The sequence below is a fragment of the Theropithecus gelada genome, chromosome 20 (assembly GCF_003255815.1).
Source record: "Theropithecus gelada isolate Dixy chromosome 20, Tgel_1.0, whole genome shotgun sequence".
Classification (NCBI taxonomy): Eukaryota; Metazoa; Chordata; class Mammalia; order Primates; family Cercopithecidae; genus Theropithecus; species Theropithecus gelada.
In genome coordinates this window covers 13,381,994-13,453,743 of record NC_037688.1, presented here as the reverse complement: position 1 = coordinate 13,453,743, position 71,750 = coordinate 13,381,994, and the positions used below count along the sequence as shown (strand labels likewise).

The 71,750-nt window shown below is 47.1% G+C and overlaps 1 protein-coding gene across 3 annotated transcripts; it reads right to left on the bottom strand.

The window, feature by feature from the left end:
* Positions 1-14,047: 14,047 nt before the first annotated feature.
* Positions 14,048-64,179, bottom strand: SLC6A2 (solute carrier family 6 member 2). Of its 3 annotated transcripts, XM_025370526.1 has the most exons (15): positions 63,605-64,179; positions 62,824-63,148; positions 49,981-50,112; positions 47,488-47,725; positions 34,642-34,780; positions 27,711-27,845; positions 25,591-25,694; positions 24,298-24,422; positions 23,486-23,598; positions 22,200-22,328; positions 21,658-21,757; positions 20,586-20,686; positions 19,912-20,079; positions 18,267-18,338; positions 16,424-17,878 (listed from the first exon to the last, which is right to left on the bottom strand). In XM_025370526.1, exons 2-15 carry the CDS (start codon positions 63,095-63,097, stop codon positions 17,855-17,857), a joined length of 1,854 nt encoding a protein of 617 aa, XP_025226311.1. In that variant the 5' UTR covers positions 63,098-63,148; positions 63,605-64,179; the 3' UTR covers positions 16,424-17,854. The 3 variants fall into 3 exon arrangements, with proteins under 3 accessions (XP_025226310.1, XP_025226311.1, XP_025226312.1); XM_025370525.1 differs by lacking the exons at positions 16,424-17,878; positions 63,605-64,179 and adding an exon at positions 14,048-15,027 and having other exon boundaries at positions 62,824-63,555; XM_025370527.1 differs by lacking the exon at positions 63,605-64,179 and having other exon boundaries at positions 62,824-63,555.
* Positions 64,180-71,750: the final 7,571 nt, after the last annotated feature.

Here is a 71,750-nt window from a genome sequence, read left to right as displayed (position 1 = left end):
CAAGATCCTTGAAGAAATGGTAGTCAGTTGGCTAGAGGTCAGGTAAATTTGGCGGATGAGGCAAAACTTCATAGCCCAATTAGTTCAACCTTTGAAGTGTTGGTTGTGCGACGTGCAGTTTGTTGTTGTCGTGGAGAATTGGGCCCTTTCTGTTGACCAAGACTGGTTGCAGGAGTTGCAGTTTTCAGTGCATCTCATCAATTTGCTGAGCATACTTCTCAGATGTAATGGTTTCACCAGGATTCAGAAAACTGTAGTGGATCAGACTGACAGCAGACCACCAAATAGTGACATGACCTTTTTTTTTTCTTTTTTGGTGCAAGTTTCCTAGCCAAGGAAAGCTGTGACAGATGGCACCTGGAAAATCGGATCACTACCACCCTAATACTGTGCTTTTCCAATGGTCTTAGCAAATGGCACACCAGGAGATTATATCCTGCGCATGGCTTAGAGGGTCCCAAGTCCATGGAACCTTGCTCATTGCTAGCACGGCAGCCTGAAATCAAACTGCAAGATGGCAGCGAGGTTGGGGGAGGGGCGCCCACCATTGTTGAGGACTGAGTAGGTAAACAAAGCAGCAGGGAAGCTGGAACAGGGTGGAGCCCACGACAGCTGAAGGAAGCCTGCCTGCCTGCCTCTGTAGACTCCACATCTAGGGGCAAGGCATAGCTGAACAAAAGGCAGCAGAAACCTCTGCAGAGTTAAATGTCCCTGTCTGACAGCTTTGAAGAGAGTAGTGGTTCTCCCAGCGTGGAGTGTGAGATCTGAGAATGGGCAGACTGCTTCCTCAAGTGGGTCCCTGACCCCTGAGTAGCCTAACTGGGAGGCACCCCCCAGTAGGGGCAGACTGACACCTCACACAGCCGGGTACCCCTCTGAGATGAAGCTTTCAGAGGAATGATCAGGCAAGAACTTTTGCTGTTCAGCAATATTTGCTGTTCAGCAATATTTGCTGTTCTGCAGCCTCCACTGCTGATACCCAGGCAAACAGGGTCTGGAGTGGACTTCCAGCAAACTCCAACAGACCTGCAGCTGAGGGTCCTGATTGTTAGAAGGGAAACTAACAAACAGAAAGGACATCCACACAAAAACCCCTTGTGTACGTCACCATCATCAAAAACCAAAGGTAGATAAAACCACAAAGACGGGGAAAAAAACAGAGCAGAAAAGCTGAAAATTCTAAAAATCAGAGCACCTCTCCCCCTCCAAAGAAATGCAGGTCCTCACCAGCAACAGAACAAAGCTGGTCGGAGAATGACTTTCATGAGCTGAGAGAAGAAGGCTTCAGACGATCAAACTTCTCTGAGCTAAAGGAGGAAGTTCAAACCCATTGCAAAGAAGCTAAAAACCTTGAAAAAAGATTAGACAAATGTTTAACTACAATAACTAGTGTACAGAAGCCCTTAAATGACCTGATGGAACTGAAAACCATGGCATGAGAACTATGTGACAAATGCAGAAGCTTCAGTTGCCGATTCAATCACCTGGGAGAAAGGGTGTCAGTGATTGAAGATCAAATGAATGAAATGAAGTGAGAAGAGAAGTTTAGAGAAAAAAGAGTAAAAAGAAATGAACAAAGCCTCCAAGAAGTACGGGACTCTGTGAAAAAACCAAATCCATGTCTGATTGTTATACCTAAAAGTGACAGGGAGAATGGAACTAAGATGGAAAACACTCTTCAGGATAATATACAAGAGAACTTCCCCAACCTAGCAAGGCAGGACAACATTCAAATTCAGGAAATACAGAGAATGCCAGAAAGATACTCCTCAAGAAGAGCAACTCCAAGACACATAGTTGTTAGATTCACCAAAGTTGAAATGAAAGAAAAAAATGTTAAGGGCAGTCGGAGAGAAAGGTCGGGTTACCCACAAAGGGAAGCCCATCAGAATAACAGTGGATCTCTTGGCAGAAACTCTACAAGCCAGAAAAGAGTGGGGGCCAATATTTAACATTCTTAAAGAAAAGAATTTTCAACCCAGAATTTCATATCCAGCCAAACTAAACTTAACAAATGAAGAAGAAATAAAATCCTTTACAGACAAGCAAATGCTGAGAGATTTTGTCACCACCAGGCCTGCCTTACAAGAGCTCCTGAAGGAAGCAGTAAACATGGAAAGGAACAACTGGTACCAGCCACTGCAAAAATATGCCAAATTGTAAAGACCATCGATGCTAGGAAGAAACTGCATCAACTAATGAGCAAAATAACCAGCTAATATCATAATGACAGGATCTAGTTCACACATAACAATATCAACCTTAAATGTAAATGGGTTAACTGCACCAATTAAAAGACACAGACTTGCAAATTGGATAAAGAGTCAAGACCCATCAGTGTGCTGTATTCAGGAGACCCTTCTCACGTGCAGAGACACATATAGGCTCCAAATAAAGGGATGGAGGAAGATCTACCAAGCAAATGGAAAACAAAAAAAGTCAGGGATTGCAATCCTAGTCTGTGATAAAACAGACTTCAAACCAACAAAGATCAAAAGAGACAAAGAAGGCCACTACATAATGGTAAAGGGATCAATTCAACAAGAAGAGCTAACTATCCTAAATATATATGCACCCAATACAGGAACACCCAGATTCATAAAGCAAGTCCTTAGAAACCTACAAAGAGACTTAGACTCCCACACAATAATAATGAGAGACTTTAACACCCCACTGTCAACATTAGACAGATCAAGACAGAGAGCGAAAAAGGATATCCAGGAATTGAACTAAGTTCTGCATCAAGTAGACCTAACAGACATCCCCAGAACTCTCCACCCCAAGTCAACAGAATATACATTCTTCTCAGCACCACATAGCACTTATTCCAAAACTGACCACATAGTTGGAAGTAAAGCACTCCTCAGCAAATGTAAAAGAACAGAAATTATAACAAACTGTCTCTCAGACCACAGTGCAATCAAACTAGAACTCAGGATTAAGAAACTCACTCAAAACCACTCAACTACATGGAAACTGAACAACCTGCTCCTGAATGACTACTGGGTACATAACAAAATGAAGGCAGAAATAAAGATGTTCTTTGAAACCAATGAGAACAAAGACACAACATACAAGAATCTCTGGGACACATTTAAAGCAATGTGTAGAGGGAAATTTATAGCACTAAATGCCCACAAGAGAAAGCAGGAAAGATCTAAAATCAACACCCTAATATCACAATTAAAAGAACTGGAGAAGCAAGAGCAAACGAATTCAAAAGCTAGCAGAAGGCAAGAAATAACTGAGATCAGAGCAGAACTGAAGGAGTTAGAGACACAAAAGACCATCAAAACATCAGTGAATCCAGGAGCTGGTTTTTTGAAAAGATCAACAAAATTGATAGACCACTGGCAAGACTAATAAAGAAGAAAGGAGAGAAGAATCAAATAGATGCAATGAAAAATGATAAAAGGGATATCACAACCGATCCTACAGAAATACAAACTACCATCAGAGAATACTATAAACACCTCTACGCAAATATCCAGAAGAAATGGATACATTCCTGGACACATACACCCTCCCAAGACAAAACCAGGAAGAAGTTGAATCCCTGAATAGACCAATAACAGGCTCTGAAATTGAGGCAATAATTAATAATAGCCTATCAACCAAAAAAAGTCCAGTACCAGATGGATTCCCAGCTGAATTCTACCAGAGATACAAGGAGGAGCTGGTACCATTCCTTCTGAAACTATTCCAATCAATAGAAAAAGAGGGAATCCTCCCTAACTCATTTTATGAGGCCAGCATCATCCTGATACCAAAGCATGGCAGAGACACAACAAAAAAAGAGAATTTCAGACCAATATCCCTGATGAACATTGATGCGAAAATCCTCAATAAAATACTGGCAAACTGAATCCAGCAGCAGTCAAAAGCTTATCCATCATGATCAAGTTGGCTTCATCCCTGGAATGCAAGGCTGGTTTGACATATGCAAATCAATAAATGTAATCCATCACATAAACAGAACCAAAGACAAAAATCACATGATTATCTCAATAGATGCAGAAAAGGGCTTCGACAAAATTCAACAGCCCTTCATGCTAAAAACTCTCAATAAATTCGGTATTGATGGGACATATCTCAAAATAATAAGAGCTATTTATGACAAACCCACAGTCAATATCATACTGAATGGGCAAAAACTGGAAGCATTCCATTTGAAAACTGGCATAAGACAGGGATGCCCTTTCTCACCACTCCTATTCAACATAGTGTTGGAAGTTCTGGCCAGGGCAATCAGGCAGGAGAAAGAAATAAAGGGTATTCAATTAGGAAAAGAGGAAGTCAAATTGTCCCTGTTTGCAGATGACATGATTGTATATTTAGAAAAACCCCTGTCTTAGCCCAAAATATCCTTAAGCTGATAAGCAACTTCAGCAAAGTCTTAGGATACAAAATCAATGTGCAAAAATCACAAGCACTCCTATACACCAATAACAGACAAAGAGCCAAATCATGAGTGAACTCCCATTCACAATTGCTTCAAAGAGAATAAAATACCTAGGAATCCAACTTACAAGGGATGTGAAGGGCTTCTTCATTGAGAACTACAAACCACTGTTCAACGAAATAAAAGAGGACACAAACAAATGGAAAAACATTCCATGCTCAAGGATAGGAAGAATCAATATCGTGAAAATGGCCATACTGCCCAAGGTAATTTAGAGATTCAATGCCATCCCCATCAAGCTACCAATGACTTTCTTCACGGAATTGGAAAACTACTTTAAAGTTCATATGGAACCAAAAAAGAGTCTGCATTGCCAAGACAATCCTAAGCAAAAAGAACAAAGCTGGAGGCACCATGCTATCTGACTTCAATCTATACTACAAGGCTACAGTAACCAAAACAGCATGGTACTGGTACCGAAACAGAGATATAGACCAATGAAACAGAACAAAGACCTCAGAAATAATACCACACATCTACAAACATCTTATCTGTGACAAACCTGATGAAAACAAGAAATGGAGAAAGGATTCTCTATTTAATAAATGGTCCTGGAAAAACTGGCTAGCCATATGTAGAAAGCTGAAACTGGATCCTTTCCTTACGCCTTATACAAAAATTAATTCAAGATGAAATAAAGACTTAAATGTCAGACCTAAAACCATAAAAACCCTAGAAGAAAATCTAGGCAATACCATTCAGGACATAGGCATGGGCAAGGACTTCATGTCAAAAACGCCAAAAGCAATGGCAACAAAAGCCAAAATTGACAAATGGGATCTAATTAAACTAAAGAGCTTCTGCACAGCAGAAGAAACTACCACATAGTGAACAGGCAGCCTACAGAATGGGAGAAAATTTTTGCAATCTACCCATCTGACAAAAGGCTAATATCCAGAATCTACAAAGAACTTAAACAAGTTTACAAGAAAAAAACAAACAACCCCATCAAAAAGTAGGCAAAGGATATAAACAGACACTTCTCAAAAGAAGACATTTATGCAGTCAACAGACACATGAAAAGATGCTCATCATCACTGGCCGTCAGAGAAATGCAAATCAAAACCACAATGAGATACCATCTCACACCAGTTAGAATGGAGATCATTAAAACGTCAGGAAACAACAGGTGCTGGAGAGGATGTGGAGAAATAGGAACACTTTTATACTGTTGGTGGTACCGTAAACTAGTTAAACCATTGTGGAAGGCAGTGTGGAGATTCCCAAAGGATCTAGAAATACAAATACCATTTGACCCAGCCATCCCATTACTGGGTTTATACCCAAGGGATTATAAATCATTCTGCTATAAAGACACATGCACACGTATGTTTATTGCGGCACTATTCACAATAGCAAAGACTTGGAACCAACCCAGATGTCCATCAATGATAGACTAAATTAAGAAAATGTGGCACATATACACCACTGAATACTATGCAGCCATAAAAAGGGTGTGTTCATGTCCTTTGTAGGGACAGGGATGAAACTGGAAACCGTCATTCTGAGCACACTATCGCAAGAATTAAAAAAGCAAACACTGCATGTTCTCACTCATAGGTGGGAATTGAACAATAAGAACACTTGGACACAGGGTGGGGAACATCAGACACCGGAGACTGTGGTGGGGTCGGGGGAAGGGGGAAGTTTAGCATTGGGAGATATACCTAATGTAAATGATGAGTTAATGAGTGCAGCACACCAACGTGGCTCATGTATACATATGTAACAAACCTGCACACTGTGCACATATACCTTAGAAATTAAAGTATAATAAAAATACATAAGTAAATAAATAAATTGTTTTAAAAAGTTAAATTTGAACTTAAAATAATAAACTAAAATCTTTGTTTTAAACCCACCCTTTGCCTCCCACCTGGGCTGGTGTAAGACTCCTAATTGATCTCTCTATCACTACTCTCCCTGCTATAGAGGCAGAGTGAGCCCTCTGAATGGCCACATTTGTTTTTACCTCTCCATGTATCAGCTTTTGCATGTGGTTTTAAAATAATATATGGCAGACATGATGGTGTGCCAGTTCTCAGCCAAGGCCATAAAAGGCCTTACAGGTGTCCAATCACTCCCTTGAACCCACATGACTTCCCTGGGGAATGAGACACTGCATGGAAGGAAGACATCCCAGGGGAGGCAATATAAGACCAGCCAGTTTCCAACTGACACGCCAGCTACAGACACGTGAGGAAACCCAATCAACATGTGGAACTTGGTCCACATCTGCAGAACTTCCTAGATGGGCCGCAGATTTACAAATTAAATACATGGTTGTCTTTATAAGTTTGGGGGTACTTTGCTACACCACAATCTTTCACTAATGCACCATCCATACCCAATTATGATTGTATCATTCCACTCATCTAAAACCCTTGGCTCCTTTTTGCCTTCTGGAAAAAGTTCCAGTGCCTTATCTCAGCACAGGATGCCTCTCATATTCTGAATTTTATGCCCCTTTGCTTGGACCCTGCAAATTTCTGCAGATCTTGTACTCTCTGCTACTGATTCATGCCTCTGTGCTGTCACTTTTGCTATTCTTATGACCTGGAATTTCCCTAAGACACAACTCTAGCACCGCCTGCTATGGGGAGCCCTCTCTGATCTACGTACATGGGGCTCTGTGCGTGATTTATCTGCTAGGTTATGAGATGCCTTTGTCTCATTCATCTCTATAAACCCAACCATCCCCTTAAGGCCTACACGTGCCAGATCCTCATCTAAGCACCAGGCATACAAATATGAACATGCAGTTATTGCCTCCTGTCTCAAAAGTTACTCATCCTCTGAAAGATCATTTCAATAAACACGGCAAATGTGGTGATGGATAGGTTGGGAAAGGCAGTTTTTAGGGGTTGATATCTTGAGTGATAGACAGGAGTTAACCAGGTTCAGAAAGGTGAGAGAGGGGGAAAAGCCCAAGGCTGAGGCTCAGGGAGACAGAGTATGCTTGGGTTATGTGGAGCTAGTGTAGGGTGATGGTGGAGAGAGGTGGGGTGAGGTGAAGACAGGGAGGTAGAGGACTTGAATTTACCTAGAAGGAAATGAGGAGCCACTAAAGGGCTTTCCATGAGCATGCAGTAGGTGCTCAATAAATGTTTCCTTATCAACACATAATCCCTCTACCCGTTAGACTAAGAGCTCCTCCCGGGCAGGACTATTCCTTCTCTGTTTTCCATTGTCCTTTCCTGGAACATAGTAGGACCATGTATGATTCTGATCAATGAATAAGTGAATGAACAAAACAAAATGGATATTTTCATTCATACAAAACTGCTTTTCACTCCCCTGGTTCCAGAGTGTTGAGGATTCAGATGGGCTCTGAGTAAGGGTCCGGGTTCAGCCTCTGCTTAGTAGCAGAACTGTGTGTTGGTGCCACCTGGTGGCCATGGTGCTCATATTATCAGTTAGAAATCTCCCTCCGTTGTTGCTAAGGCACCTGTCAGGCCGGAGAAGGGGAGAGGGAACTTAGAATGGGCAGAAATACTCTGCTCAATGAACATATCTAACCACCAGCTCAGGGGTGCCTCTGCGAATGCCATCCCCAGGTCTGTCTGTCTTCCTCCTGCAAGACCTGAGTCCTGAGTCACCACAACTTGAGCCCAAGGGAGTAACTAATATCAGACCATAGAACATAGATACCCTTATCTGTGGCCTCTCTGTCCAGGGTGCTTTCCACAGGGATGCTCTTGTTCTCAGCAGATGAGGGAACCTGGGTCGAGGGAGCTGCAGAGAGGGAGGCAGTGATCAGTATCTCCTCCATGTCCTTCCCATCCTCTCCCTAAGAGAACCATGATTCTGTTCAGGGCAGCAACATACCCAGCAAAAGTTCTTACTTCTCCAGACTCTCTTATAGTCATGGGTTGCTGTGTTGCACAGATTTGGCCGATGGGGTGTGGGCAGACTGTGGAGGGGTTCCAGGGAAACCACTCTTCTCCAGTGTGACAAGAGATGACTCAACTGTCTTCTGCCTTTACCTTTTCTCTCCCTCCCGCTTCCTCCTACCTGAAACGTGGGCAAGGTGTCTGCAGGTGGCTTCACCATATTTTCTCCATGAGGATGAGCACCACACGCTATGGATAGTGGAACAAGAAGCTGGAAGGCATCTGATTTTTTAATTACTTTTTAAAGCAGCTCCAGAGCCATCGGAGGCTTCTGGACACATCCAGGCAGGGGCCCCTGTTGAAGTCCTTCTCTAGGACCAAAGTTACTTCTCCATCTTCTTCCTGCTCAACACCTTCTCCCTGACCCACTGCCTGTTTGTTACAAGAGGATAAGAAAACCCCATTTATGAAGAAACCATAGTTACATTTCTGTAAGATGCAGTCACTTGCATCCTAACATATATGTGCCTAATCTTTTTGCTTTTGGCTAGTGAGCCCAGACTAAACCTGTATCTGGCATAAAGAACCAGAGAGTACAGGATTGGGGTGTTTCTGGAGAAAGCCAGGATAGGTACTTTTCCTAGGAGACAGGGAGCCTGTGTCCAAACTGAACTCCCTCTTACTATGTGATCTAGAGCAAGTTATTTGCCTCCTAGCACATTGTAGGAACTTAAATGTGTGTGTGTGTGTGTGTATACGTATATATACGTGTGTATACACACACATATACATTTACATATTTTTGTTAAAAATAGGCATATATGTGTATAACACATATATGTGTGTTAAATTATATATATGTGTAAACTTACATATGTATACACGTAAGTAAAGATATTTATTTAGTATTATGCATTTGCAATTGAAGAAGGGATGGAAGTAGAGGAGGACTCACGTCCGTACCAGCCTGACCGTGTTATGCCATGTGGCCGGGAACCAGGGAAGGGGGCAGATCAATGAATGGTTAAAGACACAGACTGGAGCCAGACTTCCTGGGTTCAAATCCCAGTTCCAACAACTAGTAAGTTATTTCATCTTTTCGTGTCTTAGTTTCCCCCATTTATAAATGAGAATAATCATGCTATCTCATGGAGTCATTAGGAGGGTTCAGTGACTGATATTTGTAAAGCGCTCAGAACAGTAACTGACACAAGGTAAACCAACCTATTTGCTAACTAACGGCAGTGCAGCCAATTGGCCTTGTCCAAGGTGCTGGTGCTCCAAAGCCTTGGAGGGCATGTGTGGCCGGGATTTGGCCTCATCTTCTCAACTGTTTTAGTGAAGCCACATACTCTTTGTGCTGTGTTGTCCTTCCAATTCCAAAACTCAAGGACAAGGGCTCCACAAATGTAACTGTGGAGCCCCAGATTCCCTAATCTTGTCTCTGACACTCCCTGGTCTGGCTCTGCAGCTCATTTGACAGGCCAGAGCTGCAACGCTCTCCTTATGTGAGTGGACATGCCTCGAATGTCGGCCCTACCCTGTCCCTTCTCCCCTTGATAGGGGATTGTTACCACCAAGTGACTGCAGATATAGGTCAGGGGTCAAAGGCAACTACAAGGGGGCAGTTTGATTGCCGTGGTGCAAGAAAAGAGGTTTAGCAGGGTCCTGGGAATGGCTTGAGGTAGACGGCAGGCAGGTGCCCTGTTGCTGGGCTGACTGTGACCAGGTGCTACTGCTGTGTTAGGCCTGTCTTCTTCTGACTCCGTGTCTGTCCCTCCTGGGCTGGGGTCTGGACTGCAGCCTGGAGCTGCAGGGGTGTGAGGAGTACTCCCCACCTAACAACTATCCTTTGCTGCAGAGATGGTGGCTCTGTGACTCCTGGGAATTCCAGGCTGTGGCCCTTCCTGGGCCTTCTCTGGGGACAGGGTGGTCCTCTCTGATGTACTGCAGCCCAACCCTTACCCTCATGCCCTGCTAGTCTGACCCAACCCAGCCTTCCTCAGGCCTGAGGCTGGCACAGCTGGTAGCTAATAAGCAGGACACCAGGACCCAGACAGTTGCCAGCTCTTTGAGGAGTCTACCTCTGTCTCCTCCCTTTCCAGGTCATAGCCAAGACCAGGGCCAGCCCAGAGTAACATCTACCATGCCACTGGTCTAATGGGGGCTGACAGCCGAGGGCTTACAGGGGAGCTGGGTCCTGCAGGAGGAAAGGTCTGTGGAGCCCGGGATTTCCAGAAGCTTGAACTTCCTGCCCAGGTGGTTGTGTGCACTCAGGCCCAGGGAAAACTGGATTTGGCTACCCAGACCCAAATTCAAGGACATCATCCAAAGGAGGGCACCGTCCTAAGGAGGGGATCCAAGAGGACGAGGAAACAGACACTGATTTGGCTTTGTGAAAACACAGTGGTAGCTGGGTTGCCTTTGAAATGGGCAGAGGTGATGAGAGGAGGAAATAGACATTCATCCTGTAACAGACATGAACCAAATATACAATAAGATAAACAGTGTAACTGGTACTATTCTGAATACAATATTAACATTTAATTCTCCCCATGGTCTTATCAGGGGTCACTACTGTCTTTCCCATTTATCAAAGAAAAACGGAGGCAAAGGGAAGCTATGTAACTCGCCCAGGGATTCACGCTGTGGAATGCTGGAACCAGGGGTTGAATCCAGGTACTGCAGCCACAGAGAGTTGCTCTAAGTGTACATCACCTTGTTTCATCTTCCTGAAAACTCCCTTGTGGGAATCTTATTCTCACTCTTCAGAAACAAGAAGGCCTTTGGAAGTTTTACATAACTTGTCCAAGTTTTCACAGCAGTCAGTGGTAAAGCTGAGACTCAAAACCAGGTCTAGTCCAACTTCAGACCCTTCACTCTTTCCACCATACCAAAGGTCTGCAAACCACAGACCTCAGACCAAATCCAACCCACCACCTGATATTTATAAATAAGATTTATAAATAAATGTACTTTCATGCTACAACAGCAGTTGAGAAGTTGTGACAGAGACCTTTACAGAAATAGTTTGCCAAGCCCTGCACTAAACTTATAGGATGAACAAAAGGCAGCCACTCTCACCTTTATCTGTCACTGTCTGCCTGACAAAGTAGCCATTTATGTCTTCATATGAATTAGCCCATCAACTTCATGCAGGCTCCCTGAGTGTATCTCATAGAGTCAGAAACAGAAAGGACTTTAGAAAAATCACCCAATCCAACATTCTAATTTTACAGCTGGGAGAGTCAAGGCTTAGCAATGACTTTTCCAATATGACTCAATCATCACATCAGAGTAGTTGGTCTCAAGTGGGCACTGGGATACCAGAACATTTCCTGAGCATTGATCCCTAACAGCATTGATCCTTCCAGTCCTGTTTGAGACTGTGTGACAAAGCAATATTCCCAGTCCCCTGCAAGAAGCTCCCATTAGGTGACCAAATCCTTATAGCTCTGCAGTCTCTTCCTACAGTTCTGTGGTACCCATCAGGACTTGTGTGGTACCCATCAGGACTTGTCTGGTCCCCACTCTACCCTATTTCCATAGGGCAGCGAATATAATGTGAGGAACATTGACCCAGGCATGAAGGGGACCTGACTTTGTCCGTCGGTAGCTGCGTGACCTTAGGTGGGTCACTTCTCAACTCCAGCCTCAGTTGTCTCACTTGCCTAGTGTGCGCGGTGTTCCTGTTGCTGCCTATCTTGCAGGCTCATTGTCAGGGGAAAAAATGAGGTATTTGCTATGGGATGACTGATAAGAAAAGTCAAGCCAGGCCCAGTGACCTGCACCTGTGATCCCAGCTACTCAGGAAGCTGAGGCAGGAGGTTGGCTTGAGACCAGGAGTTTGTGACCAGCCTAGGCAACCTAGCGAGTCACTGTTTCTACCAAAAATAAAATTAGCCAACTGTGGTGGCATGCACTTGTAATCCCATCTACTCAGGAGGCTGAGGTGGGAGGATCACTTTGAGCCCAGGAGGTCAAGACTGCTGTACGCTGTCATCACACCACTGCACTCCAGCCTGGGTGATAGAGTGAGACGCTCCCTCAGAAACAAACAGACAAAAAAACAAAGTCAACATAATGCAGGGTGATTGAGATTCAGAAATAAGGTCTATTGTCATCCTCATTTAGTTTGGGGTGAAGGGCAGAGACCGATGCCATGTATCATCAGAAGAGAGAGGCCCCAAGGTAATATATACTTGTGGGTTTTAAATATTTGAAAACTTGATGAATGTATGCATCCTCTTTCCTCAAAATTGAGCACAAATTCATTCAAACAAAAGTTTGAATTTAATCTCAGAAGATTCTGAAAAATTTTGAAGCCCATTCGTGAACACTCAGTTCTGACCACTCCCAAGTAGCTGTAGAGAGGAACAAATGGAGCCCTAGAGAGAGACTACATGTATCAGTGCCTTTGGGGAGGAGATAAAAATGAAGCTATCCAATCTCCAGAAGTAGGATGGGGTGCAATTAAATTGGGGAAAATTCAGAAGCCCACCAAGTGCCTAAGGTGAGGCTTATCTGTGTTCCTCTGGCTTCTCCTGCTGTGTTGTCAGCCTAGGGCACAGGGTGGAAGCCTGGGCCACCAGATCCTCCATCACCCCCACAAAAGAGTTGCCTTTTCCCTCTCTGGACCAGCCGCCCTCCCCTCCTCCCACAGGACCACTGCTTACCAGATCTCATCAGGCACAAGGGAATGCCGGAAGTGCAGCTGTCTTCTGTTTGATTCACTATAATAAAGCCCAACTCCAATTTTGGGTTGAAACAAAATGATCAGAATGATAATAGCCTCTCTGGGATATCTGCCCAACTCTAATTTGTGAGGCCAAACCACTCCTACCCCAGGGTCCTTGGCATGAATATATTTGCATCTCCCAGTGCTGCTGTACAAGGCTGGCTTATGACTGTCAAAAAAAAAAAGCAAAAAACAAACAAACAAAAAAACCTAGGCGCTCCAAATGGAAGTGATCTTAGAGGTTGCACAACCTCCCTCCCCCCAATTCCACCTGACATTGCATCCCCAGGAGACATTGCCTGCTATCTGCTTGCATATCTCCAGAGCTGGGATTACCACTTCTAGCAACAGCCCATTCTCTGTTCTGGTCGAATGTTGCAAGTTATCTTCCTGGACTTCCTACCATTGGCACCATTTCAGCACTTGGACCCACCACACACTCTCTGAGAGGCTTTACATATTTGAAGACATTGACTGAACAATTATTTGACAACACCTATTTTATATTGGTATCACTATCTACTTGCTGGCTTGCATTAAAAATAATTACCTGTAAGTTCACATCTTCCCCAAACAATGACAATACTCAGTTTACATCTTCCCCAGACAAAGACTTAGATCTTCTAAGGGTCTAAATGTGAATGTATCCTTCTCCCCAGAAAAATTCACACATGCACCAAATTTTGTATTTAATTCAATCCAACAGGAGGTTCTGAGTCCCTCGAAACTCAGCCTTAGAAATAAAAACTAAACTGATCTAAACCTGGTATCACTTGGTGAGCTCTTTTTATTTAAAAATACATGTTAATCTCAAAGCTAAGATTACAGATTTAACCCCTTCCAATCTCCTTTTCCATAGGTTATAAAAAGAGTTATTTGATGAAAAGATGGGTCACTATGACCAGACGCTCTTCTTTACTAGTAGGAAGTTGATCATAGACTCACCCACCTCCCTTACACAATTTGTAGCATTCCACCTCCATAGAAGAAAGCATTCAGAACTCTACTACCAGATACACAGCCCAGGAAATATTCTTTATTATTCTGGACACTTATATTTCCATGAAGAGAACAACTTTTAAAATAAATCCAAATCAGACACAGAAATCTGCATGACATTGGAACAGTCCATGACACAGAGAGGACACAATTGAAACAGTCTTTATTTACACAGAAGCAGAGAGACAGAGGGATGAGGGCAGGCACCCCAAAGTGACTTCACATTCACCAATGTTTCAGTGGCTTCTGAGACCACAGCAGAGCTGTGGATCCTGGGACTCACAGGGTACGACAATGTGTTACCCTCCAATGCCTCAAAACAGAAGGGTTGGATTAAAAACAAATACCAAGTGTTTCTGGCATCAGCTGAAAAATATCTGAGAAAGAGAAACTATTGAATGTCCAGAAAAATCAAAGTTCTGGAGGCTAGAAATCTGACATTTCTCTGATAGAGAGATCATCGGTCACCGGTTCAGTTTGGAAAATTCTTACGGTTAAGTGATGTGCTTCCTTCATTGTAAATTTAACAGGAGAGCATCATTATGAGACATGCAGGGCTTTCTTTAATGGAATGGGAACTTTCATGATCTGATATAACCCCTGATTTTAAAGACAGAGAATCTTGAAGTCCCAAAAGATGAAGCCACTATCCCCAGGCCACTCAACTAGTCAGCTGCAGACCCAAGTCTGTAAAACTCTATGCTGTGCTTTTTCCACCGCACCACACACCTTCTCTGTTTTTCTCTCTTCTGTGGCTTTCGAAGGAAATAAACAAATGAAGTGAGTTCAATGGGCTTCTTTACTAAGAAACGATTTCTTTGGTAAGAATGCTTCAGTCTCACATTAGCAAGGCTGGAAAACAGATCATATAGCAGGAACTGGCTCCCATCTCAGTGGTAACTCCCTTTGAGAATTAAGGCAGCTTCAGGGATTTCTGTTCAGCAGGATATCTGGCAAGAGTTGGTAGCTCTCCTTCTCCCTTGTCTCGTTTTCATCTAGAATGAAGGCTAAAAGGTGGGTGCTAAATAACTAGACATTGAGTAGATGTAAATGTGATGTTCTCAAACTAATATTTTACATTTCATGAAAAACAATAATTCTTTAAAAACCTGACAAAATATCAAAAGTGTCAAGTGTCATATACAGTACACAGCACCCTTGTCCCGGGTGACCTCTGCTATTAAAAACAAGCTGCACAAAGGAAGTCAAAGATGACTTAACATAAAGCACATACTCTCTCTCCATTACATGTGGGTGCAAAGGTAAACCCAAATGGTCTCCGAGCACCTCCCCGAGAACTTCCAAGGGCTTTCTGGGTACTCCCACGCTCCCAGGGGACCCAGGCTTGGAGCCAAGTTCCCACCCCAGATTCAGGAGCCAACTTCCGCCACAAGGCAGAACCACTGCGCTGGTTTGGTGTTGGTTCCGCTAGCACCACATCCCCGATTTATGCCGGGACAAATGTCTGGAGGCAGAAGGGGCCACATGCAGATGGCAAAGAGGAAATGGCAGGCTGTCTCGGAAGCATGCCCCTGCTCTAATGCACAAGGCTTTTGCTCTCATTTCAGACAAGAAGACTCAGCTTTTCACATCCAACTGTTCCAAAGAGTGATTACTGTCATCAAAAGAGAGCAGCTAAATAATTTCCTCTCTGGAAACCAGCTAGAGGAAAATAAATGGCATTCTCTCCCTTCTTCCCAACCTCCAACACATTGTTCTTTTGCTAAGAAATTTTCCTTTGCCGTTTGAATGAGTTTTTACAAATGACAGCCCTGGGTTGGGTGAACCATATTGTGCAGGGAATTTCAAAATAATCTGGGCTGAGAGTCAGGGGATGTGAACTGAAGGTCCAACTGGATCTCTTAGTTGCTAAGAAACCTTGAGCAAGACTGACTAAAATTCTGGGTCTTGGTTTTTTCACCTGGGAAATGGGGAGACAGAAGCTATAGCCCTGCAGTCCTCACTGGGCAGATGGCAGGTAATGTGCATAAAAGTGCTTTAGTACAAAAAAAAAAAAAAAAGGAAAAGAAAAATGGTAACACCTAGGAAGAAGTTACCTTTTATGGGAGGATTCAAAGTCACTAATGGGACCCAGAACCCGACCTGATTGTTCTCCTCCATTCTTCAGCCTCACTGTTCACAGGGCTCCAAGACACCTGCCACCTGGGCTGTCTCAGGCATTCTGCTGACCTTTTTATATGGAAAGATTCAAAGTCTCCCCATTTTCCCTCTTTTCTCCAGAGAATGACCTGAGGACCCTGACCCAGCAAGGAAACCTCAGAACCCTGGGAGACAAAACCATCTTCCTGCCCCACCTTGGTCCCCTCATAACCCTCTTCATGCAGGATCCACCAGGCTCAATGACACCCCAGTTTGAGGCAAAGCACCTTCTTGACGTGTGAGTGCAGCGGCTTCTTTATTTTTTCCCAAGATCCTGCAACAGAAGCTCCCACAGTCAGAATAAGAATCCCTCCAACAAGGGCGTAAGAGACTCTAACGATAAACAGAAACCCCTCCCAAAGATGCCACCAATTTAGCAAACCAGGAATCATTTCTCTTACTGAACTAAAAGTAACCACCACCACCACCACCACCAGAGGGCACCAAGTGCAAGTTTGTATCAGAAGTAGATCCAAGTAGAAACTTAGAAATTCTCTGAAACCATCAACCTGTCCCATCCACTCTCAATATTCTCCCCTCCACTTGAGAGAGTATTTCTGGGCTGCTTGTCTCGCCCTACCCATCAAGGTGCCACATCTAGTGCATGAGAGTTTTTGCAGCCAACTCTCCATTTCTCAAGACCCCTGGTCCACTCCAGGTGGGATTCCCAGAGGGAGGCTGTGCAGGTGTCCACGAACAATAAATTAACACGACAGCCTGTCAGGCTCCCTTTGGGCACCCACCTGGCCTTGTGAGGAGAGCACGGTGAAGACACACATGTGGCCTCACTTGGTCCCTGTCCCCGTTTCCCCAGGCAGATCTCAGCAAGTGCAGATGGGTTTCTGGGCTCCATGTCTTACAGAGCAAGAGCAGCATGAGGCCTCAGTAGATGTGGCTTGCCACGTGGCCTCTACCAGCTTGTCTGATGTAGGTACCTCCTAGAACCTGCTCACTAAGGTTCATTTACCCTCTTCCTCCTGGCTCCCATAGCTCTGGGCCGTCTGACCATCAAAAGCTGGAAGAATGTTCCAGAACACACAAATCAAACTCAGATTGGCCAGAGTGAAAATTAACTATGAATGTTTCTACTCAAAATCCCTCAAAGCATCTATCCACTGACTTCATTTTAGGGACAAATAAATCTAACTCCCAGGCTGAGGCTCAGGCATGAGAGGGGAGTCTAGGGTGGGCAAGAGGAGGGTCTATGTACCTTCCCTAACCACCCCACTAAACTCAGCCGGATTTTGTTTGATTTTGGGGGGTTTTTGGGTGTCTGATCAAAAGCCCATCCTCTCTCTGATTTAGTGGACTAAGAACTTCTGTGCCCAAAGTCTAGGCAAATGTGGTGGAGGTTTCCGACCCCATGAACCTAGCTTCGGCAGGATCCCAAAGTGGGAAAGACTTCCCCCAAAACAACGGGGACAGAACAGAAGTCATTTTCCTGTTTGCTCCTCTCCTCTGAGCTAACAGCCCCCAGGCCAGATGCACAGAAGGTGAACAAAAACTACAGTCACGAAATCATTTGTAATTGCGAAAAGAAGAGAGGATAAGAAATGACAGCTTCCAGGGGAGGAATCCCAAGACGGTGTCCGGGGTAGGAGTGAAGCTGATGCCTGTGACCTGGACATTGGCATGGGGTTCCTCCTTCTCCTCCAGGCAGGCTCAGATGGCCAGCCAGTGTTGCAACTGCAGAGAAAGACGGCGAGGACTTGATGACATGGTGGGGACCGACAGGAGCAAGGGCCAGCTGGCGGGGGCAGCAGGAAGCAGAAAGGAGGCAGAAAAATACCCACTTCCTTCACGGACCTCAGGGAACATGTAGGTCGATTCCCTAATTGTCACAGAGGCCCAGAAAGGGCAGCAGAACCTCCCCAGAGTCACATGGCAAGCCTGAGGCCACGGGCTCGCAGGGAGCCTCCCTGTCCCCCATCCCAATGTTTCTAAGGGGAAAGGGCAGCTCACACTGGGTTTCTGGGTTTTCTGGCTGTGAGGTCCAGCCTTGGGCAGTGCACAGCAGGGAACAGTCAGGGCCCGCCTTTGTGATCTCCACCCCAGAGGTTTAGGCTGCACCCACCTGGAACTGTCTGACATCCCTCTGAGCCACCAGGTGGTGCTCATTCTCCGGCGTGATGCCATAGGCTAGTCTCTGAAAGGAAGAGAAGGGGAGGAGGCCTCAGCTTGGCCCAGGGACACCTTTCTGGCAGCCTGATTGCACCCCGAGATGAGGGTCACCTGCTATTTGACCCTGCAGCCCCACGTGGATAGCATTCGGGGTCTGTACAAGACACCTCCAGCCTTGTTTGTGGAGCTGGTCCATTGAGTCATTCATTCAGCCACTGTTTCTTGAGCTGCCTACTGTGGTCAGACATGGGGCTAGGCCCTGTGGATCCAGACTTGAAGGAGACCCATGCAGTCTCTACTTTGGGGGAGCTTACAGCCCATGTAAGGGACTGGCAATGAACAAATACACACATCGTCTTAGACCCAGAATGGAGAAAGTGCGGCAGGGAGAGTGTGGAAGGAAGCCTCTGGCCCTGCAGGGAATCAGGGAAGCCCTCCTGCAGTGGAGGCACGTGTGGGGTCTCAAGCCATGTGTTCTGAACCAACAATTGATCACTGATAGCGGGAAGCCTCTCCACTCCCAAAGTGTGGAGAATAGAAGACTCAGGTCCCAGTTCCCATGTCTAGAATGAGGTCACTGAACACCGATCCTCCCAATGACCAGGAACAGAGGTCCCCAGACTTAGGGATTTCACAGACAGGAAACATATCACCAAGAATGAGGGTGGGGACTCTCTGTCTGGTACTCCCTTCCTTGAGTTTCTGCACAGCTCCCAAAGATGCCTTCCATCCTCATTTTGTTTACCTGCCCTTCGTTAGAATGTGAACTCCATAAGGTCAGGAATTTTTGTCTAGCACCTCGTGTACTGCCCAGCATATATCTGCATAGCAATAAGTACCTTCCAAGTGAGTGGATAAAGGAATGAAGGAATGAAATCTTTGTTTTGTAAAGTAAGGATATGAGGAAAAGACTACCACTATTAGTTTACGAAAGAAAGGGTATTTTAATCAAACAGGAATGACATAATTTCAGAATAAAGGGCACTGTTTCCTAAATATTTATATAAATGTGTGTGTGTGTATATATGTATATATGTATGTATATATACACACATGTACATATATATGTACACATGTATAAATATTGACATATATGCAGAATGCATAGAAAGAAAATATAGTTCAGAAATCTCTGGTTTAGGCTGATCAGATTATTAGGTTCCAGAAAAAGGCAGGTGAAAACCAGAAGGAGCAGATCACAGTGTGCTTGGATGGGGAGAGCTGGGACATCTGGGGAAATGACAAAGCTTAGACGGAGACACAAGAGTGAGCTGGGTCCAGGCAGTCTGTCTAATCAATCCTTAGTGAACTCCAGGGCTGATCTCACCCCCAAGTAACATGTACTGAACACCTCCTGCGTGCCAGACACTGTGCCAAGTACTTCCTTTTTTCCGGGGTAGGTAATACTATCCTCAAGATACAGATGTGGAAACTGAGGCTCATGGTGGAAAATAACCTGGGCAATGAGGTGGGTCCATCTGACCCTAGTGTCTGTGTCCTTCTGTCTCCCTACCCCCACCCCAACAGGAATGAGAGTCCTCCCGTCGTCCCCCTCAGCCACCTCCCGCCCTATTCCCCTGGGGAGGCCCAGAGCTCACCTCCCAAAGAGAGCCCTGCGTGCTGAGGAACTTGTAGATGACGTAGATGGGCACCAGGACCATGGAGGACAGGGCAATGCCCCACCCCACCCAGTTGGCCCAGGGCGGGAAGATGTAGTCGTCGTAGGTGAGTGGCTTGAAGTTAATGATGCTGACCACAACCACGAACTAGAGATGGGCAGGGAAGGGAGAGAAAGGAGGGCAGGGAAGGGAGAGAAAGGAAGACAGGGCAGGAGAGAGACAAGAAAGGAAAGAAAGAAGGAAGTGGAAGAAAGGTGGGAGAGAAATGAAGAGCAGTGAGCATCACAGCAAAGGGAGGAAATAAGGAAGGAGAGAAAGAGAGAAAGATATGGAGAAATGAGAAAGAATCAAGAAGCAAGTGAGAATCAAAAGGAGGCAGATATGACAGGGAGCAAGAAAAGAGGAAGAACAGAAGGTGACTTTGGAGGAGGCATAACAGCCCCCAGGAACCTGGCCCCAGCTCAAGAACCCCCGAGTAAGGTGGATGTCTGCCACATTATCCACAGGGCCGAGCAGCCCAAGTGACCCCTCTGAATGACCAGGGCCTCTGGATCCCAGAGCCTCCTCCCCTAAGAAGCAAATATCCCCACCCAGCTCCATCCTGGACACAGCCCCCTCCCCACACACAGGGCTTCCCTGCAGACACTACACACCAGGAGGAAGGCAGGACTGACGAACTTCCAGCATAGTCTCCAGTATAGACCCGGCCTGAACCCCATCATCTGCTGGATGTCGTTGCTGAACCTGTCCACTCCTGTGCACACACAGAGAAGGGCTGTTACTATGGCCCCCGCGACAGCCAGGGCCAGGTCCTCCCGTGAGGTTCTGGCCCGAGCTGGAGAACAGGGCAGTGAGGCGAGATGCTGACATGCAGAACTCGGGAGACTTGAGGATAGGGACTTTGTAATGCAGAACAAGGGAGAAGACAAACTCTAGGACAGTATCCCCTTTCATGTGCCACCCCAATTAACCTGTCAGAGGGAAACCTGGGCTCAAAGAGGTGAGGGGATTTGCCCCAAGTTCCAGAGCTAGTTGGCCTGACTCCAAAGCCCAGCTCTTTCCTCTTGCTCTGAAAATAACAACAACTATGCGTACAGCACATTCCCTGACTTCAATCTGATAGGAGAGCCCAGACTCTTCCATTGAGTCTCTTTCTGAGCGGCAGCAGAGTGAGAACTAACATGTTGGTGTGACGCTTGTGGGGAAAAACAAACAATGAACACATTTAAGGGTTTGTAAAATATTCTCTCGGTTCATTCCAGAATAAGTTTGCCAGAAAAAACACAGGATACCCAGTTAAGTTTGAGTTTCACATAAATAATGAAAAAAAAAATAGTATAAGTATGTCTGATGCAATATTTGGGCTATACTTATACTAAATAATTGTTATTTATCTGAAATTCAAGTTTAAGTAGGCAACCTGTGTTGTGTTTGCTAAATCTGGCAACCCCCGGTAGAATGAATTCTATGACTCAGGGGTCAGCATTTTCCTAAGCGTTCCTCTTTCAGGAGCTGATGCTGGATACCTCAGGGGCCTTTGCAGCCTCCTGTTAAAAGCAGGTTCATCCAAAGGTGAGCCAAGGATTGAGATTTGTTCCCAAAAACTGACTTGCTGGACTCTGGAATTTTCGGTGGCTGCTCTGGAAATGGAAGGCCTCTCTGCACCTCCAGGTTAAAGGATTCTAGGAGGACTGGGAGCTGAGGCTTTTCCACACACTCACATACCATAAAACCAGGAAACTCCGATGGCTTCCATGAGGACAGCAAAAAGGATGGAGGTGCCCGCAGCAAAGGTGTCCAGGAGTGTCAGCACATAAATTCCACCCTGGCACAGGAAGAGAAGAAGCCAAGAGGCCCTCTTTGGTCAAATGTGGGAACTGATTGTTGTGTCTGTCAACTCTTACCTGCCCCCTGTCCCACTTGCTCGGAACCCTATTTGAGAACACAGGGCATAGGGTTGTGGTGCTGTTGTATTGACATCACAGTCACCTCAGTTTCAGCCAATAAAGAGTTAGATGGGTTCCAAAGGGACTTTTGCTGCCCCTCAAGTCAATAAGCAATTAACAGAGCTGCATGGAATCCTCAGCATCAGAGATGGAAGAAGACAACTGGGCCTAACCCTAGTGGGTCAGGCCGCTGAATCGAGGATGCTGGATCCCGCATTGTTCTCCCTGAGCTCAGCCCCAGTTCCAAGGCTAGGAATGCTTGACTTTATTGAAATGCAGCCTCAGAGGCCCCCAGGTGACCAGAGACCAGCCCTTACTCACCTTGGTTATGCAGAACAGGGCAAGAAGGAAGGTGCCGAAGGTGACGCCAAATGTGAAGAGTTTCCGGTGTCGCTTCAGGACCTGGAAGTCGTCTGCCAGGCCCGTGATGATAGCCTCCATGCCTCCCATCTGGAGGGAACCAGGCGGGGTGGGGTGCGGGAATGAGGGTCTCTCTGGACCTCAGTCTCAGGCCCCAGGGTTCCTAGTGCCTCCTGCAGCCCAGGACTCACGCAGGCTGCCTTGCCTCTCTTGAGAAATCAGCACGTCCTGCCTTCTTCCCCATCCTCTTGTCCCATTTCTGTCCTGTTCTGAGGCAAACTCAGAACTCAGAAACTATGCGGGAGAGGGTAAGGGTTAAGTTAACTCCTGTCTCCCCTTCTCAACAGCTACCTGTCTCCTGCCTACTCAGCCGGAGTGGGTACAGATAAGCTGATAGTGGAGTGAAAGCAGTAAAACACCAAAACCTGTGTCACACATTTACATGTCAATAAGGGTCTCTGGAAACAACTCCTGCAGAAGAGCTTCTAGTGATGGGAACTTCGGGCAGCAGTTTTTGATATGGATTTTTGGCTGCCTTTCTAATGATCAAGCACAGTGGTCACTTCAAACTCCAGACTCTTAGAGTCTGAAAGGGTCTCATATCCCACTGCTCTGGGCAGATTGCTTCCTTATAAGGACACTGTGAGGGCAGACAAGAAGCACGCAAGCTACCACTTTCCTCTCCTCTCCCCTCCTCTTGGCAGACACTGTTAATCAAAATCAGTATTCTTCATTATAAGCCCAGAAGCAGCCTCAAAATCCTTCTCAACACCCTGCTCCTGGCAGATCTGATGATTGAAAGCAAAAGGCAGTGGAGGGAAACCCAAGTGCCAGCTCTTCCATAAGATATTTTGCAAACTTCCAGGCATGATGTACTAAGTAAGGGTAGACATATCTGAATGTCAGCACAACAGCACCACAACCCTATGCCTTGTGTTCTCAAATAGGGTTCCAAACAAGTGGGACGGGGGCAGCTAAGCATAAGGCTGACTTGTCTGAAGTCTCTTCTTACTTGGATTTCCAAGATGTCAAAGGGATTCCTATGGCTCTTGGCTTTGGCCTAAGTCTTATCTTTTTGAGTGAGGACTCACTTTTTTTTTTTTTGTCTGCATTTAAATAGGGCCTTCTGGAAACAACTATTAACCTGGTGTTTGAATAGTGGGAACTTCAGGCCCAGCACTATGTGTTGGGGAAGGGAGTCAGGACCAGTGGGATGGGGGACAGGTATCCTAAGCAGGGTCACTCACTGAGCTGTCAAGGCCTAGCGCCAGGAGCATGATGAAAAACACGACAGCCCAGAATGTAGATCCAGACAGGGTAGAAATGGCCTCTGGATACAGGATGAACACTAGGCCAGCTCCTGTAAGAAACATCAAGGTCCTCGTCAATGGCTGAAACCATTGGTCTGAGCTGCACATAGCAGGGGAGCATCTGCGGGCCCAATTGTTCAGTCATGTGTGGGTGGACAGAACACAGGTCTACAGATAACAGATGAAGTCAGAATGAACTTACAGCTCACCTGTGCATCGGAGAGGTTGACCCCCAACAGCCAGGCTGGAGAGCAGTTCCCTGCCTGGACAGCTACAGGCTACATGCTGCAAACCCCACCTCCTATATTCTACAAGGGGTCTACTCTTACTCACAAAAGCTTGGGGTCCTCAGAGACCCCAATTCAATTGCTCACTAGCTGGGTGATGCCAGACAACGTATTTAGCTTGAGTCTCAGTCTTCCCATTTATAAAGTGAGTCTATTGACACTTGCCTGGCAGCCTTGTGAGAACTAAGTGGAGGTATTTCAAGTGCTTAGCCCAGGGCTGGTACAGAGAGGACATTCCAAAATCTGTTCCTTCCACCTTAACTCTCAGGGTGCATGGGGCTTGGGACTGCTTGGAATTCCCACTAATAACCTCAGGGGAAAGTCAATCACATTGGTGGTTTGGACACCTCCATGGACAGCCTAGCGGTCCTACAGCCATGTAAAAGCCATGCAGCCAAGAATAAGGTGGGCTTCTCAGCTCCCTCCTCAGTGGGCTGGGGCCCAGGAGGGCTGCCCACCCACCTTCTGTGGCCACATCCTCAATGTTGACCTTGTGTTCATGGGCCATGTAACCGAGGATGGAGAAGATGGCGAACCCAGAGACGAAGCTGGTGATGCAGTTGATGCTGCTGGTCAGCAGGGCATCCCTGGGGGAAGAAGCACAGTGAGGTCAAGTCCCTTGACACCCTCAACCCTATGCATTGACTGCTGGGCTGGCTATAGAACCTGCAGCCGGCCCCAGCATCAAAGGCCATCCCTCCTTCAGCAGCTCCTGCTGCCACATGGAACCAGGGCCCCACCATCACTGGTGCAGGAAGTAGGCTAACTGCTTATGGATGGAACAGCCTGATACCAGAGTCTACCGGCAAACTCCTGCCAGGGAATTGAGTCGCCAGTCTCCTTCAACAAACATTCCATGGTTGCTCCCCAGTGCCTCCAACTCCTCATCCTGTCATTCAAGAGCTTTGCGAAGAAGACCCAACCTTCCTTATACATTTATCTTCCAAGACTCCCAAGGTGAACTCTGAACAAACCATAAACTGGTCCATAAACAAACCACTTCCTTGCATTTGCCTGTGTTGTCCCCCTTCTCCCCCAGTGCCTGCTGTCCACTCCACATCTGCCTAGCACAATCCTAACTATCCTCCAAGGCTCATCTCAAATTCACCTCCATGCACTGGTTTTCTTCTGTCAGGGGGCTGATCACCCCATTTCCTTACCTCCCTATAGCCTGTCCCGCTGGTATGAACTCATCAGACTCTGTCATGTACCAAAGACACTGTGATTCTGCCTTAAGCCTTGGATAGAGTGTAATGGAAGTGGACCCAAATTTGTGCCTGTGCCTGAAGTCCCCACAGCACTGGGCCAGCAGGAGGTAGCACTGAGTGCTTCCTGAACTGAGCTAGATCATGGCCTTCTGAGTCTCAGTCCCCTATGGAGTCTCACCTCTGACCCAGCCAGGCCCTCAGCAGCTGGGATATTCCACCACTGCCTGCCAGGGCATCTGATGGACAGAATCCATACTGAAATCTTCACAGTTCTGCTCTGTCACAACTACCCATCTCCCAGTGCTGGTAACCTCAACTTTTCCCATTCCACACCCCACATTTGTTTAAGAGGCATCCTGAAATGAAATGTGGTCATCAGAACCCTTAGAGGACATGTTGCAGTTTATAGAATGCCCAGGATGGTTCACAAGAAGAAAATTTGGCTTGCGCAGGGAGAGTTGGCTTCCAGACCAGAGCCCTCTCTGCCATCCCCACAAAAGTCAATCCCCAGGATTTAGAGCTCTCGGAATTCTGAGAAGAATCTTACCTGTAACAGTTGTTGTCAAATTTGTTGTAACTGGCAAATGCAATCAACACTCCAAATCCAGCCCCCAAGGAAAAAAATATTTGAGTTGCGGCATCAATCCATACCTGAAACCAGCAGACAAAAGCCATCAGCCTCTGCTTCCGACACCACTGGAACACCTCACTGCTCTGGAAGGGCTGAGAAACCCTGGGGATGCTCTGAGACCAGAAGAAACATGGTCTGAACCAGAGATGGGCAGCCCTGGCAACTCCCTTCCCTGCATCCTGTACAAAACAACTGCAGAGAGAGGCTGGGCATCTCTCTAGCATCTCCCAGCCTTGGGTAGTCATGAGTGAGCTCACCCTGTAGGAACTCATTCACTCCATTTCATGCCCTGATTTTCAAAGAAAGTTAACAAAATGAAAAGTTCTAGGCTAGAGTGTGAATGGGGCAAGAACACAGGGTTATGGCCATCTTAGGAGTTACGGAGATGGCATTTTCAGAAAGTGAGGGCCATTCCTAGTAGGCTTCTACAAGCCATAGACAATGGTGACTCCTTGGGGGCCAATGGGGCTTACTTATTCCATCCGTTGGGTGATAAAAGCACATGGCCGGAGGCCTGAAGATCTGAATTCCTTTCCAACTTCTCTGCCTCATGTTCTAGCCCTAGTCAAGTTCATTTCTCTCTGTGTGTTTCTTCATCTGTATAATGGGGATAATTATACTTCACCCGCTCAGACTAAGAGCTGAAATTCAGATTTTTTTTTTTTTTTAAGCCAGGGTCTCACTCTGTCACCCAGGCCGGAGTGCAGTGGCGTAATCTTGGCTCACTGCATCCTCTGCCCCCTGGGTTCAAGCATCCTGAGTAGCTGGGATTTCAAGTGCACGCCACCATGCCCTGCTAATTTTTGTATTTTTAGTACAGACAGGGTTTCCCCATGTTGGCCAGGCTGGTCTTGAACTCCTGACCTCAAGTGATCCACCCGTTTCAGCCTCCCAAAGTGCTGGGATTACAGGCGTGAGCCACCACGCCCAGCCTTGCAATTCAGATTTAAGAGATGACTGTCATGCTCCCACTGGTATTAGTCCAGGCTTCCCCAGCTGTGCAAACAGAGGGCAGCATGATCTGATGGGGGAAGACAGATCTGCTCCTTGATACTGCACTGAGGGCTTAGCTTCTACACATCTGAAAGGCTTAGCATAAACAGTCACAGAACACATAAAAGTCTGACTTATTTTGCAATTTACAAGGCTGATTCATGTCTTATGCTCTGTTATCTTTCTGGCAGCTACTACGAAAATAGGTTTTCTCTTGGTTACTAGTCTATAACATTGCAGTATGTTGGAGCATTACAACTATGGAGGTGCATATTGGGATGCATCCCTCTTCATCCTGTGCTGCTTAGGCCTGCCAGGATTATTATGGGTTCAAATAAAGAAGCCCGGAGAATTGTAAGATAGCATGTTGAGGTGTTCTCACTGAGGGGCCCTGCAAGAGGAGGCTGGAAGTAATCTCAGCAGTTATCTTAAGATGCTCAAGGTACTGAGTACCTCTAATACCTCTATGATAGTCTCTGCTCCCACCCTCCCTGCTCTGCACTGGACTCCACTACCAAATTCACCCACTTTCACCATAATTTGGGCCTCTGGACAGGGGCAGTGGTTGGATGAAGGTGTTGGGGAAGAGAATTGGCAGGGCCTCCCTGGTGGCTAAGACTATCCTTGTGCTGACATCACAGGATGGTGGCAAAGACCAGGTTTGGGGATCTGAGAGTAGCAAGAGGGCAGGGGGTGACTGGGGTTGGCTAGGGAGCTGTGGGCACAGGACAGGAGCAAGGTCCCAGGACATCATGTCCTCTTCACAGGGAATTTCTCTCCTCAAAAAGAGTAGTCTGTGAAGACCACCAGATGGAACCGCAGAAACTCAGGCCTCCAGAGAGAGATGGGTGGGCTTATGGAGACTATCAGGTGCAAATCCACATTGATCAGATGGGGAAGCTGTAGCTCAGACAGGGAAGGATCCTGTCCAAGGCTACACTGCTCATTTGTGGCAGAGCTGGGACCAGATTTTCCATCATCACCTGCTCCTGAAAACCCTCCCACAAGCCTGGCCCAAGGCTTGGTGGTCACTGAGCACTGACCGTGGCCTCTTTCAAGCGGTAGAAGTCGATGTGCAGGTAGGCATTGATGCCGTTGGAGGCGCCGGGCAGCGTGACGCCGTGAACCAGGAGCACGAACAGCACGAAGTAAGGCAGCGTGGCTGTGATCCACACCACCTGGGCAATGGATAAGTTCAGGTGAGAGCCTTGCTCTGGCCCCAATCCCGTGGTGGGCTGGCGGGGCACAGAGTCCTTTCCCAGTCATGCTCTTTCCCACCTTCCTTTACCCAAGGCACATGCTACAAGTTCCAGTTCTAGGAAAGGCCCTGAGGCAGAATCCAGGGCTAGACCAGTAAACGGACACAGGTCACACCCTAGAGCATCTCAGAACCCAGGGTGAGAGTCAGCTGCACTGGGGATAGTACTATGATGGAAGCCAAGGGCACAGCAGGGCAAAGACTAGGTCATCATAGCACAGGATGCCTCCTCATCCACAAAGCCACCTCTCCTGACTCCTTCAAGGAAAGACTCTTGACTCCATAAAATGAAGAGCTTTCCCATAGATAGAGCTCTCTAAAGGAAAAGAGCCTAGAGAGGTGGTGAGGTACCTGTCATTGAAGTTGTCCAAGTGTTGCTATGAATACAGCCATTGGCAAAGGATTGCCTAGATCAAGGTGCAGTTCATGGACCAGGCAGAACTAAGTACACCCACCTTTGTGCTATCCCCGTTCCCCATCAGTCCTGTGTCCATCACACCATTGCTACTGGTGGCTGCATGCACCTATCTGACTGGCAGGATATTTAGAAATCTCAGTGTCTCTCTCTCTCTCTCTCTCTTTCTTTCTTTCTCTCTCTCTCTCCCCACTCTCTTTTTCTCTCTCTCCATCCTCCCCTCTCTCTTTTTGCCCTCCCCTCCCTCATCTCCCTCTCCTCCACTCTCTCCCTTTTGTTTACATCTTCCTCTTTTTCTTTACCCCCCTTCAAGCATATTTTCTTTCTTAAGCACATTGCCCAGGAAGGGATGTGGCTGGACAGAAAGCAGAACCTCTGACCATTCTTCATCTTAGTGGGAACAGATGTGGGACACAGACAATGTATCTTGTTCAGGAACACACAAAGGAAGAGATTATTCCAGACTAAAAAGAAACACCCCAACCCCTTGTCCAGGTTGGAGGAACAGAAAAGAAAGGTAGAGGCAGGGATGGGGGTGTTATGTGGGTTTCCTTGCTGTTCCTTCTCAACCTTGGCTACACATTCAAATACCCTGGGGGGAGTTATAGGTAAAAATGTTAAAGCTCAGATCCCATTCTTGGAGTTTCTGATTTAGTTGGTCTAGCGTGGACCTGAAATGAGTATTTTTTTAAAGTTCCCCAGATGATAAAATTGTGCAGCCAAGGTGAAAAATCACCACTAGGCAGAGACAGCCATGGGTAGCCTTGCAGAAAGAAGGCTGTGCCCAAGTAAAAACTCAGGTTAAGGTCAAGGTAGTCAGACTCAAGGATGACTCAGCTGAAACATGAGAAGACCTATAACTTAAATGCCAGATGGTTCCAACCCCGCAAAGCCCTGAAACTACGTAGCCCCAAGAATCTTCACGCATCCCTAAGGAGAAAGTGGAAACCTTGAAACATGAAAGTTCTTTGCCAGGATGAAAAGATATGGGCTCTAAACAAAAATGGAGACATAGAAAATAAAGTCATATGTTTTTCATACTTATGTTTAAGGATGGGGATTTATCCTCTTCTTTTACTTGTCTTTCCCACTAGATCATGAGCCCCTTAGAAGTAAAATCCTATATTTTTCAAACTTGAATCCCCAGAACCTGGCACATGTGAGTCCTAATAAATGTTTATTATATGAATGATTGGACTAGGCAGCGGTGCAGATGAATGATTGGATTGTTATGTAAATGGATGGATGAGTGGATGGTTGGATTATGATTGGGTAGCTGGTTAAAAGAATGGATAAGGTGATTAGGTGGGTGGAGGGTTGAGTAGATGGATGGATGGATGGATGGATGGATAACTGGATGGATAGATGGATGAGTGGGTGAGTGATAAATCAGAAAGTTAGTGGATGACTAAGTCAAAGAATAAATGCATGAACAAGTGAATGAATGAGTAACTGAGTCAGCATTGGAGTGAGTAAATGCATAGTGGTAGTCACATCTTCTGGGCTCAGAAGGAATCAGGAAAGCCTCCTCTGTTTCATGTTATCCACTTGTTTCTCCATCACTCCCTTGTTCTAAGAAGGTCTTTGTGGAAATGGGATTTCCACTTGTTTTCTTTCAGGGAGGCAAGAACAGGAAGGCCAAATTGCATAACAAATAAGGAGGGAAACATGCCCTGGAAAGTGAAGCTGTTGCATCTGGGTGACCTTATGTTAATCAATCTTGGATTCAGTCTCCTGATCTGGGACAAATAGGTGTAAGCTCTTGGCAAAAGGCACAAGGAGGAGCTCTTACATCTCCTTGTGATTGGTTCTAACTGCTCTGGTCTCCTAAAGCTTATGTCAATAGCTGCAGCCCAGCTGCAATGCCCAGCCCAGCAAACCAGGTGAGACTACACTCCTGTCATCAGAAAACAGTATCTTGACTTCTGACTCCAAGGAATCTCCCATTGGCCCTGGAGGTGGCCCTGCATTGGCCATGTTTGATGGCTATGGATTCAGTTTCCCTAAGGAATACATCAGGCCGTGACTGAGCTGAGACCCTGACTATTATAGTCAAGCATCAAGATAGCAGGGAACTTGTTTTGTCTGTGCCCATGCGTTCAAAGCTAAACCATCTGAGTCTTGTTGAAGATTCTCAGAATTGGCAGTGGGTATTACTTCAGCTGCCTAAGATCTTGTGTTGAAAGAAGGATTCCTGGATCTTTGGCCAACAGTTCACTCATGCTCACATGTACCCTGAATGCACAATGGGTAAACAGAAGAAAGGCTTGGGTTCTGTCATCTCCACCCCAGGCTTCTCAGCTCTCAGAATTCCAACTTGCAACACAGCTCTGGCCATGAGAACCTAGACTTAGTCCAATTTTGAGCACAAGATCAAGAAAGTAATGAGCAGCTCATTGGTCTTGGCAAATGTCCTTAGTCCCTAAGGGAGGTCACTGCTTTCTATCACTTTAAATCCATACCTGCTGGTGTTTCTATGGATAATTTGTGGGGTTCCAGGATGCCAAATTCAAACTGATGGCTCACAATCAAAATGAGGACCTTGGCTCCATAAAAGAAGGAACTTTCAAATTGACAGAGTTCTCTCAAGGGAAAGAGCTGCCCAGGAAGGTGGTGAGGTGCTTGTCACCAAAGTTGTGCAAGCCTTGCTATGAATCCAGGCATCGAGCAGAGGGCTGCCTAGATCAAGGTGAGGTCCACAGACCAGCAGCATCAGCATCACCTGGGAGCTTGTCAGAAATGCAAATTCTCACCTCATCCCCACTGAATCAGGCTCTCTCAAAGAACGGCCCAGGAATCTGAGTTTTAGCGAGCCATTTCGGTGATTCTTACACACATGAGAGTTTGAAAAACACGGCCCAGGACCTGCTCTAAGGTTGACTTGGAAACAGATGACACATGTCTGCACTTTATCACTGTGCATCTGAATCAATTTATCCTTTACTGATTAAGAATTCGTGATCCTCTGAACTGGGTTTTAGGGACATTTTCACTAACAATAAAGACATAATTTTACAAAGCGGGATTTATGGGGTGTGGGGTAGGCACTGACGTTACTGAAGAAAACACCAAGCTACAAATATTTTAGTCTATGCCTCACTCATGTGTGAACGATGCTGTTCATTATAATTGAGTCCAATCCAGTCACTAAAGCAAGCCAGGACCAGCACAGCCTTCACTTGCCAAGACTGGAGGTATGAACATTTGCAATTCATTTGAGGCCAGCTCTGAGGCTATGGAAGCCTGCTAAGAAAAGCTCAATGTCCTGTTCCAGGTTCAGTCTGGAAAGAAATAAGCAATACTCTTGGTTTTCTCATAAGCCAGTTTATAGAAACAATTAAAGACAGAGTACAGGAATGTCCTGAGTGAAGCTCCCCATTCTAGAAATCTCGTCTAGAAATCTCATCTCCATGGACTGCCTGTGGCATGCCTGCTTAGGGACTTATGCAAAATGTGGGCTGTGGCTTCGGATGGCACATGCAGAGGGGACTCATATTCCTCTCTCATTGTGTTTCTACATGGGGGACTTTCCTAGTGTAATACCCTGGTTCGTGCCTCACCACCTTCTCTGCAGGTGCATTTTGGAAAGAACTGAGCATGCTCAGCCCCACTCCTCCTGGTCTCTTTTGCATCAGCCTGCCTGCAGACAACATATACTCCACTCTAGCCAAGAGCTAAACTAAGTGGGACAGGCTCTACTCTCTTTGGTGATGGCCGTGGGGAACCCAATCTCGGAGTGCAATATTAGAAGTCTATGGTTGTCCTATGTCAAGGCCAGAAGCAGTATAAAGCTCATACATCTTCTACAGTTCACAGGGGTGGGCCCTGTCTCCCCCCAGGGTCTCTGTCTGTGCCTGCAGAGGCCAGGAGAACTCTGTTCCTGGTACCTAGGAAAGGTGCAGCAAGTGCTAGACCAGGCTGGCCTGGGACTTCCGCATCTCTACGGCTTTGCTTATGTAGTTCCTTCCACTGAGAATCCCTTCCCTCCACCCCACCTCTACCTGTGCCTGCCTGACCTTGTAGACCCAGCTCGAATGCCACCTTCTCTATGGTCTTTGGAGACACTTGCAGTTGAAAGAGCTTCCTTTCTCCACTAACGCAGCATCTCACACTTTTTGACCACGACTCATGCTAAGAAATACCTTCAATATCAAGACAAAATACACATAAACTTACAGATTGCTGTAACTGAAACAAAAATTCCAACAGACAGCTCTTACTTTACTATGTGCAATGATCTCTCATTATCTAGACTTTTTCATTTTTAAAAAGTGTGATGACCCATTAAGCTGATTTAATTACGGTTTTTAAACCCACAGTTTGTATTTCTATTGAAATGTAATTCGACTACTGGATGTGAAATTATCTCCAAGGTAAAGTTAAGCTTAAAAAATAACAAGATATATAACACTGCACATAGTTTGTGACCACTGGTTTTTATTAAATGGGGACGCACACATATGTCTCTGGATAGAGACCCAAGAAGCTGGTGACATTGGTTGATCCATAACCTGCCTGCAATACACATAGACTAAAGCAACTGAAGAAGGAACCTGTCTTATTCTCGCATCACTAGTACTAGCATCAAGCCTGGTACATAGTAGGTGTCCATAAGTGGTTGATAATTTGAATTAAATTCAAAAGAATACTTAATGAAGTTCCCCAAACTTATATACCCACCCATCCTTCAATCACCCAATAAATATTTACTGAAGACGTACTAGGTGCCAGGCATCAGAATGGTAATGGTCCTATCCTGGTTTTGCTAAACCCTAGACTTTCTCCAAGCCCTGGTCTGCATTTTGTTTGAGTGTTTTCTTAGGGTAGATACTGTGTCTCCAACATGCTGATAGGAAATTCTATCTTCAGTTCTCGATAGATTTCATCCCTACTGGCTGCTGCTCCCCTGCTACTTTCTTTGCTCTCAATGGTATGACCAAGAACTCTAAGAGTATCAGAGAGAACTCTGGTGCACACCCCCTTTCCAAAATCAGTTGCCTAATGAGGCTTCTCCCAAATGAACAACCATCTGATTAAGGTAGACTGTTGAGGTGTGGCCCCCAATGAACTCACACCTGTGTGTAATTCCCTCCCATATGGCCACTAGGTTTCACCAAAACACTTGTTTTAGCCATCGGGACAATAGCAAGAATGATGCAAGCAGAGACTGGAAGAGCTACTTGTACACCATTGGGGCTTGTCTGCTTGGGACATGTTCTTGGAACTCAATTGCCATGCTCTGAGAAGCTCAAGCACCATAGAAAGTCTATGTGGAAGCATTCGAAGATGCTCTGGTTGGCAGCTCCAACCTAGCTCCCAGCTAGTGCCAACTGCCAGCAATGTGTATGCACCATCTAGAATAGCCAGCCCACTGACGCCATGTAGTCCAAGAAATATCACATGAAGCAGAAGGACCACCCAGCTGATCCCAATCAACCCACAGAATTGTGAGAAACAATAAAATGGTTGTTATTTTGCATCACTACATTTTGGAGTGGTTTGTTACACAGCAGTAGCTAACCAGAACACTGGAAAGAACATTTCCCATCCACATCCTCTTTAATACAGTCAAGCTTCTAAATAGACCCTGTAGAGCCCAAATGGGGTTGTTGTTCCCATGATGTTCCTCAGACTAAAAATCAACAGCAGCCATTTCCTGAATATTCCACACCCTTGAGAGGCTGACTACAGGGAGACAGTGTCACCCAAGTTCAGAATGCCAGCTCTGGACTGGCCCTCATGGGTCATCTAAACCTATGCTCTTCTCATCAAGGCACCTGGAACTCTGGGGGCACTTATTTCTGTATCGGAGGAAACACAAAATCCAGCAGACATCTGAATATCTTCTAGAGCATTGTTTTTTTCCTCAAAAATTCAGAGGGGGGATTTATTGATTTTATGGTCATATTCCAGAGTAGGATGCAACATTTGCAAGAAGATTTAGGTCGAGATTCAAGATTTATCAACGGCATATTGATAGCATCTCTAGACTTTGTCCTGAGGCCTTTGGGGTATCCCAGTCCCTGGTCTCTGCTATTAAGGAAGCTTTGGCAGGAAAGTGTGAGAAACTCTGATCCACTTATACCCCTTCAACCTATTGTTGGCAAGACACAGACTTGGGGAAGGGAAGGGAAAGGAAGGGAAGGGGTTTGTCTAAGTCAGTGGCAGAATTGGGGCTTGAGCCCAGGCTTTGCACTTCCAGCTCCATCTTTTTTGTCCACTAACTACATAATTATTGCTAGAAATAATCACACCTGCCAAGTTTGATATCCCAACTAAAAGAGAAACAAAGAGATATTACCTTTCCTGATGTCTTCACCCCTTTCCAGAGGCTAAAATACAAGACGACGACGACGACCATCAGACAGAGCAAGAGCTGCCACTGGGGCAGGCCGATGTCGTGAATCCCGCTGCTCTCATGAAGGTGCAGGACACCACGCCTGCCCAGAGGAGAGGGGAGGGGACCAGGGTAAATGGTGTCAGGGAGGACGACGGGAGCCATGACCACAGGCCAGTCCCTGCAAATGCACACTGATGGAGACAGGACCTGGCCACTCTCCCCTAACTCAGGGGTCCCAGCCACTGCCATGCATCACAATGGGCCTGCCCTGGTCAGCCATGGCCTGTGCCCAGGACCACTCTGTCCTAGGAGAGGCAAATCATCTGGGGAGATTCCAGGCTTATGGCTGCTTTTGAAAGACAAAAATCTCTTCAGTGCCTGTTGCTCGCCTAGCCTTGGAGTAATAAATAGGGAAGGTTCCTGTCCTCATAGAACTCACACTGTAAAGAGCAGTTCTCAGCAGGAGGGAGGACTATTTTACCCCCGACCCCCACCCCAGAGGATATTTGGCAATGTCTGAGATGTTTTTTATTGTCATGACTTAAGGAGAGGTGGTGCTACTGGCATGGAGACTATAGGTGCTGCTAAACATGCTGCAGTGTACAGGACAGTCTCCAATAACAAAGAATGACCCCTCCCAAAAGGTTCATATTGCTGAATCTGAGAATCCCTGGTCTAGAGACTGAGACAAGAGTGAGCATTTCTCCTATTGGAGAACAGCTACTAAAGCTAAAGATATGCTTACCCTGTGCCCTAGGTATTGACTCAATAGAAAATTGTACACATGTTCACCAAAAGACATGCTCTAGAATGTTTATGGCAGCATTATTCATAATAACCCCAAATTGCAAAGTACTCAAACATCCATCAACAGTGGAATGGATAAATTAGGATATATTTATAAAGTGGGGTATTTTTTTTTTTTTTTTGAGACAGGGTCTTATTCTGTCACCCAGGCTGGAGTGCAGTGGCACCATCAAGGCTGACCGCAGGCTCAGCCCACCCAGGTTCAGGTGGTCCTCCCACCTCAGCCTCCCAAGTAGTTGGGAGTACAGGTGTACATCACCACACCTGGCTAATTTTTGTATTCTTTTGGAACAGACTGGGTTTTGCCATGTTGCCCAGACTGTTCTCGAACTCCTGGGCTCAAGCAATCCAACTGCTCCAGCCTCTCAAAATGCTGAGATTACAGGTGTGAGCCACCACATCCGGCCTAAGTGGAGTATTATATAGCAATTACCTCCAGAGGGATGACTCTCACACACACTGCTGAGAAAAAGAAGTCAAAGCCAGAAGAGCACTTCTGTCTGACTCCAGTCATATAAAATTCAGCAACAGGCAAAACTGACCTAAAGGATTAGAAGTCAGGAGAGGTGTACCCTGGGATGGGGGTGAGGGGGTTACTGACTGGGAGAGAACATGATGGGGACTTCAGGACACTCATCATGCTCTTTCCTGAGCTGGGTGAGGTTACTGGCTGCGTTCAACAGGTATCATTTTCTGAGCTGTCACTTGATGATAGTCACTCCTTTGGAATATGTTAGCTATCAATAAAGTGTTTGGTTTCTTTGTTTGTTTTGGTTTTTGGTTATTGGTTTTTGTTTTTTGTTTTTGTTTTTGTTTTTGAGACGGAGTCTTGCTCTGTCTCCCAGGCTGGAGTACAGTGGCACAACCTTGGCTCACTACAAGCTCCGCCTCCCGGGTTCACGCCATTCTCCTGCCTCAGGCTCCTGAGTAGCTGGGATTACAGAAGCCCGCCATCATGCCGGGCTAAATTTTTGTATTTTCAGTAGAGACGGGGTTTCACCATGTTAGCCAGGCTGGTCTTGAACTCCTGACCTCAGGCTATCTGAGGTTTACAGGCATGAGCCTCCACGCCCGGCCTGGTTTTTTGTAAGTAAGAAAAACAAACAATCCTAAGGTGGTCTGAGAATATTGGGGTCCCTTGTACAATCTACAATGAAGAAATGATAAAGAGAATTGTAAACAAAATGACCGTTTGCTAATGAGAATCTAATCAAAGTCGGTTAGGAGCTAAGGAAAGGTCAAATGAGACAGACTGCTGAAACAATACAGCAGGTCCCAGGGGAGAGGGGTTGCCCTGACCATTCTGCACCCTTGCAAAGCAAAGCAAACAGAACTGGGAACAACTTGGTGTGGTATTTGCTCTGCACCCTAATCGTTCATTCCTCACTGAAGGCCTGCTGTGAGCCAGCCCATCTGGGCCTTGGACACACACAGGAACTGCTCGTGCACCGTCCTGACTCTGCCTTGGTGGGCTTGTATCGTAGCATGGGAGGCAACACTACATGCAAATTCACAATAAAGCATGACACATGTTGGGAGGTTCAAGGGAGCTGCAGGGGCCCCCACAACGAGTTCCCACTGGGTTCTTCTCTGTGTCTCACACTCAGAGGCAACAGTCAGCTGCACATTGCCCAACACCCTTCAAAGCCCAAATCCAGTGTCACCTCTCCTAGGAGGCCCCCTGATCACCCTTGATAGGAATCCTTCAACACTTCCAGTTCCTGTGGCTCTTGACTCAGTTGCTAAGAGAGTCTGCCTGTTCCTGCAAGGTCAGGGCTAACTGTATACAAGGGTCTCCCAGGATGAGGAGGTGAATTAACCATTCCTGGTCCCCAGTGCTAAGCCCAGAACTGGCAGTCACCTGTTAGCTTGTGAGAGATCACTGGATTAGAAACAGATAAATGCTCCCAACCTTTCTTCTAAACCCAACAATCCCTCTACTACTGAAAATGAGATTCCAGGATCACCCCAAGGAGAACGAGGAAGGAAAGAGGGTCAGTCTCCCACACACTCTCAATCTTTCTCTTAGCAACTCCTCCCTTCACTTGTGGCAAATTTCTAACCCTTTTGCCCAGATCTTTCATACTGCCCAGGGCACCACACATTTTCCCATGTGGAAACTTCCCTGTCTCATTTTATAGGCGTTTGCGCTCAGCTAGAGGTCCATTCAGAAAGTAGCTGCTTAATAGATTTACATAGCCAGGCATGGTGGCTCATGCCTATAATTCCAGCACTTTGGGAGGCTAAGGCAGGCGGATCACCTGAGGTCAGGAGTTCGAGACCTGCCTGGCCAACATGGCGAAACCCCATCTCTACTAAAAATACAAAAATTAGCTGGGTGTGGTGGTGCATGCCTGTAATCCCAGCTACTTGGGAGATTGAAGCATGAGAATTGCTTGAATCCTGGAGATGGAGATTGCAGCAAGCGGAGATCTTGTCACTGCACTCCAGCCTGGGCAACAGAGTGAGACTCCATCTCAAAAACAAAACAAAACAAAATAAATTTATACTAAGGTGTTAGAGGCAAACAGCTTAACATATCATCCTTCCCTGGAAGGTGGCTTTAATTCCAAAACACACATTAATGGCAAAATTGTACACACCTGCAGTGGATAAGATCAATTGTCTGTCTGCCAGAGGCAGATGACAGCCCTTGCTGGAATCGTCACGAATGATGCAGGAAGATTCCAGGCTTGTTAGGAAAACATATACCCTGAGTCTGGAAACTTACTTAGCTTATCCTTGGGGAGGAATTAAATTTGTTTCCAGGCAGGTGAAAGAAAGGCTGAAGGCCACCAGCGATGCTGGTTCATTCACTCTTTCATCATTTATCCACTCAAAATAGATGTCTGTTATTTGAAAGAATGTGAAGAAAAATAGAAAAATGTGGCACAGAAATTGTCTGAGCTCTGGGGTCAGACAGACCTGGCTTCTCACTCTAGCCCTACCACCAGCTCCCGTGTGACCCGAATTCTTTTATTGATTCCACAAACTCTCTCTGCACCTCTGCTCTGAGCCAGGCAGTGTGCGAGGGGCTGGTGGCATGGCTGTGGAGAAGCAGGTGACAGCGCCAGCCCCCTGGGGCTCTCAGGCAAGGGGACAGTAGTGAGTGTAAGTATTCCCCATCACCGAGTCTTTCCCTTTTCAGTAAAAGGGCTCTGATGAGGGCCGAGTTATAGAATATCAGATAATAGTACCCTGAACCCAGGAAATGCTCAATAAATGGTAATTATAATGATCATTATGGTTGAGTCCTAGGCTTCAAGGAGCAGCAGGTATCAGCAAGGGAGTTAAGGGTACCCAGAAAACTCAGTAGAGGGGGTCAGTTGGGGAGACTCTGCTGTGAGGGTGGCAGGTGCCTTCTCTGCTGGCCGGAAAGGTAACAAGAGGTACACCGGTGTTGGGGAGGGAGCAGTGGGGAGAGGGGATGTGAGCATGCGTGAATGAATGAGCAGAGTTGGGTAGGTCATCAAGGTCTACCCAGACCAATGCCCCCTCCCCAGGATGGCCCCCATCCCTGCAGCTCCCAGGCCAGCTGTTGTGGCCTTAAACTCTCACCCTGCATCATCTCCCCCATGCAATCAGTTGCCGTGTCTGGTCCCCGCTAATGCTGTCTCTTGGTTGCTCCCTCCATCACCACCCCCACTCTCCCCATCCCAGGCCAGACCCACATTCTGTCTGTGATGGTTAATATTGAGTGTCAACTTGCTTGGATTGAAGGATGCAAAGTATTGTTCTCAGATGTGTCTGTGAGGGTGTTGTCAAAGGAGATTAACATTTAAGTCAGTGGACTGAGCAAGGCAGACTCACCCTCAGTCTGGGTGGGCACCATCTAGTCAACTGCCAGTGTGGCCAGAACAAAAGCAGGCAGAAGAACATGGAAAGACTAGACTGGTGTAGTCTTCTGGCCTACATCTTTCTCTGGTGCTGGATGCTTGCTACCCTCGAACATCAGATTCCAAGTTCTTCAGCTTTGGGACTTGGACTGGCTTCCTTGCTCCTCAGCTTGCAGACAGCCTATTGTGGGATGTCACCTTGTGATCGTGTGAGTCAATACGACTTAATAAACTCATATGAGATGTATATCATTAGTCTGTCCCTCCAGAGAACACTGACTAACACACTGTCCTTTCAGAGTTATTGTAAATGACTCCCACCCTCTCCCAAATCCAGTCTCTCCGCCTCCTGTCAGGCCCCTTAAATCCACTGTCTGTGCCACTGCAGAACCATCCATCCAAAGTGCTGCTCTAACCTTGCCACTCTCCTGCCTCCAAAGCCTCAGAGGCTTCTTAGCACCTAAAACAGTGGTTCTCACTGGGGGCAACTTTGCCTTGCCTTCCAGGGACATTTGGCATGTCTAGAGAGACATTTTTGGTTGTTATACTTGGAGAGGAGGGAGATGCTGCTGGCATCTAGAGGGTAGAGGCCAGGGATGCTGCTAAATATCAGATACACAAGACAGTGTGCACCCCTGTCCCCCAACAAAGAATCACCCAACCGAAAAAGTTGAAAGCATCGAGGTCCAAGAGGATAACAATGTAAGTCTCTCAGAATCTGAGGCCTTCCATAGTCCATCCCGTGCCAAGTTCATCCTCGGCCTTGCCACACCCTGCCTTTCACCCCTGGCAGCAGCAAGCTACTTGTCAGTCCCTGGTCATAGGGTGCATCCATGGCTCTGGGCCTTGGAACCTTCTGTTCCTTCAGCCAGAACACACGTCCGAGCCCAATTTGTCTACCTGGCAAACTTCTCATCCTGTTAGTCCTAACTCAGAATGATCCCCTGACTTAGACCCCTCTGCTATGTCCTGAGAGAGAGAGAAAGCAGAGGAAAGGGTGGCAGGGCATAGGCATATTTAAAAAGACAGAGGACCAGGCTGGATGTGGTGGCTCACACCTACAATCCCAGCATGTTGGGAGGCCAAGGCGGGTGGATCCTTGAGATCAGGAGTTCGAGACCAGTCTGGTTAACATGGTGAAACTCCCCTCTGCTAAAAATACAAAAATTAGCCAGGTGTGGTGGCGTGTGCCTGTAGTCCCAGCTGCTTGGGAGGCTGAGGCAGGAGAATCACTTGAACCTGGGAGGCAGAGGTTGCAATAGCCAAGATTGAGCCACTGTCCTCCAGCCTGGGTGACAGAGTGAGAATCTGCCTCAAAAAAAAGAGAACCAGAGGCGTGTAATGACCCTATCTGATGCTTAATTCCACTGGTTTTATGGGACAGGTGTTGAATAATGTCAATTGTCATTTGGTTGACTTGACTATCCAAATAATGGTGGGGGGGGGCGGGGCGGGAAAAAGCATGGAACCAATCGTCCTTCCCCTGAAACTTGCCAAAATGCCTCTGGTGTCCAATCTCATGGTTGAAATGCCCCCCAACAGGCCCAGCTGATGCCCCATGCATGCAAAGTCCACTTTCAGGGTTGTAGAGGTTGTTTAGGTATTTCATCAGTGAAAAGATCTGGACTCCCAAGCTTACGCTCAAGAAAAGCAATGAGAATCCAGCCCCCTCTCCCCAGCAGGCCCAAGCCTTGGGGGTTAGTACAAGAAACTTGTTCTAGTTTTCCAGAAGTTTAATGAAAATGAATCATCGTTAAGTGTACCCTCCAGGCTTTCTGAAGTCTACACGCCAAAAAAGCTCAATTTCTCACTTGATATTTAGCACAGATGATTAATACTAGGGTGGAGGGAGACTTTTCTTCCTCACCAGGGACCGGCATGGGGTGGAAGTTTTCTATTGCCAGGCACATGTTCACCAAAGGTGGCCTTTTACAGATAAAGTTACAGAGCTGCAGAGTTTCTTTTAGCGTGGGGCTGCTTGGCTTCAGGCCCAGAGCCTGGGGAGAATAGCAGTTTTGTTCCCTTAAATGATATGCTCAGTCCATCAGCCTAAATGAGTACAGGGTGATAACAGAATTGGCCAGGAGGTTTGGGGAAAGAGAAAAAATTTTCTATTTCCTCAGGATTGGCACTAGAAGTCCCACTCACTGGGTTCCCAAACTGAGTTGAGGGGACGTTTTTCAAGCAGAAACATTTAGACAAAAGGGCAGCATGCCATTAAAAAAAAGTCCAGAGGCAGCTGATGACAGTGCTGTGCATTACAAAGCACAGAGGCAGGCTCCAGGCAAGAAAGGGCGGTGTGAGAAGAACTCCTATCTACTTGACGAGGACCCTGCACTCCCAGCTCCGCCACTTACCTAAATCCTGAGCCTTTACTCTCTTATCTGTAAAATGGGAATAATTTCCACCTCCATGAACTGTGAAGATTAAATGGGATTTGGATGTGAGGAGATCCTCAGTGCTTGGCTGATGGTAGCAATGAAGGTTTGCACGGTTAGTGGAGGGAAGGTGAAGGAGAGGAAAAAAAGAGGGAAGATCTGTAGGGCAGAAGGCTCCTAAAATAAGCCCTGTAGGCTGGGTGAGGTGGCTAACACCTGTAATCCCATCACTTTGGGAGACCGAGGTGGGTGGATTACCTGAGCCCAGGAGTTCAAGACCTGCCTGTGCAACACGATGAAACCCCATCTCTACAAAAAACACAGAAAGTTAGCCAGGCGTGGTGGTGCATGCTTGTAGTCCCAGCTACTTGGGAGGCTGAGGTGGGAGGATTACTTGAGCCTGGGAGGTCAAGGCTGCATTGAGCCAAAACTGTGCCACTGGGTGACAGAGCAAGACCCCATCTTTTTTAAAAAACAAACAAACAAAAAACAACCCTGCATTCAGTTCTACCTGCATCCCCCAACCCTTTCAGCCCAGTGCATGAGGAGGCCATCTTTTCCCACCACTCTCTGCTTACAGCTGAGCTTGGAGGAAGCTTAGGGCCGTAATTAAAGTAAGTAGGGTCTCAAAACCTATCTCATCTCTCCCTCCTGTTGGGTGTCTCTGCTGGGGCCGACATACTAGCCATGAAGACATCAGAGGAGAAATCAAATGCTAACTGGACTAGAGACAAAGTTATCATTTCCCAATTTAATTTATAAAACAAGGGTTGCCAAGAGCAAATAGAAAAATCATGCTTTTTCCTTCATGGGAGGATAAGGGGGAGAGCATTCAACCAATCACATGTGTCGGCAGCACTCTCTGCTCCACTATTCTTTACCACCTTCCCCTCCAAACCATGTTCGTAAGACAGAAAGGCCTAAAACCCCCCACCTGCAAGCTCTCTGATGGTTCTGAAATTTTCTGAGACCATGCTCCTCCTCAAAAGATTGAAGGAGGCCCTAGATTTTCCATGACATGGGACTAAAGAGATGTCAGCCTGACTCCAGCAGGAGTCTTACTCCAAGACAGGAGAGTGCAGTGAGTAAACAGGGGCTTCCAACATTGGCTGGATGTTAGAATTGCAGGAGGGGCTATTGATGGAAATTTCTGTGCCCTGGTTGTACCCGGACCAATGAAATCAGAATCTCTGGATGTAGAATCCAGGCCTCCATGCTCTCCAGGTGATTCTGATGTGCAGTCAAGGTTTAGAACGCTGGGCTAAGATCTTGGGCTTTGGAGATAGACTACCTAGGTCCAAACCAACTTTTAATGCCCCTTCTAAACTCTGTGACCTCGGACAAGTCACTTACTGATTTGTGCCTGTTTTCTCATTCAAAAAAATAATTTTAGACCACCGTGGTCAGGATTAAAATATAGTATAGAAAGGGTGCTTTGCACTATGGCTGGGATGCAATCTAAACTGGGTAAATACGATGTGTGACCATGACAATATTTCTGCATAATAACAAACACGTGTAATGGATAGAGGCCAATATAACACAGAGGTTAAGGGTGTATGCCGTTCCCCTGCCAGGCAGGGCTGGGGTTAGAGTGAGGAGAAGTAAGCTCCTACAGTGCAAAATGGAAGGAGATGCCCATTCTCAGGGTCTTGCAAATGCATGCTGGCTGGGTCCAAATCTTGGCTCTGTGCAGTAATAGTTGTGTGGTTGTGAACTTTGCTGTCTCAACTGTGAAATGAAGCCTCCCCAAGAGTGTGATGAGGATAAGAGTTACAGAAACCTCATTGGGTAGGTGTGAGGCTTAAATCAAAATAATACATACGAGGAAGTTAGCAGAAAACCTCATACACATGGTAAGAGGTTAGTTATTAATGTGATGGTGAGGAAGACAGGTTTCTTACAGCAGATGCTTGCGTTCAGCAACAGCAGTGGTTCAGATCCTCCGGGAGGGCTGGAGAGGTATTTGAGAATTTGATGACAACTATAGACCCTCTCCAAGAAAAATTCTAAAACACACAATTTTTACACATGCATGTTAGAAGTCCATGGGAATCATGGATGAAGACAGGTGGATGCAGGTACAGGACCCTTAGCAAATTCTCTGCAGTGAACCATTGAGGGTATTTCCTGGATCCTGAGAACACTGACTCCCTGAGCCCCAGGAGGCATTAGACTTTCCAGAGGTCACTTTCAACCAAACTAAATCCCCTTGGGCCTGCTGCACCAAGATGGCAGGGAAAGAGATGGTCCCAGGATAACCCCCATCTCCAGATAATCAGGACTCTTTCCCAGGTTCTGGGCTTGGGGAATCCATAGGACTGAAAGAGAGGAACACTAAAGTTTTGTTGTTTGTGAATATGGTTTTTTTTTTTTTCCCACACTTTTTTGCACTGGCCACATATGTCTATTTAAAGGTAAATAAATTAAAATTAAATTAGAAATATGGCTCATCAGTCACACTAGCCACATTTCAACTGTTTGGTAACTGCCTGTGGCAAGTGGGTACTGTGGTGGATTGCACAGATATAGACCATTTCTATCATGGCGGGAAGTTTTATTGGGAAATCTTGCACTAGGCCAGGACTCAGCACACCATGGCCCTCAGGCCAAATCTGAGCTGTGGACTGGTTAACTATGACCTGTGAGCTAAGAATGGTTTTATTTTTTAGAGGTAAAATAAAACAAGGAACATGCAACAGAAACATATGTAGCCCACAAATTCTGCAATATTTACTCTATGATCTTAAGCAGAAAAGTTTGGGGACCTCTGCTCTAGACCGTGAGTGCCCTGAGGGTGGAGTTCAGGTGGTATTTATCCTGTCTGCCCCACAGCTTGTAACAGGTACTTTCTGCTTACCTGCTAGCATGTTTGTGTAGGGATTGATGAAATGGAATTGACCCATGCCTGAGGGATGAAGACAATGGATGCTACATTGTGCACAGAGCGCTATGTAAACATTTAAAATCAGGTGGCTGAAAACAAGTCAGTCATCACCCTCCTCAAGGACATAAATGGATGAAGTAGAGGCTGAGAGGATTCAGGGAAGCCACAAATTAAATAATGATAGTTATGAGCTCACGCCCAACAGAATGGCTATTAAAAAATCAAAAAATAACAGATGCTGGTAAGGCTGCAGAGTAAAGGGAAAGCTTATACACTGTTGGTGGGAATGTAAATTAGTTAAGCCAGTGTGGAAAGCAGTTTGGAGATTTCTCTAAGAACTAAAAATAGAACTACCATTCGACCCAGCAATCCCACTACTGGGCATCTACCCAAAGGAAGATGAATCATTCTACCAAAAAGACACCTGCGTGTGGATGTTCACTGCAGCACTACTCAAAATAGCAAAGACATGTCATCAACCTAGGTGCCCATCAATGATGGATTGAATAAAGAAAATGTGGTGGCCAGGTGCGATGGCTCATGCCTGTAATCCCAGCACTTTGGGAGGCTGAGGCGGGTGGATCACCTGAGGTCAGGAGTTTGAGACCAGCCTAGCCAACATGGTGAAACTCTGTCTCTACTAAAAATTCAAAAATTAGCCGGGTGTGGTGGTGGGTGCCTATAATCCCAGCTACTTGGGAGGCTGAGGCAGGAGAATCACTTGAACCCAGGATGCAGAGGTTGCAGTGAGCCAAGATCGTACCACTGCACTCCAACCTGAGTGACAGAGAGAGACTCGGTCTTAAAAAAAAAAAAGAAAGAAAGAAAAAGAAAATGTGGTACATATATACCACGGAATACTATGCAGCCACAAAAAGGACAAAATCATGTCCTTTGCAGGGACATGGATGTGGCTGGAGGCCATTATTCTAAGTAAATTAATCCAGGAACAGAAAACCAAATACTGCATATTCTTACTTATAAGTGGGAGCTAAATACTGAGTACACATGGACATAAAGACAGGAACAGGAGACACTGAGGGCAACAAGAGTGAGGAGGGAGGGAGGGAGGGGGACAAGGGTTGAAAAACTACCTATTGGGTACTATACTCATTACCTGGGTGGCAGGTTCAATCACACCCCAAACCCCAGCATCATGCAATGTACCCATGTAACAACCTGCTTGTGTACCCCTGAATCTAAAATGAAAGTTGAAATAAAATAATAATAATAACAACAACAATAATAGGTATGGATTAAGACCACAGAATAAAATAAATATCCAGGAGCCCATACTGATATAAATGAATAGTTGAATAAATAAATAAATAGGGGAGAAGGGACAATTCTTCCTTAAAGAAGAATTCCAATCAACTAATCTAGAAGGAATGATAGGCTGTCTGTGGTGGCTCACGGCTGTAATCCCAGCACTTTGGGAGGCCAAAATGGGTGGATAACCTGAGGTGAGGAGTTCGAGACCAGGCTGGCCAATATGTTGAAACCCCATCTCTATCAAAAATACAAAAATTAGCCAGGCGTGGTGGTGCACACTTGTAATCCCAGCTACTCAGGAGGCTGAGGCACGAGAATCACTTAAATGTGGGAAGTGGAGGTTACAGTGAGCCGAGATGGTGCCACTGTACTTTAGCCTGGGTGACAGAGCGAGACTCTGTCTCAAAAAATAAAAAAATAAAATAAAATAGAAGGAATGATGGAAATTATAACTAGACAAACATTATCAAGTGTGCAAGGTTAACATCACAAGCAACAAGACATTGATAGCATGTCTCCCCACCCCTGGTGGAATGCACTGAGGAGGGCACGGCATCATTTCTAGGATAATCTTGCCAAAATGCATAACCTCAGTTTAATTATGAGAAAACAACAAACAAACTCAAATCAATATTTCACAAAATACCTGGCCAGTACTTTTCAAGTGTCAAGGTCATGAAAATCAACGAAGAGCAAAGATTGGAGAAGATTAAAGAAACGTGGCAATTAAATACCAGAAAAGAATATGAGTGGGAAAATTGGTGAAATTCAAATAAGGTCTGCAGCTTGTTAGCTAACAGTGTATCAATATTAATTTTCTGGTTTCAAACTCATACCACGGTTATGCAAGGCGTCAACACTAGGGGACACTGGGTGATGGGTATATGCACTATTTTTACTACTTGTTTTGTGTATCAGTATTTCAACATAAAAGTTTCTTTTTTAAAATGATACTCTGTCTTGCACCAACGGCCAGTGCTTCTCATGCACACATGGTCCAGATAATTTCCCAGAGTTGCCAACAGCTGGCCTGCTTCCCACTTCTTGAATTTTCTCCAAGCTCTGATTATGTTCCCCTATGGGAACTCCAGAGGGACAGCAGCCCAGGGTGAGTCAGACTACAGCTTCAGGGTCAGATCAACTTGGGTTCCACCTGCAGCTCATCGCCTGCCCTTAAGCCCCAGCTCTTCCCTTCTCTGACGTCATCAGTTCCCGTGTCACCTCCTCAGAGGGGTCTTCCCTGACTACCCACGCAACCGTTCTTTTCCCTCCAGGATTGATTTTTCCCACATACCTGGTTTCAGTTCCTTAAGAGCAGTTACACACCCCAGAAAGTTGCATTCCCTGAAGTGCACACACACTCTAAAACATCCTTACTCCCTTACCCGTTTACTTGTGTATTATCTTCCCTCCTCTACTTCCCTCCCCCAGAATGCAAGCTCCTCCAACTACCTCGACCATAGCTGTGTCCTCAGCCCCTCGCCCAGCATCAGGCCAGTGGCCGCTCAGTAAACATTAATATCCTGACGGCATGTGTCTCATTGGTCTGTGGCTTTCCTTGGTATTTGGCTCAGGTCATATCAAGCACTGGCCTCAACAGGCCCAGCACAAGGGGTCTGTGACTTACTCATAAAACTCAGCTGCTGGTGTGAACTTGTACTTGGAGTACTTGGTGTGGTTGCCAAGCACGGAGCCATTGAGGAGCTTGGGGTCGGTACAGTTGGGGCTGTTCCAGGTGTGGCCACAGTCGGTCCAGGGCAGGTTGAGGGTGAAGGAGGAGAAGAGGTAGTAGAGTGACCAGGCGATGATGACGTTGTAGTAGAAGCCAACGTACAGGGCGATCAGGATGACAGCATAGCCAACACCTGGGCGGGAACAGGGAGTAAGGCAGGGGTCTCCCAGGACCAGCCCCACAGCCACCTCTCCTTAGGTGTGGCTCCACCACTGCACTCCCATTCCCTTCGCCTCTCGTTTCCTGTAGCACAGCGGTCCCCAACTTTTTCAGCACCAGGGACCAGTTGCATGGAAGACAATGTTTCCACAGATTTGGGGGTGGGGATAGTTTCGAGATGAAACCGTTCCACCTCAGGTCATCACGCGTTAGTTAGATTCTCATAAGGAACACACAACCTAGATCCCTCGCATGCGCATGCGCAGTTCACAGTAGGGGTTGCGCTCCTATGAAAATCTAGTGCTGCGGCTGATCTGACAGGAGGCGGAGCTCAGGCGGTCATGCGAGACATGGGGAGCAGCTGTAAATACAGATGAAGCTTCACTTACCCGCTGCTCACCTCCCGCTGTGTGGCCCAGATTCTAACAGGCCGCCAACTGCACAGTTACTGGTCCACGGCCCGGGGATCGGGGAAACGTGCTATAGCAGATTGCCAGAGTCCATAGGCGCCTGCCATCTCTTTGCCTGATAACTCTCTCTTTCCACTGGAGCTCCCCTGCCCACTCAACCACCTTCTTGCTCCCAGTGGGCAGACATGTTAGGAGCTGGATTGTGAGTATCCAGCTCCCTCGCCCCATGGGCAGGATAACACTGACGGGTGTTCACATTCTCCCCTGATGGGACCGAGCTCCCTGCCCAGGGTGGCACTGATTTGGTGCACGCCCTTTATGGCTGTCTCCCCTTCCCTACCCCCAGCTGCTGCTCTCTAAGGATCACCTCCCACACTAACTACTTACACTTAAATCCTTGTCTCCGAACTGCTTCTGGGGAAACCCAACCAAGCACTCCCTGATTGGAATTTCAGCCCTGTGTGCTTTCTGGGTCCTATTCTCAACCACCTGCTTCAGGTGCCAGTATCGTGTGCCTCAATGTATCATAAGCTCCTTTAGGGGTAGTTCTATAGCTTTTTTCTAGGATAGATGTATTGTTTACCTACCCAACATTGCTTTTTAAGGAATTAGCCTTACGTTATGATTAGCCTGTGAGGTGTGGGTGAGGCTATTCCCCACTCTTCCTCCATCAGGAGATGTATGCCTGGCCAATCAGAGCACTGCTTTCTCACAGTCACAGTGATTGGTTAGTAGATGGGCATATGACTCAAGTTAAACCAATGAGAATCTTCTCTGGAACCTTTAAGGAAGCTATGACTCTATAGGGGTTTCTGTTTGTTTATTTGTTTGCTTTTGGTAAAATTTAAACTTGGTAAAATTTAACCCTGGAGTTGCTGATGGCCATCTTTGCAGGTACTTGAGAATAATTTACCTGAGACTGATTCTAACAGAATAAAACAGATCTGAAACACTAAAAGAGCGATAGATTCCAGACATCATTATTTGGGCATCTGGATCTATCTATACCTGAAGCCAATCCCCGGACTTTACTGTAACAGAAGTCAATTCTCTTTTATATTGAAGCCAGTTTGAGTTGAATTTCTGACAATTAACAACAAGAAAAGTAACGAATGCACATGTCTTATAAGGCTCTTGCACCAGCTGTATCTCCCACAGGACTGAGAACAGAGGAGGTACTCAGCTGGAGACACATGCCAGCTGAGAAGAGGCTCATGGGAGTCACACTGGCCCTCGTGGCCACCTGTGCCCAGTTCTCCAACCAGTGCTTGGGAGAGACTAACTCTTCCTCCATGCCCTTCTCCCAGCTGTATAGGGGCCAAGAAATAGCAGTTGCTCTGGCTACTTTCTGCAGATGTGTTCTTAGTCCCAAATGCAAGTAGGCTTCATGTTATATTTCAGCTGCAATCAACTAGTTGTGGCTACTGTACGAATCAGCTTTCAGGCTGGGCTCAAAAAGATCCATGATCAACTTCTAAGGACTGCCATGGGAGCAAAAGGAGAGACTAGTGGTATATGTGCTCGGTACTTCTGATACTTATGTAAAAATTTCCCATACAGGAAATAGACTCTCTGGTCACTCAGCAGGTAGAGCTGGATTAGAACCCAGGTTTCCAGAATTTCTATGCTAATGCTATTCCCAACACACTGAATGCTCTCCATGTAACTTGGAATGGTGGACAGTCTTGACCTTGTCAATACCTGTGAACCCCACATGACAGGAGGTCTACCTTAGATCTCACCACTGGAGCAGATTCCCCAGGGGCAACAGGGAAGCCTTTATGAACAACCATGAAACTTCCTCCCACCCCTTCTTTACCTTTGAAGAATGGGCAGATTTTCCACACGGTGGCAGCCCCCTCCCGGTTGTACTGTCCCAGAGCCAGCTCCATGTAGAACAGGGGCATCCCCGCGATGATAAGGAACAGTGTGTACGGGATCAGGAAGGCACCTGGAGGACACAGGGGCAGAGTGTGACCTGACAGACCCCTGCCCCCTCCACCCTGGTCTTGGATCCATGTCTGCAAGAGCTGCAAAGATCCCGGGCATCTGCTCAGCTGGCTGTTTCCAAAGATGACACACAGCAATCAATACTAATCATCATAACAGTAACAGTATTTGTGGTAGTAATAATCATAACCATAATAGTGAGATTCTATGGTCAAATTAGTAAAATCTATGTTAAGCAAAGCAAAATAGATTTGCTTCTTGCAGGCTTCTCCTAGCCTTTGATACACAACTGCATGCTGTGATGTGTCAGGAGGGGGATCACAGGTGTAGCCTTTACCAGATTTATTTAAACACTGAACATTTTCTTTCATGAATCATCACTCTGGGAATGCCAATCTAACCCAAACCCTTCCTTTTACAGGCAAGAAAATTGAGACCAGAGGAAAAGAGACAGTGCCTAAATTTACATGACGGAGTTTCTAATTTTGCTGGTATCCATATCACTTAGGGTTGCATGTAGCTTTCCCAAACATGATCTCACCGGATTCTTCTTAGAGTTTCACAACAGCCTGCAAACATAATAACCAGTCAGGGTCATTACGTATCCCCAGGGCAAGCTGAGGGACAGAGAAGGGAGTCTAATGGCTCCTGTTGGTGCTGCTGGTAGGTAATGGAAGCAGGATTCACATTCCGGCCTTCCAACCCACTAGGTCCCCACTGTTATAGGCGGCTGAAGCAAAGGGGCAGAGGTTCAAGTCCCTGACCAGGGAAGTTATCCACCCAGAACATCACAGAAACTTGATGGGGTCCCTGGGCACCAGGCAGCGATTAATTCCTGGGAGAATTCCCTTGCAGTGGTGGGGGGCAGGGCAGAAAGGGGGAAAAGGTAAAACTACTGAGATATGAGCATCTCCTATGGACTTAGATGAATCTGAGTTGCAGAGACAATTCTCAGTACACCCTGGCAGCCCGGGGTGTGCTTAGTGGGCTCTGACTCTGCAAGGTGACTCACTGGGACACATGTCATATGAGCCCCAGCTTGCAAGTGTGCCCAAAGCAAAACACCAGCTCCTTTCCACACACAGCTGGAGGTGGCCAGGCCAGATCTAAACTCCTGTTACCACTGGCCTTTAGCTAAGGTGTTGTAACCCTGGAAACCAAATACTCTCTGACCTACCCACATCAAGAAAACAGGAAATACTTTAACAATGGTAACATTAGCAATATTAACAATAGATAGCAGGAGCTCACACTTGCTGGTCCCCTTCTGAGCTCCAAGCACTTTCATTCAATCCTCACCACAAAGATCAAAGATCATTATTATTTCCATTTTACAGATGTGGAAACTAAGGCTTCAAGATAGCAAAGAACTGTGGCAAAGTCACATGATACCTAGGGTCAAAATCACTCAGCTACTCAGACTATCAGTCTCCATTTTTTTCTCAGGGCACCTCTCCTAAGTAGGAAGCATGAAGCGTTGGCCCCAGTGCTGAGAGGCCCAGTTCCTTGTGAGTGGAAGATGGATCAGTGGTGGGGGGCAGGGTGGAAAGGGGACAAACGTAAAATTACTGGGAAATGAGCATCTCCTGTGTATCAGGCAAGACCTGGGCACTGGCTATCTGTGATCCCACTTACACTCCCCAGAAACCCTCTGACATAGCAACTGCTATACCCATTTTTCAGATGTGGAAACTGAGGGTTGGAGAAATTAAGTGACCTGACCGACCTTAACCTGCTGGTAAGTTGTGGATCTGGGATTTGGGTCCAGGTCTGCCTGGCTCAAGAACTCCAGAGCTGTTTCCAACATGCCCCAAAGATTCCAGAACATTCCAACCTAGATGAAGGACATGAGTCTGAATAGGATCAGAGGGTAGGTTGTTCTGAAATGGGGGATCTGGGACCAGCTAAGCCATCTGGTCTATTGGTCATAGGCTGGCCCAATGCTACAGCCACTGCTCCAGGTTGAAAGTCTCTGGAGTGGCCATGTGCCATTTTTCTCCTTCCTCATTTCTTCCTTTCATTCTCTGCCTTTCTCCCTCTCCCACATAGAGAGGGCTGGTTTGCCACCTGACCCAGGTCTCTATGCACATTGCTGACAGTAATGGTGGTGCTGGTGTGCTGATGTAGATGGAGGTAGTCAGTGGGGTTGGCGAAAGTAACAAGTACTGTTTGTTGAGCACCTGTTATATGCCAAGCTGCACACAAGTTTTTACATAATTATTTATTTAAAACCACCCCTGAGAGAGAATTACCACAATCTCTTTTACAGATGAGGACACTGGGGCTTAGAAAGGTTAAGTTGCTTGTCCAGCTAGCAAGTATGAAGCTCGGTTTCAAACCTGGATATGTCTCAGCCCCACTCTGCCTTGTGGCCAACTGCTACTCCCCTTGAGGATCTAGAGCCAGGGCAAGGGGCAGTTAGATAGGTGTATTAAACTGTTTAATAGGGCCAGGCACAGTGGCTCATGCCTGTAATCCCAGCACTTAGGGAGGCCGAGGCAGGAGGATTGCTTGAGCCCAGGAACTCAAGAACAGCCTGGGCAACAGAGTTTGAGGCTGCAGTGAGCTATGATCACGCCACTGCCCTGCAGCCTGGGTGACAGAGTGAGATGCTGACTCAAAAAAAAAAAAAAATATATATATATATATATATATATATATATGAGAATACAAAACAAATAAACAAAAACTCTTTGATAGGCCTGAAGATGGAAGTCGGTGGCCCAAGGGAACATGGGGAAGGAAAAAGCCAGGAGTCACTGCTCAGACCTCGCCACTGTGGGTTGCCCCCAGCAACTCCATACTCTGCTGCGTGGCCAAGGAAGGGGAAAAGCAACATCAGCCAGTTAACCAGTCATCTCACTTTGGCCAGTTTCCTCAACTCTAAACCTCTGGGTGGCACTGCCAACACATAGGTAAACTGCCCAGTTTGGAGTCATTCTTCCTCTGCTGGCTGGGGGGCACAACAACATGAGAAAAGGAGGGAAGATGATGGGTCTGCATGCACCTGCGGCTCTTCTCTGTGCGTGCATTTGATATGGGCCAACCAAAGCTTCATTCAGGTGGAAACAGATTAAGAAGACCAAAGAGTGGTGAAATGGCTTAGTAGGAATGAAAAACAACCAGCTACTCGTGGCCAGTACCTTATTCTAAAAGAGGACAGCTAGCTTGCCCAAGGCCTCTTGCAGAAGGAAACCTGGGAGAGTTTCCTTCTCCTCTTGTAGAAGTAAATTCTTCAAGCTGAAGAGTCAGGAAGGGGCTCCAGGGATGAGTGAAGTCAACTGAAGTTGCCTCTTTTATAAACAGCTCTGCAGTGGTTCTCTGGAAACCGAGGCTGGTTGCAAACCCCCTAAAAATTACTGCTCTGCAAGGCTTGTAACTACCATACCCATGTGGTCCTGCTCCATCTCCATGTGTGGCAGTGCCAGCTGCAACCAGCCTCACACAGGGTCCGAGAGTTTCAGAACAGAAAGGCCAGAATCTTATCTTGGGTCTGGAATGCCCTGGCTGCATGGGTGCTGGGCTGGTGAGGGCAGACCTGGAAAAACACAGGCAGGGCATGCCTCATGAGGGGCTCAGTGCCCAGTGCCTGGGAGTCTCCAAAAACCATATGCATGCACACAAATGCACACCTGTGCATACTTATGCAAAAGGACACACACTTTTGCATGTCGACGCACTCACACAACCACATGAGAAAAAGAACTGTCGACCATGAAAGAAAATCTGAGCAGTGACCTTTGAATGAATTTAGTAAGAAAAGCATTAGTCCCATCACCTCTGGCCCAACCACACTGCCTCCCATCCCACTGTTAGAGAGAAACTCTTCTGGGTACAGAAGGGCTCTGGAAGCCTCTGTGTAAATGCCAAGTACCCAGGAAGGGAAGCCCAGGGGTCATTAGGTCTAGAGTGGGATGTGCTGGAGCAGCCCCTAGCAGGTGAGGAGGACCCCAGGTAGAGGGCTGGAAAGCCTAGAGGAGGAGTTCAGTGAGGGGTGAAGTGGCCAAGACCTGCTGGGGATCTGGGGAGAGGTAGAGGGAGTGTGGTCAAAGAGGGGCTTCAGGAAGGAGAGAGACTCCCCTGACACCTAGTTTGTTGAGGACAGGATTCCTCAAACTGTGAATTCTGGCCACACCCTGATATATATGCAAGAAGTGCCAATCCACAGAATAGTTTCCTTGATACACAGAGCTCAGCTACAGGCTGTCGCTACCGGTGTCACGCACCAGAGCCCCAAGAAAACCTTGGTACCATGCTTAGGGAAGCTAGATTTGTCCCCCTTCCCCAACACCCTAAGGGTGCCCTAACAACACAGTAGGCATCGGGATGCAGGAGAAGGTGAAACTTTAGTCAGGAGACAGGGCTGCTCCCACTTCGACACATTTAAAGGTAACAAATCAACAACTGTTCAATAAAACATGTTCTGTCTTCTTACTTTGATAAAGAGATCTTTGTAATAGTTCTATGATAAAGTTCAAGGTTGGAATTCTCAGCTCTTGGAGCTCCAGGCTGGAATGTGGAGGTACAGGGGAAGACCCGTTTGCCTTGCCCCTACTTCCTCCCAGCTCCGTCTAGCCGTGTCAGAGCTCTTGCACATAGGTGTCCGAGCTATGTCCACTGACCTTGCAGACACCCCCACCTCCCGCAGCACAGCCCACACCACAGAAGAGGGAACCCAGCAAGAGGTTCATGTAGACCCAGAAGGGTGCCTGAGGCTGTTTGGGCAGGGAATTCCGCCGTCCGGGTATTGGAAGGTGGTGGGGTATTTGGATGGGGAGTGTGCTGGATGGGCAGGCACACTTGCCTCCCATGAGATGGAAAGGGGGCAGAGTTGTACTCTCTGAAGCATGGAGGTAGGGCAGGCCTTCATGCCTGGACCTAAAGATAATCCTGTCCCTCAGCCCTACTATGTATAGCTATGTGACCTTTTCTAAATGTACCTTCTCTAAGCCTTAGCTCCCCCTTTGTAAATGAGATAATAACACCTGTGTCACTGGTTTGCTGTGATAATTAGAGATGACGGAGGTGAAGTGCAAGGTACTTAGTGGGTGCTCTGTAAATGGGACTCATGTCTTGTCATTATACTCAAGAGCAGATGTGCAGCAGCTCCGTCCGCTGGAAACAGGAAGTAAAGGCTCTCTTGTGTGGTGGAGTGTGGCAGGGTCCTTTGTGGAGCACAGCATGAACGCTGGCTGGAGGCCACACACAGGACTCTGTGGCAGTGCTCCGGGATCCTCATGTCCCTGTCCCAAGTGGGGCTAGCTACTCTACTCTTGCGTGCAAACAAGAGTGCTGACCATGAGCAAATGCAGAACAAAGGATGCCCCTAGGCCACAGCCAGTGCCGTTACCTAGAAAGAATGCCCTGTGGTGCTGCATGAAGGATGGCATAGAGGTAGTGGGAGGGGAATGCATGCAGTGGAGAGATTGAGGGAATGGAACCACCGGCCACAGCAGGGGACAGGATATGCCAGGCCAAACCTTAGCTGACCCTAGAAGAGTTCTGAAGCTGAGATGGCTCCTCAGACGTTTCCTATTCAGGAACCTCCATGCGTTTGGCTCTTTTGAAGCTCCTGAACCCTGTCCTCTTGGGCCTTCTATGGAGGTGTCATTGGATAGGCATGATTGGCCACCATGATTGAACAGAGTATGATGTAATACTAAAATGCTGAGTGGGAAAGCCCAGCAAAGCCTGTCTGTTCAGATTCTTCTCGGTCTCTGTGGAGCATTGCTTCCCCCAGGGCCTGGGGCAGGACTCCTTCTGAAATGGGGGTTTTATGACTCACAATTAGAAAGATGGATCAGAGAATTTCTTTACTGCCAGCTCCAAGAAAGGCAGGCCAGGGAAAAGTCCTGCCTTGGAGAGATAAGGGGGCAAATGAAAAGAGGGCAGGAGAAGGTCAAAGAGAAAAGGTTCTGTTTTCTGAGGCCTAAAGTGCCCCAATGTTACAACAAGGGCTCTTGGTATTTTGAGCCAGGAACAATAGATCAATAGATAGACAGATAGATGGATAGACAGATAGACTGATAGGTATCATAGTAGTACACAGATCTATGGTAAGAGCTCAGCTGGAGGGACCCAAGGTGAAGGTGAGGGAGCGCCTTGGTCGGTTTACCATTGCTATAACAGAATACCTGAGGCTAGGGAATTTATAAAGAAAAGAGGTTTATATGTCTCATGATTCTGGTGGCTGGAAAGTTGAAGGTTGGGCAGCTGCATCTGGTGAGGGCCTCTGGCTGCTTCCACTCATGGCAGAAAATGAAAGGGGAGCAGGGGTACAGAGATCACATGGCAAGAGGGGAACCAAGAGAGTGGGGCAAGAACCCACTTACCCTTTCCAAAGAACATTAATCTATTTATAAGGGATCCACTCTCATGATCCAAACACCTCTCACTAGGCCTCTTCTCCCAACACTCCCACACTGGGGTTCAAACTTCAACAGGAGTTTTAGTGGAGACAAACAAACCGTATCTACACCATAGCAGAAAATGTAATAAAGTGTTCCTCTGAGTTCTGTGAGCCGCTCTAGCAAATTAATCAAACCCAAGCAGGGGGTGGGAGGAACCCTGATTTATAGACAGTGGGTCGGAAGCACAGTAAAACAACCTGGGGCTTATGATAGGAACATAAAGTGGGGGGGCATTCTTGTGGGACTGAGCCCTCAACCTGTGAGATCTGATGCTATCTCCAGGTAGACAGCACCAGAATTGAATTGAATCGGAGGCACTCAGCTGGTGTCTGCTGCAGACTTGATTGCTTGCCTGATGTGCTGGGAGAAACCCCCAAACATTTGGTCACAGACGTCTTCTGTGTTGATTGTTGTTGTTGAGTGGAAGACCTGGAAACAGGCCCACTGAGGGAACACACCCACTCCCCTGATGGATTAAACCCAGCTGCTCTAAGCAGAAAAATGGGAGTGGAATTCAGGGAAACTGGCGTGGGGCTACCCCTCCTCATGTGGTAATTCTCCATCTGCTAGTCACTTTGGAGGATCTGGACTTGATTTTTCCTAATAAAGCTGTGGCTTTAGTAAAATCTCTGTGAAGATTCTGGTTTCCACTTCCTCCATCCTGGTCTCTTTAAAAGAAACACATCAGAGGGAGTTTGGGTTGCTCAGAACTACATCACAGAGGGAAATATGGCCCACAAATAACAGAGCAGGACCTCACCTCCCTCATTTGGGATTAACACCTCCAATATTAGAATCGAAAATGACAGACTTTTAGGAGATCTGCAGCAGACCATGAGCACCCTTAAAGGCAAGGATTTTCTTTTGCTCATCTCCATATTCCTGGCATATGATAGGCATTTCGTAAATTTTTTTTTTTTTGCTAAATGATGGATCTCAGCAGTGACTCACATGAAGGATGCAGCTAATGAAAGCCCCGGGGCCTTTCTCCACTTGTGCTGTGGCCTAATCCTTACTTAGGCAGTTGGGTTTGGGACTGCAGGGCAGGATGTAACATTTATCCCTATTAAATCCCAATCTTGTCAGGAACAGCCCCTTTCAGATCCTTTTGACAAGCTTGGAGTAACAAGCCAAACCATGCCAGTGACCTCAGATCAGGGTCCCAGATGAGCACCACATTTCTGCCAAGGGGTGTACAGACTTGTCAGCTGAGTGCCACACCAGCTGGCTGGCTCATTGTGCATCTGAGCTGACAATCAGTGTCTGGCTTGGCAAGCCTGGTGTGTAGATGGCCCCCTGTAGCCAAGCCAGATGTAAGAGCACTGAGTTTGGAGATTCCTGACCTCTCTAGCCGTCACTACTTCACACTTGGTGTTAAGGATCCCAGATATTTCAGCCACAATGGCTCCCAAAGGGCTGGGGGTCCCTGAGACTCTGAGCTTCCTTGGGGAGAGAAGAGAGTCCACTGGGGACGCAGAACCACAAAAGGTCATGGGACCCCATGCAGGAATTATAAACCCCATTTGCCAGGTGAGGAATCTATTTTGAGATAAGGTTAGGCTGTCAGGAGATGGAGCAAAGCCCAATCCCTGATTCCTGAGTCCGTCATGCTTGGGCTCCAGACCCAAGTGGGACTACTTTCCAGCATTATTTCCTTTTATCAATTTCATCTTAGGATGAATTCTGCTACTCCCAAAATCAGGATCTTGCCCCACTCCTAAGTCTAGCATGCAGTTAACATCATTGAACAACAACAAAATACTAATGACTACATTTATCGAGCCCCTATTATGTGACATCATTTCGAGGAGTTTACATATATTGTCTCTGATGCCATCTCACCCTGCAAGAAGGTGCTGTGGTTATTCTCCTCTTCTATGTAAAGAAACTGAAGCTCAGATCAGCAAAGGTGAGTGATTTGTCTGTCGTTACCTTTCTAGCAAAAGTTAGACTCAGACCCTGAACCTAAAGACTATATTTCTCTACAATGCACAGCTCTAAGCTGTCCTCAGGATGGGACTCAAACACAAGCAGCCATGTGCAAAGGTTAATTCACAGCAGCCACTTCCCTGGAAGAAAGGCAAACATGAGCACCCAGTCCATCTTCCTGCTCTTCCCCAGGGACCAGCACAGACCAGGATCACAGGTGCAAAGGGAAACTCTAGAATCATCACCTGGTACTGCCTCCTCATGGAGACCAGCTGTTTGAGAAGACTCTGAACAAAGCTCCGGAATTTCTGAGAGTGGCTTTCCGCTCCCAAAGCCTCCCACAGCCCGTGCATCCCAGCAGCTGGTCATGGGGAAGATGATCAGACAGGCTGATCTCTTCCAGTAATGTATTCAGAAAACATTAGCCAGGGGCCTAAACCATTGGCACCTTCATCATTTCAAAACATCCTCCAGTCTGGGCCAGCAAGAATAGTCAGAATTGCAGAGGTTATAGTGTTAATACTGGCACCAGAAGAGCACACTGACAGCTGTTAAATAACAGGCCGGGTGAGTCCCGGCTTCGGTGTAACCCTGAGCCAGGGCATTGGAAAGGAATAAATCTTGTGGTATTATCCCAGGTCATGTTCAACTATAGCTGGGAACTTGAGGCTCAGAGTGGGGCTGTACTATGCCCGAGGTCACACAGTGAGAGGCAGAGCTCAGATTCAAAAGCCAGTCTTCCGGCTGCTTCTGCAATTACAGGAGACCCACCTTCCTGACCACTTGCTCAGCTCTGGGGCTAATTTGGGAATTACTGAATGAGAATTGATCCACAAAAAGACAGAGAAGCCAGAAGGCCTCAGCAGAGATAAAGCCCAGAGGGGGCTAGCTCAGCATGTCTGAAGGGATGAGGGGTAAGTGAGAAAAGGAGCTACCTCATACTCTGAGATGGAGGACTGCACTCCTCCCTGACACCAACTGTGAACATCTTAACCAGAAATGGAAATTCACTGGTATAATATCCCCACCCCTTAGCCTGGCATTCAAGGCCTCTGCAGCCTGGCCCCAACTTGCCCCTGCACCCTTATCTCTCCTGGCTTGCCCTGCAGCCAGCCTGCACGCCTGTTCTCTGAGATGATTCCATGTACATTCCTGCCCCAGGTGCACAGCTGGAGATCGCCTCCCTTCTCACTGCTTGTCTGCACCCACCCCATCCAGAGCAGCTGAGCTTTAACCATAGCCCACCTCCACCCAGCCCTTCCTAAGCAGCCCTTCCTCAGGCCTTTAGAGCATTTGTCTAAAGCACTTGTCTCTCCAACCATGTCATACATCATCATAATGACATTAACAAAAATCAGCAGCCACCTTTCCTAAGGCTACGTTCCATGCCAGACTCTCCATGAGTTATTACATTTGGTCCTCACAACAATGTTCCAAGCTGAACACCATTATTTCCATTTGACAAGTGAGGAAACTGAGGCATGGAGACTTGCCAAAGCCATACAGCTAGAAACTGGAACCCAGGACTCCACAGCTAAGACCACGAATAAATGGACTGCCCCTGCCCCACCGGTGTATGTGGCTTCACTTTATTTGTTACCGCTGAGTGTTTCTGTTGTTTCTGAATACGGTTGGAGGTCTCTGAGGGCTTGGAGCATTTCATTAACTTATTCAACAGCAGTTTCTTGGGTACCTTCTACCACATTCCTGTGATCTAGGCCTTATCTTGGGCATTAGACATACAGGGATAAAAAAGTCACAGTCTCTGACCTCATTGTGCCTTTTCCTGTTTGGGAGACAGACCCACAAAGAGACAAACCACCGAACAACTTGGAGTGAGTTGTGTTTTAAGCTAGCAAGCCCAGGAGAAGAAGTTTTTGGCCAACTTCACCTAAAGATTGGAACTTGTGACAAGTTTGCTCCATTTTGCATCCTAAGAACCTGGTCTAGTACCCTGCATACAACAGGGGCTCTTTATTTGCATTGCTGGCAATGACTAAATGAGCACACAGTGTCAATGAAAGCCCTGGAATATCCATCTAGCTGACTTGTCAAACTGGCCATCTGGATGCTTTTAGTTTCAACAAACACATAGTGCAATGGGAAGAACTTGTAGCAGCGTGACAATAAAGAATTGGGTGATTAAAGCTCCTGGCAGGCAGAAGTGGTGGTTCATGCCGCTTGGTGACCGTGACCCCTGAAGAGCCTAGCACTGTGCCTCACACCAAGAGGAACCAGAAAAATATTGCTGATTAATGATAGAGCCTTCCACTGTCTAGAGACAAGCAGTCTGGGGCGGTCACTGAGGACAGGCGGGATGGCGGGTCTTAAGGTCTCTCATTCATCATCTCCCAGCTTGTTAAAAAATATAGAGAATCCTTTTTCTCCCGTCCTGGGCCCAAACAGCAATGCTCAAACCTGCCCAGTAACCCTTGAGAGGCTATAGCCGCCAAAGGTGGGAAAGTTTCACCTCTGGATTAGCTTCTCCTTTTCTCACCTTTCTCTCTCTGCCCATGACCATCCCAGGGCCAGACACAAACATTGAGCTTGCAGAGTCGCAAGTTTTTCCCCCAGGGATCAGGCCCTAGATCTCAGATGCTCCTGAAGCTCAGGACTGCTGTCCAAGCTGTCTGGTCTTAGAGTACCTGACAATGACAGACCCATCTCAGGAGGTGCTGGGGAGGGCACGGACACAAACCTCCATCTGTCAGCTCCAACCTTGGGTTAACTGTCTCGTAGGAAGAGCTAACTGCTTTCTTACTCAGCATCCTCTGCTGAGAGCCACCTGTGCTCTACGGTGATCCTACTCCTTTTTTTTGAGACAGAGTCTTGCTTTGTTACCATGGTCTAGGCTGGAGTGCAATTGTGTGATCTTGGCTCACTGCAACCTCCACATCCTGGGTTCAAGTAATTCTCCTGCCTCAGCCTCCTGAGTAGCTGGGATTACAGGCGTGCACCACTACGCCCAGCTAAGTTTTTGTATTTTTAGTAGAGATGAGGTATCACCATGTTGCCCAGGCTGGTCTCGAACTCCTGAGCTCAGGCAATCTGTCCACTTTGTCCTCCCAAAGTGCTAGGATTACAGGCATGAGCCACCACGCCTGGCCCCACTCCTTTTTTGCAAATACCAAGTATTGCCCATCCCAAAGCAAGTGTCCAGAGTACACATAGAAGCAAGGGTTGAAAGTCCTAGAGCCTGTGAACAGGTCATGAGCTTTCCGTCTACCCAGCTCCAAATTCTTGCCCTTCCTCCCTCTGACCTCCCTTAAGTCCAGAGTCACAGCTACCACCAAGCAATGCAGCCCAGTGGAGAAAGAGAGACTTTCAGACCTGGGTCCTCCTTCTTCAGTTTCTTCCTCTAGAAGGTCTATTTTCCCACACTCTTTGCAGGGTACCTCTGAGCTCATCCCAGCAAAAGTGGCAGGACTGGGCACCCCGGGAGCAAAGCCCCTCAGGAAGGAGCTAGGGCATGGGGGCCAGCACCCTGACTCCCAGGCCGCTTCTGTGGCCCGGGGTTCTATGTTATTCTTCCTGGATTGGCTGTAGGTGATCTCTAGGCTCTCATTCTCAGGCAGGTGGCCAACTGGACCACCCAGCAGGAGAAGGGCTGTTCCACTGGAGTCTTCTTCAGGCCCCTCTCCCACTCCTCCCTGCAATGCAGCTAGGACTTGAGGAGGTAGAGGTTTCACCCCAATCATCTAGGCCTCCTGACTTTAGCACCAGGCCAGTTCTTGGCACCTACTGGCCAGATTTCACCTGGGCTGTGCTCCCTGAGAGTGGCATTCTTTCTGATACTGGCTTCTTCTTGTGTGTTTCTATCCCCAAGACCAAGGGCCTCCCCAGGTGCTTTCGGAGAACCCAAGTATTCCCACTGCTCCTGGCCCAAAGGTTCCTGCCCCCGGGTTCAGAGTGCTAGATTTAGGGTCACTGTGGGCCTGGTTGTCAAATCCCACCCACTTCTGGTGCCCCTTCAAGAGCTCTTGGAACCTCCACCTCCCTTCCAGCAGACCATCAAATGGTCAGGCTCCCCTACCCAACCTGGCACCCCAGATTCTCTCCTTTCCATCCATGCCCCTATCATGACTTTAGGGTCATGCCTCCATTTAACTCTTCCGCTGTTTTGCTTCCAGGGTGCACAATCCTGACACTTCCGCTGGAATGAACTCGAGGTACTCTGCAAAGAGCCCGGGAAAATGACCTTCCAGAGGACTCCGATTCTTTTTTTTCCGTTAGCCCTGTCCAGTTCTTTCTGCGCCCCAGATTTGCCCCTGTCTCCTGGCTTCCCTTCCGTGTGTATTCCAGCTCCTGTCCCAGCCACTGCTGCAGACAGCGGACCTCCCAAATTCATATTCCCAGCCCGACCCCGCGCTCACCGCCGCCGTTCTTGTAGCAGAGGTAGGGGAAGCGCCACACGTTGGCCAGGTCCACTGCGAAGCCGACTACGGACAACAGGAAGTCGATCTTCTTGCCCCAGGTCTCCCGGGGCTGCGCGTCGCCGTCGCGGGGCGCCAGTAGGCACTGGACCCCGTTGCGCTCCTTCACCACCAGCAGCTCCGCAGTTTTGCGCGCCCGAAGGGGCTGCTCTGGACCCGCGTCCGCCCCGCTGTTCTCGGGCTGCACCTGCGGGTTCATTCGCGCCAGAAGCATGGATGCGGCTGGCGAGAGGAACTTTAGCGGTCCTGGGGGCAAGCTAAGGCACTGCTTGGATAAAGGGAAAAGAGGTGGTTACTGGGCCATTCTTCCCTACTTGCAACTCCCAAGATCACCTGGGAGTGCCTTGGACACTGGGATGAGCGCGCGCTGAGCGAACGCAGGGTTCCCAGAAACGGGCGCGCGTCCGCTGGAAAAATTTGGAAACAGAGGTTGGGGCACGCCTCTTCTGACAGCCCTGTGGGTGCGGCTGAAGACCTTGCAGCACTCTTCCTCGTTCACCCACTCTCGCCTGCCCCAAATGGTTGGGATTGAACTCACCCAGGCTGAGGGCAGCGTGCCGACCCACTCCCCAGCTCGGGTCCGCGCCACTTCAACAGCCCCGGGAGCCTCCCCGGACACTTAACATCACTGCACTACAAACTCGCTGGCCCTCTGCTGGCGCGTCTCTGCCCGGACCTCCCCGGCACACCTAGCCCGGTCCCGCGCTCAGGGCGCACTCACGTGTCCGGCGGCGAGGGGATCCCTGGTGCCTTGCGCCCTGCCGGCCCCCGACCGGCGGCGCCTTGGCAGGCTCTGGGGCGCGGGCTGGGGCTGGGCTCCGCCGCGTGGCGTTCGGGCGGGGCCGGGGAAGAGCTGGAGGCGCGGGGCGGCCGGCAGGGCGCGGGCTGACTGGTTCTGGCCGTGCCTGGCGGGGGCCGGGCTGGTAATGTAGCCTGCGCCCCAGGTAACGCGCCGATTGCATTAACCCAGCGCCCGGCCCGCTCCGTCTGGAGCCTGTTAGCGCTAATGGAGACTGACAGCGCGGCCGGGGATGGGCAGGGGCGGGAGCGTGGCGCGGGCTCCCAGGGATCTGGGGGACCCAGGCGCGCACTCCCTTTCTATCCTGCGCCGAGCACCGCTCGCCGCTCCCAAGGACACCAGGCTATGATCTCCCACCACGGAGAGCGAGTGATAGACTCTCCAAAACTGGGGTCTGCGTCGTGTCAGAGAGGAGGCCAAAAAAGAAGAAGAAAAAAAAAGGCCTGGGGAAGCAGCGACCGGTGCTGCACCAGCTCTGTCGTCCGCAGCAGGCCACTTAAACTATCTGGTCAGAGTTTCTTTATCAACGAAATGGGAATGTGCGGTTCAGGTCCCAGTACTGCAAATAGGCGGCCAGCAGGCTGTTGGGCAATTTTGTTTGAGCGACTTAGCATATTGACAGGTCACAGCCCAGCACTTACTCCTGCATCTCTGTTATTTATGGGCAGGGTAGCAGGGCATTTGAGGTTGTGACCCGTGTTCTATGAAGCTGAGAACTACTATTTATTCATTCAATTCTTCATTCATTCACCCCTTCACACATTTGTTCTTCCACATGCCCGCTGTGTGCCAGGCACTGTTGTGGGCTCTTGGATTACGCTGACGCAACACAACTCGGAGATTCCTGACCTCATGGAGTTTACTTTCTACCAGCGGAGATAGAGGAAACGGGAAACATCATAAATACACACGTTATATGACGGGAATGGGGGGTCAGTGGGGCTGCAGTTTGTATACGGGGTCAGGGAATTTGAGAAGGTAACAATTAGACAAGTGAAGGACTGAGTCATTTGGACCTGATAGTCGTTTTCTCATTCATTGATTCATCTATTGATTAATGTATTAATCCATGTAGCAGATGCTCATGTGTGTGTGAACAGTGCCGGCTAGAGAGGAGATAGCCCCTGACTTCAAGGAGCTCCTAGACCAGTGTGTAGGGTCTGTCATAATCCAGTGTGGTCAGGATGGATTGTGACCACAGATGTGTGGGAGTAGGGTGGAGCTGAATCAGCAAGATAAGCATCCTGTTGATCCAAGGAGGCTTCAGAGAGGTGGCAGTGTAAGTGGGATGGGTGGGGCTTGATCAACCCAGCCACACTGACCTTTCCATTCTGTAAACATCCTAACCTCAAGCCCACCCCAAGACCTTTACACTTACTGTTTTCTCTGCCTGAGTTGTTCAAGTTTCAGTCCAGAGGTCCCTTCCCGACCACTCAAATCGAAAATACACCCTCACTCTCTATCCTATCACCCTATTTATTCCTTTGTTACATCACTATCGGAATTGGTCCTAGTTGTTTAATTTTATGTCCCCCCTTGGGCGGTACCTGAGCTCCATGAGCACAGAGACCTTGTCTGTCTTTTATAGCACATGTTCTGGCACCTGGAATATACTAGAGCATCAACCAGCATGCGAAGTGAATGAGTGAATGAATGAAAGAATGGTGGTGGCCGGGCGCGGTGGCTCACGCCTGTAATCCCAGCACTTTAGGAGGCCGAGGCGGGTGGATCACGAGGTCAGGAGATCGAGACCATCCTGGCTAACACAGTGAAACCCCGTCTCTACTAAAAATACAAAAAATTAGCCGGGCGAGGTAGTGGGCGCCTGTAGTCTCAGCTCAGGAGGCTGAGACAGGAGAATGGCGTGAACCCGGGAGGCGGAGCTTGCAGTGAGCCGAGATCGCGCCACTGCACTCCAGTCACAGCCAGACTCGGTCTCAAAAAAAAAAAAAAAAAAATGGTGGTGCGTGGGAGTGTTTAGAGCATCTGTACCAGAAGGACAATCATGACAAACGTCCTCTGGGCAGGATGCAGCAGAGGGGAGAGGAAGGGAAACCTAGAGGGGTGTGGGTTCCCCTGCCTTCTGGGGGCAGAGGACAAAAGGCAGGTGAGGGAAAAGACTGAGCAGAGGTTTGAGGACAAGAGCTCAGAACTGTAGGTTTCCACACATGAAAGGTGTTTATCTCCTTTGATCTATTGGACCATCATGATAATCCTGTAAGGAAAGCAGGAAGAGAATCATCTTTCCATGTTACAGGTCAGGAAACTGTGGCTCTGTGGGCTTAAGGGACTTATCCAGGGTTCCACAGATTGGATGTCATAGAGTGGAAATGAGAACCCAAGTCTCCTGGTTTCCAGCCTCCGCTCCCTCCACCAAGTCATGGTGGAGACGCTCAGAATCTCTCTAGTAGTCATGGTCCCCTCCTCTCCTCTACCCCACACCCCATCCAACTGGTTTTCAAGTGCTGAGAATCCCACCTCTGAAACACCCTGCAAAGCCACAACAAAGAACCCTCATCACCCCTCACTGCAGCAGCCTCCTAGCTGGTCACTCCACATTCAGTATCTTTCCAGCTGCATCATCATCACCAACTGCCAGAGCTCTACCTAGAACTCAAGTGTGACCCCCTCATTCCTCTGCCTGAAACTCCTCTGAAACACACCAACACATAAACATGATTTAATTAACTCTGGATTTGAGGTAATTTTATTTTCTTCTCTATACTTCTTTTGCCAACTTTTCCACAATGAGCATTTGATACTTAATCAAACAGAAAAAGATAACCCACAATTTTTAAAAATCCTCCAACCTTTCCAAGATAATGCCTAAACACTTGAGGAATACAGACAAGACTCTGGCTCTTTAACCACGCCTCCTGCTATTCTTGTTCTCTCCTCATTGTTCCCACAAATTCTTTATCACCTCCAAAATATGCTTTCTTCTCCAGTAATATGAGAGATACTAAACTGCTAGTGGTTCCCAGAATACCGTGTGTTTTTTTACACTTCTAGATTTTTTTAATATGCTGCTTCCATCATTCTTTTTTTCTACCTGGAGAACTCCTATTCATCCTCCAAAACCTCCAGTCACCTTCACTATGAGGCTTTCCCTGATAACCACCTCCTACAACAGAGTCAGACTCCTCTTTTATACTGCTGTGTATATTTGCCTGTACCGTTATTTGTGAGACCTCCCTACCAGGGTCAAGGACAGTGCCTGATGTATTCTGTTACTTAAATGGTGCTCCAGAAACATGTACAATACAGAACTAGAAGAGATCTCTTTCTTTGGTTGGGTTTGATGTCTTTGGCTGGTTTCATTTTGTATTGGATTCCTCAAGAAACAGAACTGGAAACAAAGATTTGAATACAAATAATTTATTTAGGAGATAATCCTGGAAGCACTCGTTGGGGAGAGGAGAAGTGAGACAGCAAAGGGAAGGAAACCAATAGAAAGCAGATTAAGGAGCACTTGCTGCTGGGGAAACTGGTGCTCAGCCCTGGTGGGGGCCTCGGGGAGACTGCATAGAGCATGCCTCAGTGTTGTCTTGCTTGAGGAGAAGGAAACTGGAGCATTTATCCATGAAGGACGCCCCCAGAGTGTCAACTTCCCAGCAAGTCCAGCCTGTCTGATGAGAGGGATGAGCCTGTCCTGCTGCCAGAGAAAGACTACCAGCAGAGCCCCAGGTACTGGCAGCACGAAGCCACTGGGTTGGATCTGCATTGGCAGGAACAGTGGATGATAAGGGGTGTGGGCATGGAGCTGGAAGTGTTTGCTGCAAGGGTGGAGGGAGGGATTTCCCCCTAACATGCACACCATCAGAGGGCCAATCAACAAGTCTGGGAGCGCCACCTGTGGTTTCAGAGACTACTGAGGGTCAGCAGCGAGAACACTAGGCTGGGACTGGGCTGAAAGGGAAGGCGTCTCTCTCCGTCTCTGGCCCAGACTCCCTGCCATGGGGCCATGTGGCTTTTCTAGGTGCCCTTCTTCCTGCCCAGCCAGGTGGCCTGAGGGCAAGTTGTGCACGGGAGGCTGGAGCATTATCAGAGCTAATGTGATCTCTGGGGAGGCATCACTTCCACTTACCATGGCACTTGGTGACACAGGCCATGGGATAAAAGGCAACGGCTGATTCTGTGAGTCCATCTTTGACCATCTCCCCACAGACACTGGAGCCCTGACACACAGCGACTGGGCTGGGACACATTTAGAATCCAAGGGCCTGCGTCCGCTGAGGACGCTATCAGAACCTACACCTCCATGGCACCAATGGGGAGACTAAGGAAAAAAAGGAGGGGAGGTTTGCCTGCATATTTGTTTCCTCCCTCCCTCCCTTCCTCCCTCCTTTCCTTCCTTCCTGCCTTCCTTCCTTCCTTCCTTCATCTTTCTTTTTTCTTTCCTTTCTTCCTTTTTTCTTTCTCCCTTCCTCCCTTTCTTTCTCTCTTCTTTCCTACCTTCCTTCCTTCCTTTCCTTCTTTCACCCCCTCACTTCTGTCCTTCCTCTTTTTTCCCTCCCTCCCTCCCTTCATTCCTTCCTTCTTTCCTTCCTTCTTCCTTTTCGTTTTGTCTTTCTTTCTTGATCAGGGGACAATAGGCCTATGTCACACTGCAGCTGACCTGCCCTGAATTCATTCATCATTGGTATAAGTTGTGCTGGATTTACAAATAGCATAAGACCTACATCAGCTGAAATCCGCCTCCTTCAGGACACCTCCCACTAAAGAGTCCTGGGAGTACCTGAGACTCCCGACCTGCACAGATGTGGCTCAGTGCTTAGATTTTTCTTTTAATTCCTAGCCCAGCTGACCATATTCAGGGACTGGCATTAAAGAGCATCTGTTGCCTGCTGACTTCACATTCACATCCTCTCCCTGGGTTGCTCCCCTGAACTTCATGTGCCTTTACCAAACTACAGACTGGACATCACTACCTGGGTAATCAAAGGCACCTGGAAGTCACCATGTCCAAAGTAGGATCCTTGACCTCCCCTTCCTGACCCACACCACACCTGCTTCTCCACAGTCTCCCTACCAAGGTGATGGCATCTTCTTCCTTCTAGTTCCTTGGGCCACAAACCTTGGAGTCAGCCTTGACTCCTCTTTCTCTTGACCTTCATCCAGTCCTACTGCAAATGGCTGGTTCCAAATCACGTCACACCTCCCCACCTCATGGTGACTTCCCTGATCCAAGCCTCATCACCTTTTGCCTGGATTAATGTGATAGCCTCCGAATGGTCTTCCTGACTTCTCCCCTTATTCCACGAAGTTTAAGTTCCACATAGCTTCTAGAAAGACCTTCTGGAAAAAAGTTCAGAGCCCATCACTGTCTCTCCCCAATGGTTTTTATCTCCTTCAGAATAAAATCCAAAGTCTAATCCCAGCACTTTGGAAGTTTGAGGTGGGAGGAGTGCTTGAACCCAGGTTTGAAACCAGCCTGGGCAACATAGTGAGACCCTGTCTCTACAAAATTTTTTTTTAAATATTAGCCAAGGGTGGTGGGGCCCACCTGTAGTCCCAGCTACTCAGGAGGGTGAGGTGGGAGGATTGCTTGAATCTAGGAGGTGGAAGCTGCAGTGGGCTGTGTTTGTACTACTGTACTCCAGCCTAAGTGACAGAGTGAGACCTTGTCTCAAAAACAAACAAAACTCAAAGTCCTTCCATGGGTGACATGGATGAATAGATAAATGCATTCTTTGGTGGACTTGCCAATGCAAGTCCAACTGAGCCCTGCAGTCCCCATGGGAAGTCAGATCAGAGAGGGACAGAGGTGCTGGGGGAGAAGAGAATAGGAGTGGCCAGTGGTGTGGCAGAAAAGCAATGGGCTGTGAGACAGCACCCTGGGTCCTGACTCGGGCTCTGCTGTTTTCAGGCTGTGCAGTAATGGCCAACTCCATCAGCAAGATGTGGATGGACCATAGAAAGAAGAAAGAGGCAGAGCACATGTCGAAGAGCCAGGGAAGGAGAAAGGGAAGGAGATGCCCAAGGCAAAGGGACTCAGTCTCCCAGGAGGAAAAGAGGAACTTTGCCCTCCCCTACATGAGACCCCAGATATATCCTTTGGCCTTAAGATAGTCATGTGAGTTATGGAGGGTGAAGACTCACAGCTGGTTTAGCTTCCTCTCTAAGACAGAGGGAGGTTTGGCCAGCTGACCAGGCTGCCAGCCTGTACAGGAGCTCTGTCCACCTGAGAATATCAGAACTGGACAGAATCTCAGAAACCTTACATCCAGTTGTCACTCTGTTAGAACACTATGTATTCCTTAGATAATCTGATGAGGCATGGAATTTCCATCCAGAAATATGCGCGCGCACACACACACACACATAGCATTTTTAAATTTAGTATGAAATTTATCATACTTAAGAAAAAAGTGTACACAGTACATCTTTTCATGTATTTGTCTTTTCTAATGTATGCAGCATTTTAAATAGAGTTTGGGGCAGATTTGCAAATCCTGCTTGAATCTCTTATCTCTCTTATCTCTCATCTCAGAATCTCTTAAAATAAAATATGTATTATCTTTTTCACCGTTGAAATAATAATAATATGAACACACAAGAACCCACCTACCCCTCTGGGTTAAGAAATAAAATATCTCCATACCTGACAAGCCCGCATCCACCCCACACCCCCTAAGCACATTCACCCCTATTCCCTGCTCCAAAATAAACATTATCCTGAGTTTGGCAATCACCACTTCTTTGTTTTTCTTTATAATATTACCATCTATGAATATATTTCTAAACAATGCATTGTTAGTTTATTCTTCTTCAAACTTTATGTAAAAGGAATCACACTATAGATATTGTTCTGTGACTTTTTTGGCCCAATATCATGTTTCTGAGATTCATCCTTGCTGATGGGGTTGGCTGTAGTTCACTCGTTTCCATTGTTGTTTATATTCAGTCTATTGTATGAATAATAACAATTTATTTATTCACCCAACTGTGAAGGACATTTGGATTGTTTCCAGTTTTTTTGTTTTGTTTTGTTTTTGTTTTTGCATTTTGAAAAATACTGTCTATATATGCTTTAAGATGTCACCTACACAAATGTGCAAGAGTTTTCCTAGCATTTATTCTTAGGAGTGAATTGCTGGTTTGTAGGGTATGTGTTTGTTTAGCTTTATTAAGTAATGCCAAACCATTCTGTAAAGTGTTTGTACTAATTGAAACTCCCTCTACCACCGTGTCAATTCTTCATATCTAATTTCTTCACATCCTCCCTAACCCTTGGTATTACCTAGGCTTTTAACTTTTGCCAAACTTTTGGGTGTGAAATGGTATCTCACTGTAGTTTTCATTTGCACCTCCATGACTTCTAATGATGTTCAACATCTTCTCACAAATGCATATGGGTCATTTGTGCTTCTTTTTCTTCTGTGAGATGATGATACATATTGTTTGTACAATTTTCTATAGGCTTGTTAATCTTTTTCTTATTAATTCACAGTACTTAATAATATATCCTGGGTACTAATCTTTGAAATGTTGTCAACATCTTTTCTTGGATGCATTGTAAGGCTTTTTGCTCTGTTGGGTGACTTTGATAAGTAGAGGTTATTAGCTTCAATGTAATTTAATGTAGCAATCTTTTCTTTTGGTTTCTGTATTTATGTCTGGTTTAAGAAATATGTCCCTAGTTGATATTTTCCAAAGTGATATTTTAAAATTTGACAGTTTTGTTCTTCATATTGATGTCCACCTGGAGTTGATTTTTATATAGGGTGTGAAGTAGGGATTCCATTTCATTATTTTTCGTTTGACTAACAGATAACAAATTGTCCTGACCCGGTCCTTAAGTAGTTTCATCTTCTCTGCTCTAATCATCAGAGAATTATCTGTCATAAACTAAGTTTCCTTGTACAGTCGGGTTTTTGTCTGGGCTCTCTCTTCCGTTCTGTTGGTCTATTTATCTGTGCCCAAGAATTACCACACAGTCTTTTTTTTTTTTTTTTTTTTTTTTTTTTTTTGAGATGGAGTCTTGCTCTGTCCCCCTGGCTGGAGTGCAGTGGCACGATCTCGGCTCACTGCAAGCTCCGCCTCCTGGGATCATGCCATTCTCCTG

Excerpts from the sequence above, each read along its gene's own strand:
- SLC6A2 (XM_025370525.1), bottom strand. The coding sequence starts at position 63,097 with ATGCTTCTGGCGCGAATGAACCCGCAGGTGCAGCCCGAGAACAGCGGG. Across the intron at positions 22,329-23,485 it reads CGCTAGGCCTTGACAGCTCA|ATGGGAGGCATGGAGGCTAT; the intron begins GTGAGTGACCCT and ends GGTTCCCTCCAG. Across the intron at positions 15,028-18,266 it reads GGGATGTCAGACAGTTCCAG|ATGAAAACGAGACAAGGGAG; the intron begins GTGGGTGCAGCC and ends CCTTCATTCTAG.